At 32.1% G+C, this 72089-nt stretch overlaps 1 protein-coding gene across 2 annotated transcripts; it reads right to left on the bottom strand.

Moving 5' to 3' along the window:
• Positions 1-14860: 14860 nt before the first annotated feature.
• LOC139095076 (uncharacterized) lies at positions 14861-71785 on the bottom strand. 2 transcript variants are annotated; one of them, XM_070646335.1, is made up of 10 exons: positions 71516-71785; positions 68121-69127; positions 57742-58015; positions 57415-57574; positions 54307-55232; positions 27159-27503; positions 24445-27075; positions 24180-24373; positions 22384-22683; positions 14861-21415 (listed from the first exon to the last, which is right to left on the bottom strand). In XM_070646335.1, the coding sequence occupies exons 3-10, from the start codon at positions 57976-57978 to the stop codon at positions 21253-21255; spliced, it is 4956 nt and encodes a 1651-aa protein (XP_070502436.1). In that variant the 5' UTR covers positions 57979-58015; positions 68121-69127; positions 71516-71785; the 3' UTR covers positions 14861-21252. The 2 variants fall into 2 exon arrangements, with proteins under 2 accessions (XP_070502436.1, XP_070502428.1); XM_070646327.1 differs by lacking the exon at positions 71516-71785 and adding an exon at positions 71360-71491.
• Between the last annotated feature and the right edge of the window lie 304 nt (positions 71786-72089).

Genomic DNA, 72089 nt, shown 5'->3' with positions numbered 1-72089 from the left:
TCCTACCTGATGACATCAAGCTGGATCGACAACCCATTTTTACAGCAGAAAATGTGGCTTATCGCATTGTGTTCAGTTCACTATTCACAATATTAGTCAATTTAAGTTGCTATAATTTAGTATTACAAATTGGCAAGCGGTAGCCAGCAATTAGGCCAGTTTAAACCTACATCTGACGGAGCGCATGAGTCACAATTGATCTGTATGTTCAGCAAAGTAAGTAAATAAGTTGCAGTCATCCGACTAGTTTCTAGAAAAACCAAATTAGTTACAAACTATCACAAATTATTCCAAATTTTGCCTTTTTGAATGATCCACACAAATGCTGATAATTTACCTTTCTTTCTTTATGTATATCATCCAATTTTTCCATAATCCAATAGTTTTTTTTATTTCCAACTCAACAATCAATTGACTTTCGTACAGCAACTGAATAGGATTTATTATTTATTTCAATACGCTCTTAATACCCACATGCCAAAAAAAGAGCTAGTGCCTGAAATAATTAATCATGCAAAATAATTAATCCGATTATTTTATTGACTATCGCTAATTTGAAATCAATAAAGACGGATATTCACTATAAATAGCTTATTGACTTTGGTAAAAGTTGCACTAATTGATTGCTTCTCTTTAAATCCAGTTGGATGTGTATGTATGTGAATTGGAATTGGTGGTGAAATTGATAAAAAATAATGATGATTGAGTTGGGACTTGGGGATGTTTGTTGAATTATTCATTCAACTGGAATATCGGAGAATATCATAACTTTAATATGGTGTAAACTATGATTCACATTCTATGTGACTGGCGGACTTTTTGTAAATTGAAGAAGGAATCTAAACGGAAATAATGTTAAATGAAACTAAGAGATGGTGTAACAGATCCTTTTCAGTGCCTTTTTGTCCTAAACGAACCCAAAAATTTATTCTATCTATCTATCAATGGTAAACTATTGTAATTTATGTACCTTAACTATTTTGGCAGAAAAGCACTTATTTACTTACTGGAACCATGTTCCGACTTAACGTAGGCCACATCACAAATGGCAAAAGAGCACGAGAGTGGCTAAATAACTCTTAGAAGGAGGCTGTTGATAGAGACCGTGAATCATTTGATGTTGATAATTAGCAACCGACAGTCAGCAATAGAACCAGTGTTAGACGTCAACTGATAGAATCCATGGATCCCAGATGACCAGTCCAGCTAGCAAATTAAGCAAGTAAACAACTATTCATAAATCACTACGAAATTTGAACCATTAAATGTGAAATTTTCCCTCTAAAATACCTTAAAATTCTCAACATCGAATAAATCTGAAAAATTTAACTCTGCATTTGTAATTGAAAAATTCATATACGAAGCACTAGAAAACAACTGAATACCTACAAAAATGCATTCATGTATTCATACAGCGATGAGTGTTTTATTGTTTTTGAAATTATTTTCAGTCTGATGAAAAAAAAAATTTTTTTTTGCTGCATAGAAAATTGGGATTTTATTTTAATGGTTTCCGACTGGATTGCAATGTTTGTAAAATGAGAATTCAACATAAAAATATGTATATGATTTTGGGTATTTAAAAACATGAGCCGAGAGCAACAATAAATCAATTTTTAGTAAATGAACCGAAAAAAATTTATTTTAATAATTTTTAAAACCATTCTGTCCATAATAAATCACAAAATTAAAGGCTTTGAAATGTTTAAGCAGAGAAAAATTATTCATAGATAGCTCTTGTGAAGTTTATGACTCAACTCATCCCTATTATTTACTAAAACATTCAATCTAAATTCAAGATTCTAATGCTAACGGTTATTAAATGGAAAAAAACAACACAGGCACAGGCCGTAAAAAGTATTAATAAAAATTCTTCCGATTTTCTATATTTAGAATAGAACATCGAATGTGTGGTCCGATAGATTTGTGTTGAATTTTTTTTTTCTGGAACCAAAAAAGGGGAAAAATGTTACTTTTATCTATTTATTTGTATTTTCTTTATTTGACTATTGAGGCATGAAAATTTAGAAAAAAACATAATGTGAATGAACATTGATAGCTACAAATTAGTCAGAGTAAAAATTCATGTTTGATGAAGATATGCATACCCTAAATAGCATGAGTAGGTTAATCGATCTAAAATCCGGCGCTAAGCCGACGTGACTCTGACATGGTGCTGGATTTGAGTTGGATTCAGAACGAATTTAGAGTCACGTTGGGGTGACCGGATTTTTAAACGAAGTGTCATTCATCATTTATTGTAAAGACGCTATCGAAAGAGGTAGTAATGTAGTTGGAATCGGACGGTAGCCAGCGATAGAGCCAGTTTAAGACGCAAACTAAGGAAGGCCAGGGTTTGATCTAAACGGCCAGCAAATTAAGCAAGTTAGTGTCATTCAGAGTTTCCAAAATGGCACTTGTGACAGGCAAAAAACGTAAATTATCAAGAATTTGTACTGTTTTTGCCTTCCACAGGTGCCTGTTTTGCAACTCTGGTGTCATTCGAGAGTTTTTTTAGTCCATCAGCTTAACGAGAACACTTATGCATGGCTTATAACCAAGGCTTTATCATATTATGAAATTCAGTTCTTAAGTCTGTAATCATCATATGAAAATCTTCATTAATCCATTAACCTCTTGTGCTCCTCTCTACCATCCATAGATCAGATCTATTTTTGATCACATTCACATCTATTTTCATAGATTCTTTTCTAATTATAGAAGTTTTCATATTCAATCCTCCAATTTTTTGCGTGTCATTTTCAATATAAATTTAAAATTTGATAAAAATCAATGTATCCAGCTCCTTTATCATCATCAATGCAAATGTCTATTTTTAAAAATTATTGAAATATTTTTTGAAAATTATTTAATTTTATATTATGCAGCACAACGTTCCGATACACAAGAACTCAATATAGTCTATTATATATCATTTTATTAAACAAGCGAATTTATAAAATACAGGAACAACCACACAATCTATTGTTGATAATAAAATTGCAATAATTAAAAAGGCACAGTGTAGTTTAGAGCTTCATGCTTCACCTATAAATTCATAGAGATACTAATTTTTGGATGTGCTTTAAATAGGAATTAAAAATGGTGCTGAAAATCTATTGATGAGAGTTTTAATCAGGCTTGGTTCCAAAATTAGTCAAATTTCCAAAAAAACAAGTTTTTAGGTCAAGAAAAGCATAAAAATTAGAACAATGTAAAAATGCACATCAATTGACCATTATGGATCAAATGGAAGTGCATTCTACAGCAGCGTATCTAGCTCCAATTTTAACGATAAACGTTCAATTTTATTGCACAATTACCATTAGAAAATCATCATTAAAAACTTTCCATATGATACCATCAACCCGTATCTTGACAACAAACAGAGCACAATTCAAATACAGTAAAATTCACAATCGTCATTGATGATTGTGTATACATTGATGATCAGTCGAATAGACTTTAAACCATTCATCCATAAAATACAATATAATTAAGTGAAAAATGACAATTTGATGCTAGATTACATTACAATTGAACAATGTCATGTGTTCATGTCAATTTTCGTTTAATAGAACTCATTGTTTGGTGCCTGCCACACTCATTTCCGTTCTTTTTATAAAAGTTGAAAATTGTATTTTCGGCAATTTATGCGCCTTGATACTTCCTCATTCCCCAAATTTGGAAACAGTTCTCTTTTTTTTTTGTCGTTCATTCTCTTTGTCAATTCAATTTTTATATTAAAAAATATGCTTACAATGTTTGCACATTAACAAGAGAATGTGTTCATGGTTTGGACATCATGCGATAGAATTTCTTGATGGACAATTGATTTTTATGAATATGTGTTGTGCATGTTAATGTCTATGAATTACTATTATCAGTGAAATTGTCGAATCATCACAATCAGTGGCCCGAAAAGCATATGGTGTGGTAATGGCTGTAAATCCGGCACCAGATTGACTTGACTCTAGATTCAGGCTGTCCGTAACAGGCAAAGAGTACTCTTTCATGGTGCAGAGAGACCACAATGGTTCCAAGAAGCGGTCTCTTTACCTGTTAGGACCGATTTCATCAAATCAACCTTAAAGCTACAACCACACTGACCTAGGCGCTGATTTCCGACCATTTTCACGTCATATGCCTTCCGGGCGAATTGTCAGTCGTGAATGAGAATATCCTGTTTTTATGTAATTTTAAAAAACGAGCAAACTTATTAATGACTCGGATATTAAATTAAAATTTAAGAGCATTGTGGAATATGAATTGAGTTATGGTCAAAGTTTTTTTTTCAGAATTAATTATTTTTAATGAGATGGAAAATAATGAATAGCTTTAGCGAGGGTTGTAAAAATTGCATTGGCTGAAAAAATACTGCGATTTTAAAGCATTAAAAAGAGGAAATAGATTTGATATTGTCGAATTTAATTTGAGCAGATAATTGTAGCTTTATTAATTACTCCGAAGAGAACGATGGCACCGCTATGTCGTCGTTTTAATGTTAAGACGCGAAGTTGAACTAACGACACTGTGACGGCTGGTTTCGACTTATTTTATGATTATATTTCGATCGGGATCTTTTATAAATGCTTGTTCGGATGGCACAAATGAAAAAGGCTCCGTCACTGAGCTTTACAGGCTCACCCAAAGCTCTTTTGTGGCATCCATGTGGATAACGATGCTCTTTGGATTCCAAAGTGAGGCGACTTTTATTTGGTGTTAATGAAAGATCCGTGGCTATGCCTTCTTCATTTGTGGCACTCTATCTAGACGCAAATCGCAATTCTTTAATGCTTCAACTATGATGATAGTTTCCTTTAAATTCCACTTGCCTAATCACATCATCCAACTAAATCAGACTTTAGAAAAATAACAAAAATAATTTAGTTACCAGCATGTATTCCAATTTACATCTTGTGGATTAATTAGACAATAATTTTAATGACTTAATCTCCAATCAATTTACACACAGTCTAAATCTGTTGTTTAACATACAATTATAACTGATAAAATCAAAAACAACTTTAAGCTATTTAACTAATGAGCTCTACGTAAATAACACAGTGTGAATTATTGACAGCTTACATAACTAATCGCACATTCGAAAATTTATTACATTTTTGACACGTCATACTTTCACTAGATAAATAATAAATAACAATTCCCTCCAGCCAAGCCTTGAAACTTTCATTTCCTATAAAAACAAATGGACCATCAAAAAAAGGCAAAGAAATATGTGCATTAAATGCATTAAATGCTGCGAGAAATTTATGTGTCAACAGTTATTGCAATGACACCAGATTGTTATGCTGCACTGCACATTTATGTCATATACAGTTCACATATATTTGTATTAAATGGAAAGGAAGAGAATGAGAAACAAGCAAAAGAAAACAATGGAATGAGCAACAGAAGTCATAATTGATTTTACGTGCTTCTAATAGACACATGTAGATACATTCAATACGTACGAGAAAGTACAAAGAATTAAGTCGTTATCATTACTATAATTTTCTTTCATCTTTAACTGAACTAGAAAGGTAAGACGTCAATGTAGAAAAAAGAATGTGAGAACATTTTAATGTGTGAAAAACTGATTTTTGACCTTTTAAAGTTAAATTGAATAAAATTAGATTTATTTCCGCAGATTTATTTAACTTTCCCGAGTGGCACAATGCGATGTTCTACATTTTTTACAGCAGTTTTACTTACCTTCTTCGCTGGCCAAACAGATCATTTGTGATCCATGGCTTCTCTCAGATGTCATACAAAACTGGTTCAATTATTAATTGGCCTTGTGTCAATTACCAATGAAAAAGGTTCATTATCTCTATCATCAGCCTCTTTTCAAGAGTCTTCAGTAATCAGGCATCACGATTAGGGTTTCTGAAGCCGTTAACGGAAATACGAATAGTACCTAAAACTGAAAACGGAAATGCCGTTTTTCAGAAACCCTAATCACGATGCCTTAATGAAAAAATACGCTTCTTATCGCGTGTCAGTCCCCAAGGGAATACGTTATACTTACTTACTTACTTACAGGAACCATGCTCCTGTACTTGGAGCCTAGGTTGCTACAAAAGGCCTTCCATCTGACTCTGGAGCTGGCTGTATCACAAAGCTTGTAGAAATTCTCAGTTTTGACATCTAACTGGCATTCCTTCATTACCGTCCTTCGCCATATTGCTCTTGGATCACCTGGACGCCTTTTCCCTTGTTTATTCAAACTCAAAAGGGCAGTATATCAAGCTTGTGTCTCACCCCCATCTACAACACTATTCCGTTTTCGAAGTGTGTGACCTATCCAGCTATATTTACGCAATTGTACTTACAAGGGAATACGTTATGTAATATTGTAATTATGGTTGTTTAAGTTACCGTTGATGATTAGCTCCTATTGATCCACTGAGAATTATAGGCAGTTTAAGTTATTGTTGATACATAACTATTCAGTTTCATTTTAACAAAGGAACATGTTGGCAGTGCCCCTCTGATGAAGTTAAGGTACGCCCTTACAGCAAAGATCATGCTTTTATGGTACAAAAATACAAGTAAGGTACATAAAAGTGTTTTCTTAGCCTGTTATGGCCCTTTCGAGATTCATGAATGTAGCCTTTAGAAAACAACTCCAAAACGACCTTAAGCTGTGTAAAAACACTAAGCTTCTACATAAAATTAGCGTAAAATATCATTAGAACAATAAAAAATCTCAAATCCTCTAATTCTAACTTCCTTATTCAGACAATCAGACAACAAAATACATTTTTTTCATCATATGAATGAATAAAATTTTCTACCTGCTTTAACTCTCAGACATGAATAAAATTTCCATAAATATTTTTCCCTCTCTTGAGCTAGCCATTATAGCAATAAAACATCACAGAACGTCATCTGAATTAATAAGATTAATTTTAATCTCCACACAAAAAAAAACAGCAAGCATGAGACAAACAAGCGACAAAAACTATATTAATTAATGTAAGTCGTGTGTGATTTACAATATCGCTTACAATGTGTAACTTAATGAACATGAAGATAGAAATGAAGATAAAAAATTAGTAATTCACAGAAGCCAATGAATTGTTCAATGAACTATGAACTGTTATTTCATTTGGGTCATCGACAATTTTACAGTTATAAATGAAATATTTTCTCTCAATTTTTATTATTTCATTGGTATCATCTGAAACACAAAACAATAAAATAACAAAAAAAAATTAAAATTGAGAGAATATAATAGTCGAAAGCGAATCGCACATAGTTTAACATTTTGAATGCTTCTGTTGCTACTTTGCTGCGAGCGTATGAAAAATGATATATATTCGTTTCCAGCTCGTATATAATTGCATAAACGGAGAGAAGCTATATGGCTTTTTGTGCTTGTGAGGAAGAGGAAAGCGACAAAAATCCGAATTTTTTTTTTTTAAGCGTATTTTTTATGCTTTGTTGAAGTGCTGTGATGATGTTACTTTGTCGCTTTAATCGTCTTATGAATTTAATCTCTTGATGAGAAAATTTATTCCAGAAGATATAATCCTAATGGATCATGGATTGTTAGAAATGGAGGTGTTGGAATTTGTTATGATTCTTGTAATTATTTAGGATTGATGTACATCCATAGTTGTTTATGAGAGTTTTGGAATTTTTAGGGAAAGTTAATCATTCCTTAGCAGGCAAAGAATGAGCTGCTCTAAAACAGAGAATGTTGAGAGCTACGTTCATAAGCATGCTAATCTAGTATAATCAAGGTGAGCAAGCTCTTCACCTAGTAAGGTATGGACACATTTCGAGTGTATTTCTGAATTGACTTGTAATATCTTGAGCATTAATCAAATTCTTGCCATAAAGACAACACTCTAAACAATGGTTGAGAGATCGATCTCTAGTGGGAATCGAACCCATATACTCACAAAAGAGTGATTCCGGTCGGTTGCCTAGCCACTCGATCACTGAGGCCTTACTCTCGCATTGACAGATTCGTCAATATGTGTATGGATCGATCAAGGCTCGATACTCAAAATTCCATCTCGTACACCAAATGACTCAACGGGAAAAAAGACAAAAGATTATGCAAGTTTATAAACTTTTACAGCAAGGTAACAGATTTCTAATACTGTCTACATGAGGTCGAGAATCAGGTAATCAAAAAAATCTCGAACCAAAAAAATGGGGTAATCTGTCCCTTCTCCGGCACCAGACCTGTTTGACTCGGACAATGTATCGGATTTTAGCAGATTCGGGTCTCAAATTAAAGTCACGCCTTCCTTCCTTTTTTTAGAGAATTGTACAACTTTTCGTTTAAACATTTGAGCTTTTTCTGAATTTTCCATCCTTAAATATTACCTAGTTTCACTATTGTCCAGCCTAAAACAACCTTTCCCCGTAATGTACTGTAGATGACTTGTTTTAACATATTATCATACAGTCAAAAGCAACCTCTAGTTAGATAGCACAACCAAAGAGCACTAAAATGCGTCTTAATCTCCTCATAACCATTCTCAATCCTATCACACAAATAATAACTTTAGCAGTATAAAAAGAATCTAAATTTAGTGTTAAAACGTACCAAAACAGAAGCACCATATATTGTACAATAAGCCATAAATTTATGTTCCTCACAAATGTATTTATGTGTTGTCTGTACAAAAGAAGAGTATCTCATAAATTTTTGTTTAATTTGTAAAATTATGAAAAGGCAAATGTCTCTACATACATAAAATGAATTGAGCTATTAATTATTTAGATCTGCTGCTTGGTTCCTTCTTCCCCTATAGCTTGTTGTTTATTTTTTTGTGTAACACATCTTCATCATGATCTTACGATAATGTTATTATCATATTTTTATATTGTCTCATGAGAAACAAGTTTGATGATCTGCTTTATACTAACTGCCGTTTGCATTAACAGATTAAATTCAACATTTTTTATATATTATTTATTTATAACTGAAATAATATTTATAAATGTATGCTGTTATGTCCCACATGAATATTATGAAAATATTCATAAATGAATTGAGAAATTATATTCATAAGAGAGTTGAGTTGGTGGAAGAAGCGCACTTTTTTGACGTCGATTGATTTATTATTAAGGTTGTTTATCTACTGCCAGTTAGATTGGCTAATTTATGATATCTGAAGCAATCTGATGGAAACAGAAATTTAAGATTTACTTATTCTTTTTATTATGTTGGATTTAACTTACGAGCATCGTGTTTAATTTATTGGTTTTAGGTGGAAAAGACGTATTTTGGTACGGTTTAAAGAAACTAATTTTTAAAAATTTTAAATGATCTAAAAGTTAGTATCTCGAGCGACACAAATGAAGACGACTCAGTTACTGAGTTTTGGAGGCTCCACCCAACCTTTTTTATTAATGCCTAATAGAAACCATCTCCGTTTGATGACTGAACTGCCTATTTTTGATAGGCATCTATAGGACTATCAAAAATATTCAAATGGACTATTAAAAAATAGTCATAGGCATCCATATAAGTATCAAAAATAGGATGTATTTGCTCGGGTTTATCAATAATATTGAAGTTTCTCACTATGTATTACTTTTGGGTCTAAACCCTCAATAAAGGTTATTTTTAGGTCCAAAATAAGTCTAAATTGTTGAGCTTAATTAAGATTCTTCTACAATTCAGGTAAGATATTGATATTTGAAATTGTGTCGAAGTGGCTCGGTGGCGAAATGGTTTTGTACTTCCGTACATAATTATTGCAACAAAGATCCGATTTTATATAGTAATATCATAAAGCATATAACGTGCAGCTATGGATCTTGAGGTTTGAACAGCTAAAGAAAGTATTGGTACTTGAAGATTATTACATTCTTTTACAGTACTGTCGTGTAAGTTCGTGACTTTCTATGTAAGTCGTGTATATTTGTAAAGTTTAAGTATAATCCAGAGTTCTTTGTCATGATCAATTTGTTATCCACATTGTTCAGATGAAAAAATTAGCTTTAAATATAGCTCGAAGTTGACTCAGATATTGTATGGAAAAGTCGACTAGAGTCAACTCAACTTCCTACAAGATTCATGTCGACTTCGAGCTCTAATACATTCAAATCTAATTTGTCCCATCTGAACAATGTGGTCTCCAATTTGATCATGTCAAAGTCGAACATTGATTTTAAATTTATTTTCATGAAAACATGCGAACAAATATCACAATTGAACCGACAAAACCCTATCAGTGGTCCAATATTGTTGAAAAACAGAATCATAAATCGGAAAAACAACGAGGTTGAGTGACAAAAACTTATTTTTCATAGCAATGACAATTTATTTTATTATTTCACACACATTTAAAATTCCAAAAATGAAAAAAAGTTATATTCACTTTTAGAGATGTTGGATGTTGTTTATCACTGCTGTTACCTTGACTGAATGAATTAATGGAAATGAATAGAAACAAAAACATCACCCACCCACTCATGAATGATTATTTAAATGTTTTTCAAAATATTTAAATGATTGAAGATTTTATTTTTTTAAGCCAATTAAAATTTTCATGTCAACATTCAGATCAACAGTTGAAATCTATGCTTTTTGTGTCTGTTTATTTAAATATCTATGAAAATGACAAAAATTAATGTTTAACATCATCCATGACCCTCCGGGGTAAAATCATCTGAACATTCTCTAATTATTATTTTACGTGTCATTTTCTTTATCAAAAGTAAAAGATGGAGATGATGATGAAGAAGCAGCACCAAAAGGTACACGATTAAATAGAGAAAAAAAATGGCATTTCTTATTGCGAGACTTTGTGCAAAAAAGGGAAACATGAAAAAAAAAGAAACCTTTTCTGTTTGACGTTGATGAGGGTCTAAAACTGCTATGTAATGTCGAATGTATATAATGGACGATCCTCCTTACATTATTAATGTAACTGAAACGCTTTTTTTTCTCGTGCTCTTAAATGTACATATTTAGAATTTATTGCCAAGCTTTTGAGGTTTGACATTGTGAAGTAGCTGTAAATATTATTTTACCATTTTCAGAAATATTTTGTGAATATGTGCATGGGCACATGTTGAAACCAACTTCAACCTATGCGGTATTTATACATGTTGTGCTTTTTTTATCTTTCTGTCTACAACAAAACAACAACACAGTAATAACTTTTTGCTAGCTGATTCTTCACAACTCACATCACATAACAATACAAAATGCTTAATGTTTATGGCTCTCACGGGAAAATGAATCTTCAAGCTTCACATCCTTTTGCATTTCTGAGTTGAAATTTTTTTTTTCTTTTTGTGGCTTTTGAGAGAAAATTTCGGCAGGTTTTTTAAATATGCTTGAGATTTTTATTTTGGGTGAAAATTAAAGAATGGTTTTTTGCTGTAATAATTTTGTTAAAATCTGATAAAATTAAAATTGTTGCAGGGTGGTGGTTGTTAAGAGCTTACTTAAAACCACGCTCAAGTAAGCATGCTTTATTATTAGAAATTCGCTCTAGAAATCATAATTTAGAAATTTGGCAAGAGAGTATAGGTATTTTTGTTACTGATCAGCACAGGTCGGTTAGTTTATCCAATATCCAGCATCATGCTAGCCTGACTCTGGCATGGTACCGGATTTAAACGAATTTGGCACCAAGCTAGAATCACAACGGACATAGGCCGGATTTTTGATCGATTAACCAATTTGTGCTATTTGTAAAGCTCGATGGATAGATCAAGCTTTGCTTGATATATATTTGAGGGAGAGTTTCAAATTCGAAGAATCGGCCAAGCTTCGCTAAGTGAATATAGCAGGTTTGGGCACATTTCAGTCTAATCAATAGTATGCATGACCCTGAAAGTTCTCAGAGTAGTTCCCGTTCTCGAAGGTCATTCCCGTTTTCGTTCCCGATTCCCGAAATTTCACTGGAACGGAATTCTGGAATCTCTATTTGTATCAAGATAGCATACTCTGTAAGGGAACATGCTCAATTCCTGCTACAGATTGTGGTTGAAACAGTTTATAATAAATCCCACAATGTTTCAAACATGCTCGTTTTCACTAAAATTGACCACATAAAAAAGGTTTCAGATAATATCAGTGATATGTATCAGTGGTTTTAAGCGTCAAAATAAATCCACAAAACATTAAAATTCTGATTTCAGTCACCACAAGTTTGTTAATAATTCAGTGTATTTTAAGCTGTAATAAATTGAAGTTGGTTGCTTAACATGGTCGATAAATTCGATGGCAAAATGAGTGATTTGATAAGTTATAATATTTTCAAGGATGAATGCAAAAGACCCCACATTGTTGCTTCCAAAAAACTCTTGAAAATTGAAAATGTTTGTCCATAAAGTGAGTAAGCACCTGCAAGATGCCTTTATTATGAGTTTTGGATGTATAATTTATTGAAAATTGTTCTAAGGGATGCAATAGCACAGTAAGCATAAGCCCATCTAGCAAGAATTGAGTAAAGAAGCCAGCAAATGTTTTATTGTTTTTTACTTTTTCGTCAAGGTCAACAAGATGAAGATATACTTTTAGAGACTTTAATTAACTTTTTTCGGTTCTCTCCTAGCATTTCCTCTGGTTATTTCTCTATTTTCGACAGAAATTGAGCCTATATCTCCGCAATCATTTATTTCCTTCATTTTATTCTCATCCTCATGTTAAGCATTTTTTTTTTCTCAGTAGATTCTATTGTAATACGAAAGGGCATGACGTGTCTCCATGGATTTCCTGACTTTCATACAAATTGAAACACTTGATGAATTCTTTACTTGATAACTTTTGACATTATGTCATGCTTGAAATTATTCTAAGTAATTTCATTATATATCTCGTCAAGTGCAAAAAGCTGAAATTTCCTCTACTGTTTTCATCCACGTAGACATCCATACATACACACACACACAAAAAAAGCGAATCTGTCTGTCTTCACATCCACTTATTTTCCATTCTATTTTATTTGGCGATGGCATGGCATTTCACTTTACGAGATCCTTTATGCACACTTCATCGTGTGGACGTGACTTTTGAGTGATTTATTTCAATGTTCGCTTCCATTTCTTGTGTCATGCTACTCTGTTCCTGATTCTCATTCTTTCCTCTTTCTCTCTCTTTCACTGGTTTGCTGTTTAAAACTCAACAAATAATGAAAATTGGGAAAAACAATAAGGAAAATAATCTCACTTGAAAAATTGTTTTTAATGGGAAATTTGGTCTTCTGTTTTTGAGGAGGTTTTATTGAGTAAACATGAAATCATATGGTTATGACATCATTTATAGCTATGATGGAAATTTAATCCTGACAATTTGATTTTGAACAACTTATTTCGAGTGGAGAACAACTGAGATGATAATTGGCCTTTTATGACAGGAAGGAATAATGGGAGGTGTTGGGTTAGCTAAAAAAGACTCTAATGCTGAAAGTGTTGAGGCATAATTTTTGGGATAAAAATGCCCTGTTGGATCCTTTTAATGGTTTATGAGCTTTGTGTATCGTGTTTAAACGTGTTGAAGGTTCTTGCAGCAAAAAGGAATAGCTGAGAAAATGAAATGAATAATTGATGATAAAGCAGGCAGAACTTTGGGAGTCCAGATCAATTAGACCTTCACTTAGAGTCTTATTCCAATTTTTTTAGAATCTGCTTTTTAAAACATCCGGTTTTAAGTGGAAATGCCTTCACTTTGGAGCCTTTTCAACTCTGAGTAATGAAGGCTATTCATCTTAAATGTGTAAAACTTAAGTTAGCGACCATCTAACACCGGAGTTCCTTACAGGCAAAGAGCTTGCTCTCGAGAACTTGTTAATCTTAAATATACTTGATAAAAATCTTCGTGGACGTTGCTCTCAGCTTCCTCTTTACTTGAGATCAAGCTCTTTGCCAGCTAGGGTATTAATTTAGTGATATTTTGTGACAATTTTCCAAAGAACTCCTGGAAAGAAGTTGTCGATAAAGACCGTATTGAATTTGGATTTGGTAATTGGCATATGGAAGCCAACGATAAAGTAAGCTTTAGGCGTCACCTGAGAAAGGCCATGGATAACATGATCAGTACGTCCAGTACTGACACGAAGTAAGTAATTAGGCTAAGTTACATGTATCTATAGTCATCTTTAAACTGATTCTTTCATCTAAATCAGTAATGCAGCTTTATATATGTATGTTTAAGATATTTCCAAAACACCAAATCAAAAATTGAGGATAATTCACTTCAGTGAAATCAATTGATTGTTCCTACTTAGGGCAGCAGAGTGTATTTGTAAGAGCATTTTTACGTCAAATTGGTAAGATGTGTAGTTGCCCTGATGGTAAGATGGCGGCTGATTTCAACCACTTTTTATGGCAATTAATGTGGTTCGCCTCATGCTCGGGCACAATAAAATTCTAAATAAATCACATTAAGTCCCAAGTAAAATGTGAACTACACTTTTACCATTTACTTTACCTAATTAGGTTTCGAAACATTTATTTTACAAAAAGACATTAAAATTTCAAAAGAACAATTATGAATTGTACATTAGAAGATCTTAGATAACTATATAGAGCTTTTTAGGCAGGTTTCTAACGCCATAAAATATACACAGTTATATATAATAAGTAAACATGTGCACCCAATTTTCAAATAAGTGTAATAAAGTTAATCTTTATGGCTTCACGTACTCATTTCATGAAAAAAAGAAAATCAATTAATTTTCTAAATGATTTTTATACCAAAAAAAACTTTTTTACCAAACAATTGTTTTCATAAAGCTAATTATCGTTTGGTATGAAAGATGTATAGTGCCTGTAAACGATCAAATATAATAGTTACCAAAATTAATTACTAAAAAAACCCTTTTTTGTGATGAATCATTATAAGTAGCTGAAAATAAGAAGCAAACTCAAGGTCTAATTTTTGAATACCTTTATTATTCCGTGGTAATTAGGTATATTTTTCATTTTCACCATACATTTAGCTAATATTTTTTTTTTTGTTTATTTTTTCAAAACACTGTCTCATTCAACTTTTTTTTTATTTATACTGATAACACAATTGTGTGCCTTAATATCTAAAAAAAATTTCTTTTTTATACTTTTTAAATTTCATCTCATTTTTTTTATATATCATAAAACAATTTTTGTGGGTGTTTCTCACATTTTTTTTAAATATATAAAATTTTATTTATTTCATTTCCAATGAATTTTTTGCTTAATGCGTTTTCATTAAGTTGAAAAATTTTTATATTTAATTACTTTTATATATTGACAAACCTAATCAGAAAGATTTGTAAATAAAAGTTTAAATTTTTATTAGTTTTTTTTTTGTTCAGTTTTTTGTGTTTGCTAGGAAGCCATTAAATTTAATGGTGATGTTGTGATTGTATTTAAAGCATTAGTGGGGTTTATTTGTTTGAGTTTGATAATTAACCCCATCCTGCTCCCGTTTTTCGTGATTTTTTTTTCAATTTGCTAGATTTTACCGCAAAAATCCCAGAACATCCCCGATTTAATTTTTGCTTTACAAAAAATAACACCAATACCACCGCTGGTCCCCTATTTTCCCTTATTTGACCTTCCCCCTAGTCTCCTTCTCTCTGTCCCCCTCACTCTTGGTACCCATATTCTGAATTTTAAAGCATTCTTTATCTTCATAAATTATATCCTCTGAAACCATTCTGAGATATCCATTAGGGAACATGTTCCCTTATGTGATCTACTTTATAAACTAGTTTCCAGAACTATATTGTTTTCCTTAAGTTTTCCATGATTTAATGCCATTTCAAATATTTTTTATCCCAATGCATCGATAAAAGTTCCATTTTTTCTACGGACTCCTAATAAGTAGAGAACATGTAGACTATATTTCTGTTGAAGAATCTTTTTGGACTTTTGGTATCCTGACCCTAAATACTCAACTAAATGAGCAGACTCAATCAGTTTATTTCTGCTTGCTCATTTTTGTGAGTATGTTCATTGTCAGTTCGGGACTTCAACACTCCTGTCATCTTTCATATAGAATGGCCTAGGATGAACAATTCAGAAGAACGACAAAGCATAAACTACTACCAATTTTTGAAGCATTTGTTAATACCTAAATCATCCAATCACACCACACTATTAAATTTAATCCCTTCATCTAGCACAAATACATCCTATTTGAATTTTATTCAATATTTTTTTAGAGGTGATGAACAAATTTGAATTTAAATTTCAATGTTTTTTTATTCAACTACAATATTGTCACCTTAAAATTGTATAATAAAATTTATTTTTCTCTCAATTTTTTCATTCAACTTCAATTTTTGTTCAAAATTTAAAATAAATTTTCATCTTTTTTTTTGTGTCATACACAAAGTGTATTTATTTCTCCTTATTGATTCTCATTTGGTTTTTCAAAATAAATATCATAATTTTTTTTCACTATTTTTAAATATAATATAATAATATAATATAATATAATATACACAGCCATTACTATAATATTTATTTTATGTTTCCCTTTCCTTAAAGGTTTTTCTTTTTTGCGGTAAATATTTTCCTTGCAAATTAGCCACATGATTGATCAAAGCGTATGTCAAAAAAGGAAATTTGAATGTGCTATATATGATGACAGTTTTGTAAACAGTTCAGATTTCAAAGCATGCTGAATATATATATATTCAAAATATGCATCATTGCAGTCACCACATTACTAAACTGACTCGATGTTTGAGTTTATTTTCATACAAAAAAATTTTTAATCCTCACTTGACTGCTCTGTTTGAATGTGGAACAATTTCAATCCGATCGATCTCAAAGGAGAATGAGGTTTTTAAAGCAAATATATGTCAATGAAATTCATGTTTTAAAAATGAAGATTTTTTTGTGCAAAATTGTCTTTGTTTATGAAGTCTGCGGGATTGGTGAACTTAAAATGTGATTATTATGGAATTAAATGGACTCTTTGGTGTTAGTGGCCATAGAAGTTGAATTTCTGGACTGTTCACAGATGTTACAGATAAATCAATTCTATCCCCGCTTCTTCCTGACCATAATAAGTGAAAATCCAATCAATTTAATAAGAATTCCTGAATTACTCACGGCTTAGATTTTTAAAAGGAGTGCATGAGCCTTCCTGGAAGGCAAGCAACGTAGAATTGGATAAAAATCCGGAACTAGGCTAGTGTGGATCTCACCTCAGGACAGATTCGATAAAATATAGTTTTGACTTAGTCAAGCCGAGATTTTCTGTCATTTTTGTGTCGTGGTTACACACGACTTAAATTTTTGGGTGCATGAGCCTTCTTAGAAGGCAAGTACCGCAGAATTGGCTGAAAATCCTACACCAGGCCAACGTGACTCAATCCTCACGCCAAATTCGAGAAAATCTAGTCTTAACCAGAGTCTAGTCGGCCTGGTTATCGATTTTCGGTTAATTCTACGTCATAAATTACTCACGATTTAGATTTTTGAGTGTACGAACCTTCCTGAAAGACATGCGACAGAAAAATGGCTAAAAGTCCGGCACCAGGCACACGTGAATCTTGTCTTAGGTCAAGTTCGATAAAATCTAGCCCTAACCAGAGTCAAGTCGGCTTAGTTCTCGATTTTCAACCATTTCTACGTCGCATGCTTAGTCCGGGCTAGAAGTTCTTAATTTAATTTTTATTCCCCAAAAACATGACAATTCTTCCGATCATTAACATCATCATCAAACTCATTCAAATTCCCTTTCTAACTCAATTCAATCCAATCAAAATTGTAACATTATTATCATAAACAAAAGAAAAATCTTTTTCATAACTTTTTTAATAATTAGTGAAAGGACGATGCTTGTAGTAATAAAAATCATAATACATACATACATGATATAATAGTATAAAATGTTTATCTCTGTTTAAAAAAATAATAATAAAATAATTCATTAATGTGTTTTGAAAGTTTCTTTTTTAGTACTTTAACTATAGTTTGTTGTAAAATGGAATATAACGTTTTTATAGACAGTTATAGAGATTATGATTTAAAGATACTGCAGCATAAAATGTTGTGATTCATCAGAGCTGGACATTTGGAAATCATTTTTTGATTGATTTTTATATAAAACTTAATTAGTGTCATTCATTTATGACGTCCATCATTAGACAGAGCTTGAATTCAACTTTGATTTTGTATGGAAAGATTCAACTTCAAATACAAAATTCGAGTCGACTTCGAGTTCGGTCAAAACGAAAGATAATTTGGATTAAAATATGCGAGATCAGAAAGTTGGGATCCAAATTTGATAGAATTCGATTTTCGATGGAGGTCATGTTTAAACAATAGCTTCCATAAGACACAAGACGTAGAAATAGCTTAAAATCCCTCTTCAGGTACTCTAGACGAGAATCAGATTTGATGAACTCTAGTCTCAAGCCAGAATTAGGTCGATTTGATGCCCGATTTTAGTTTAATTTAGGCCAATTCTAAGAATTATGTTTTCCATGTCTGTTCAAATCTCGATTATATGATCGCTGTGCTAGTGTCACAGTTTTGTAGGGTTCATAAGGTGCAGTCAAAAAGTGCAAGCCTACGCATCTAAAATGCTGAAAATTCATTCCTGTGGCCTTTTCTCAAACCCTACAATTTTTTAATTAGAACCAAAATAGCTCAAAATGTGCTAAAACATGATTAGAGCTTCTGATAGCAAATTTGGTAAAATTATGTCCATATTGCCAAAATTAGGGGTCAGTGGCATTGATCCAGACCGATGTGAGTCTGACTTGGTGCCGGATCTGACTTTAAATCGATTTTGTATCTGAGCTTAAACCAAATCCAGATCTGAGCTTAGTACCGGATTCTAGCTTAAACTAAATTCAACACCAAAACAGAGTCAATCTGATCTGATACCGCTTTGTTAATCCATTAAGACACTTATGCTATTCGGTACACTTAACAAACATCAGATTTAAGTCAATCTTTCATAATAATCCAACGCCAAATCTTAATAAACTCTTTGTTTACGAAAGGATTACTCCAGAAATGGAAAAGTTTTTAATCTCAAGAGGAATAAAACTTGAAACTTGCTAAAAATACATAAAAACTATGAGGTGTAAATTGATGTTACATCAGTCATATTGAGCAACTTTTTAAAAAGTTTTGCATCTCTACATGGCTGTAAAATTTTCACAACTAATTCATAACAAGCCACTTGAAGTTTTTTTTTACGATTTAGTAGTAAAAATCAATTTTGATGGAATTTCCAAATTAACACCCAGCTCTAATCTCGTTTAAATGTAAATAATAAAAAAAATGTTCAATCTCTTCCATTAATGAGAGTTTTTGCACTTAATTCTTAACATTTCTTCTCGTTTTTTATTATTTTTACCTTTAATTACATCTCATGAAATTGAAATAAAATGAATAGAACTAAAAAAAAGGTTGTAAATGTAGCGAAAAAATCACAGTTTTTAAAGCTGGAGAAATAAAAAAAAATCGAACTGGAATTTCTGATTTCTTTTTTCGTCTATTTTCTACACGAAAGTCTGTTTAATGTGGTTTGTTGTGTGGGTTGAAAGAGATATAAACAATATCAGAATATAGCGGAGTGAAAGAGGAAGAAGAAGATGATCTAACAACAACAAAACTACTTCATAACAATTTTTTTTCTTTTTTTTGAATATTCTTCTTTTATATATATATTTGGCATCTGTTGATTGAAGTGATGTCTATTATTAACAGCATAAAACACTTTTAATGCTCTTTCAAAAAACAAAAATCAATTTTTTTTTTTTTTTCTTTTATTCAAATATGAGCAAAAATTATTCTTGCATCATGATAAAAAGTTTTTTGTATTCAGCTACAAATTTCTATTAAACATTTTTCATCATCATTTTTATTTCAACACTTTTTTAAATAGGAAAAATTTTATATGTATTTCTTCTTTGTGCTGAATAATATAAAAAAGTTTTTTTCTTCAATTATTCTTAATAATAAATAGTGTATCTTTTCATGTCGGATTTAGGGAGTATCTGAATAATCTCCCTGTAATTTCATTACATAGTCGTGGAGCTAGTTAGTTAGTGTAAGTTTTTTTTTCTTTTCATACATAAACTATTATCAAATTTCTTTTTGCTTTTCTTATGAAACTTAAATATGATAGGAATTCTTTTCCATCTCAACTTACTAATAGGAAAAGTTTTTTTTCATCATCAGTTCCTTTTTATTTTTTTGGTGTTTATCTTGACAGAGGTGTTATTTTGGTGAGTGTTAACGAAAGTCATCAGATTGGTCTTTTTGTTGTTGAATGAGACTCATTTAGAGTTCATTGAAGCTCAGTTTATGGATTAATGAGTTTTTAACTCCCATATAAGACTCTCTGGGATAAAAAAAAGGTCAAATGAGACTCACCAGGACCATATAAGACTATTAAGGATCATGTGAGACTCTTTAAAAACAATTGAAACTCTTTATGGTCAAATAAGTGTCATACAGGTTAAATAAGACTCCTTAGAGTTAACTGAGAATATTTAGGGCCATTTGAGACTCTTTAATTTCAAATAAGACTTTTTAGAATCATAAGAGACCATAGCAGGGTCATTTGAGACTTTTTAAAGTCAATTGAGACTCTTTAATTACATATGAGACTCCTTACGGTCAAATTAGACTAATTAGGCTCATATGAGACTCTTTAAACGTTATTGAAACTCTTCAAGGTCATATGAAATTCTTTAGGTTTAAATGAGACTCTTAAGGTTCATACAATACTGCTAAAGGTCGAATGAGACTCTTTATGGTCAAATGAGACTCTTCAGAGTCATATGAGATTGTTTTGGGTCAGATGTGACTCTTTAGGGTCATATGAGACTATGTCAGGATCATTTGAGACTCTTAATGATGAAATGTGACTAATAAAGGCCAATAAGACAGTCCACGGTCATATGGGACAGTAAATGACCATATAAGACTCTTTAGAATCATTTGAGACTCTTCAAGATCAAAACAGGCTCTTCAAAGTCCAATAAGACTCATTCAAGCTATAATTTGACTATTTAGGTTCAATCGAGACTCATTTTTCAATCAAGATGTTTTTGATGATGAGAATCTCCTAACTCAACTCATTTTCTCTAAGCATATGACAACCACCTCAAACATCTTCCAAAATAACATCCCTGCCTTTCATTTTTTTTTTTCATCATCTCATAAAATAATATATGTGTAATATGCATTTGTTGAATATTAAACGAAAAATAAATTGAATATTTTCTTCTCTCATTTTTTCGCCAAGAAACAGACGAAAAAAAGAAAGAAAAGTTGAGCCGCATCTGATGAGAAAAAAAAAGGAATTTAATCTTTGTGCTTACGTGACAAACTTTTGACTCCGATTTTCTCAACATGCACCAAAATATTTGATGATGTTCCAAATGTCGATACACGAATATCGAATTTACCATCGAGACTCAATGATTGGGTCATTAAACGAACATTCTCAATTGTCGAGTCGCTTAATCTGTGTTTATTTTTTTTATATGTGAGAAAAAAAAGAAAAAGAAATAAAATTAAATTGAATTGTAGATACAGAAGTGAGGTTGACATGAGTGAATAAATATAGAGAGAATGAACGGACAGGATGAAAAACTTTTTTCATATTGTTAGCTTAATTTTAATTCTGACGGGACGTAAATGTGATTGTTTTGTCTTTTTATAGATGAACGTGGGTTAATCTGGGTTATATGAGGTCAAACTAGTAGTTTTTAAGTATTTATAAGCTTTTTTCGATGCAGTATTGAAGTGTAGTGATGGATCTGGTTGATTTATTCTGACAACTTTAGGGCTTAGACTTCGGGGTGAATAGTATGATGCAAAAGTCTGATTAAGCATATACCTGTGCTTTTTGAGCTTTATAACAGCCATTCAAGGATCTATCCCTCCTACTTGAATGGTACAACTTGGTTAATTGATCAATAATCCAGTTCCAAGCTGGCTGACTCTAATTTAAGACTGAATTCAAGTCGAATGCCAGAGTCGGCTTGGTGTCGGATCAGGCCGAATACTAGAGCCAGATTGGTGCCGGATCTCAGATCGATTAACCAATTTGAATTGTTCGGGATAGAAAAGTTGTCAACCAATTTTTGGAAGTACAAAACAATGCTCGTAGTCGAAACAAGGTCGACTCAACATTTCCGTCGATTTTAACCTCTTATAATACAAAAACACCATTCTAAATTTCAATTCCACTCAATTACCCATCAGTAAAATTCCATCACAAATCGAATTCACAGTTCTATTATAAGATCGCTTTGAATGCGTCTCAATCATCCTTTTTTTGAGCATCCATCATTGACAAAAAAAATTGGATCTTCCGTTTTTTATCAAATTCAATCATCACTCTATTTTTATATTCTCATGTACAATCACCCTCATACATATATGTAGCATCTGGAATCAACGAAACAACATTGAACTCGAAATACTCACCTAATATCAATCTCATTTGATTTTATATCTCCAATTGAATTTCCAATAAATGCCATTTGCTCCTCACTCACACCAGATAAACTAACACTTATCCAACGCAACAGTGGTACGGATGATAGTAATGCATGCAAAAATTGTGGTTCTACACGATGCTTTTTATTTCTATCTAACACCGATATACCGTCAATTTTGATGTGACTTATTGTTGATGATTTTAATGCTCTTGCCATCGTCTTGAATGTTTTTGTTGCATCATCCAAATGGATAATCCAATTACATATTTTCAATGTATTTAGCAGTCTATGAATGAACAGAATCAAAAAAACATTTTTATCAGTTTATTTAAGAGTCTTTTACTCTGAAATGAATAAGTTTGTGATGCAGCAGGCAAGTATAATATACACAAAAATAAAAAATTTGGAAATGAATAAAATGAACAGAAAAGTGTATGAAAATGAAAAAGTTTTTGAGATAATTCTTGTTTTTGGCATCGAAACTAATTTAGGAAAAATGAAATTGAGGAAATGAAGAAAACATGGCATTAAATGTAGAGGTTCTTAATATGATATCCGATAGGATAATGTCCTTTGTGCCGTTTATTATGAAGGAATGCAATTTATTGTTGGGAAAAGTTTTCATTAATAAGTCGTTGTCGAGCATTGTTGTGGTTGTATGGGTAATGAGTGTGCCTGAAACGCATATGAAGTAGAAGTAGCCAAAAATTCTCCCCCAGCTCAGAGTTACTCTGGTTATTTGCTATAAAACAGAATTAAGCCGGCTTTTGACTGATTACTCGAAAAACTCCTTCATCTTCACTTCCCCTAACGAAGAAAGTCACCTGCTCTAAGGTACACGCTTGATTGTGCACTAAGTATAGGTGAAGGGAGATTAAGGAAGCCTAATTCTGACTAAAGCTTATCAAATGTCAAGGCCAATGCCTTCCCGTGGTATCCTCTCCATGAATTAAGGTCTTCAAAACTGATTTTCTGGACGGTAAAAGAGCTCGTGGACGTCCAAAGAACACTTGGAAGGAAGCTGTCGATAGAGATAGTGTTGCACTTGGAATCGGAAATTGGCAAGTGGAAGCAAGTGATAGAGTCAGCTTCAGGCGACTCCTGTGGAGGATCGTGGATCACAACTGATCTTTACGACCAGCGAAGTAAGTAAGTAGATGGTATCCTCTGATACCGCTAAATAGACCATTTGCATCTGAGCTATCTGTCCATATAAAGGACTTTAAAGGATAGAGCAAAAGACTATTTAAACTATTTCGTCTGAAGAGTAGCAGCCCCACAATCAAACTAAGGATGGAAAGGCTTACATCCGACCATCTCCAAATACAACTTGTACAATGAAAGCAACTTAGTCGTAGGGGTAGGGGTAGGTGAATAATGAGATACCGGCGATTAATAAAATACATGACAAGATAAAGCCACATTTCAAGTCACACAGGATATTAAACACTTTAAAGAACAACCATCCATTGCAATTTAATTACAATATTTTATCTAAAGTCATTAAAACTAAAGAACTTACTCTAAGAACCATTCGAATACTCAAAACCTCCAATCATATCAGAACATTAATGAACAACAGCTTACTTTATTCTCGAAAAGAAAACTTTTTTTTGTGTGTATTATTCGAATACGACAAACTTTACTGCTTTTTGGTCATTTAATTAAACTTAATGGAGTCACAGAAATGTATGATAATGAAATCTGAATGTTGTTTGAAAAACTTTTGTGTATATTTGTTCATTAATTTTAACTACTTTGGATGGTAAATCCACTACGTACCCGAATTTTTGGTTTATTTGTTGGAAGAATGTGGAGAGGCTTTTATCATCTAAAATGAGTGGTGGAGCTGATGTTGTACTTCCCAAACCCGATCGTGCTGGTGCTGATAAGTCCAGTTCTCTTAAATTATGAAATCCACCTAGATATGGCAAAAGTTGTGGACCACGTAATGGTGTTTGGTCACCGAGAATAATCTGTTGATTAATTTTAAAGCATAAAAGTTTGGTCATGTAAAGCTATGGGAAAAAGTCATTTGTTATCATACCTGCGTTCCAGACAATTTTAATACAACAATGGAATTACAATCATAAGCATCGGATGGCATCTGCAGTACACTATTAAACATTGGCAAATAAATGCGACAATTTGACAAGCCCAATTCACGTATGGATGTAAGCGATAGAAATATTCGAACTTGTGCTAGAGTCGATAAATTTTCAAATTTAAAACTCCATCCGTCGAGGCTGAGTAGACGTAATGTAATACAGCTGCCTAAGGCTCTCGCCGACATTGTGATAGCTGTATCTTCTAAAATTAATCGTGGTGAACCGAGACTTAACATTTGTAAACTGGGTGATTCAGCAGCACCCAATACCGTTGGCAAAATTTCACTCAGTCTTGATGCTCCTTCCAATTTAATTGAATGTAATGTTGGACTGATTCTCACAGTTTCGCCTAAACACATTGAATCTTCTAATGATAATTGTGCTTTACTCAAATCAAGTCCATGTAGGCGTGAATATGGTTCCCTTGCGGCAAATAATAAATCATGTAGTGTACCGGAATTGTGTGGACCACCTTCACATGCTGGTGTTGGATACCATGTACGTGATATGACAGAATCTTGACTTCTTTTATCTGGTGGACCTTCCAATAACTGTCTTGGAAGTGTTTGAGATCGTCCTAATGTTGCTGTTGGTGGAAGACCACGTGGCAGTGATGAGAAAAGACCGGGTGGATATGCTCGTGGAGATGGTGCACCCGTTAATGATCCTTGTTTTATTAAACCTGAATTTCCACTACTACTACCACTTCCCGATCCCATACTTACACCAGATGATGATGGTGGATCGTCACGTGCACCCCAACATGCTGGCAATGCAAGCGACGATAATGGTCGATTCTTTAATAAACTTGCTAAAGCACTAATTGCACCCCGTTCACATCTGAGATGTGGTAAGGACAATCTATTAATATGTGGACATCTCTCAAGTGCTGCACAAATTTGTACAAGCTGTGACGTACATAATCCCAAATCAAGAAGTACCGAAACTAATTTAGTTTGACGCGGTATAGATTTACACAATGCTGATACGACAGATTGTAATTTCATAGCCGGTGGATCCTCTTCCAATAATGTCAAAATTAATTCAAAATTTTCTAAACGTGGCTTTAACAATGCCTTCGATATGCATGCTGCTAAATGATTTATATCACTCTCTCGTACATCATTTTCAATCAATGACGATATTCTCAATGTGGTTACACTTTCATTACGTGAGAGAGCATCGAGAAATATGTCGAGTGCATTACGTGATTCTAATTGAATGGTTTTCTCCATTTGATACATGAGTTCGAGATTTTTGAGTGCACATATCGGTGATTTGAGTGCCAAACCCCATCCTTGTAATTCATTAATTGATGAAGTAATCGAAACCCAAATTGGATTCGTTTCGAGTGGCGAGATTGGTGGAACTTTCGATATACCAAGCATATCACTTAATGCATTTAAATTGGCTTCTGTTTCACCTCCAGCTAGTGCAAGCGAGAATACTGTTTGTGGACTAAGCCATAGTGTTGTTAATTTTGATAATAAAACGTGTGCTCTATTTCCAAGTAATATCATTGAGAATCTCAAAACTTTTAATATATCTGCTTCAACTTCATCAGCCAAACTCAATCCAGTTATTTCAGCTGCTAATAGTCCCGGACGATTAGCCAATGAAACTAAATAGTTTGCAGCCAAATATTCGTATATTCCTTGGCATATTGGTGCATAATAGTATTCGCCTTTCTTCTTTGCGGTCTTGCCAAATAGCGGACATTTTTCAAAGCATCCAATTACTGGTGATTCAGGAGCAGAACAATACATTCGTATTTCCGCTGTTGAAAAGACTGAACGTTTCGTTTTGAGACAAAACAATGCAAGTCGTCCCAATTCAGCAATATGAGAATGTGGTATACTCGGTGCAATACAACTGATAATTCCTTCAATTACATCAATTTCTTCGGTCGGTAATTGACCGCCATTTGTCTCATACATTGATGCAATTGCTAAACATCCTAATGGTGTTCGTACAGCATTACGAAGATAAAGTGAAGTCTGTACAATATCTAATAGTCTAGTTGGTGCACCCCATTGTCCACCACCGAGTAGTGATGCTGATCTACCCCATGTAATACCCTCATATTTCAAATGACGCTGCATGAGCGGCAATAAATCCAAACATTGTGATGTATTTCCTATTAATATAATACGAGATTCGGGAAATAATTTTCCTTCAAGGAGGTCAATAATATCATCAAATGTGCCTTTATTTTTACGATTACGTCCACTACTTCTCATCAATGTCGCATCATAACTATCGAGTACAAAAAGTAATTTTCCTTTTAACGACTCTAATGTATTCCATGCTGAATTGAAGGCACCAAATCCCGAAAATAGATTTGGTGTACTCTTCGATATTAATTCTTTACTAATATAATTATGTAACGTTCCTTTTAATTCACTTAATGGTACAAAAAGTGCTAAAGCTACGGGTTGACCGCGTTGAGGCCATGGAGCATCTCTTGCCCAATTGTGTAATATTCTTAACGCTAATGAACTTTTTACCAGCCATGAGGGACACTCTATAAATATTCGTCTCGGTGCCTCAAGATATGGTCCATCTTTGGTCTAAAGTTACGGAAGGGATAGAAGAAAAGAGAGTCAATTTTGGTACAGAATTGTCATTCAAGGCTACAAGACCAAAAACTTACATGAACTGCTTGAAGAATTTGATCTATCGATATACATTCATTAAGGCCATGTGATAAGCTGCTTAAACGCAACTCAGGTTCCAATCTTGCCGGACAGAGTGTACCAGGTATCACTGGATGTACCCATGATGGTAAAATTGGTTCTTTAAGTGAAAGATCTATGTACAGAGTTTTTAAATAAATTGCCAGCCGCGTTTGTGGATCACGTGTCTTATCGGATACAATTGGTGGTCCGGGCGGCGATGGACAATCAAGCGATGCATAAGATCCAGATAATTCTGTACGATATGATGATGGTGTTGTTGCTTGTGATTGCTTTGGCTGTGGTGTTTTGGTTGGATAATGCTGAAAATGAGAAAAAAGGAAAAGTTCAGATAAGTGAAAATGTATTTTTGAAAAAAGTAATTTTTATTGGAAAATTTATGTCATGCTGTATGATAATTCGTTTTGCATACTTTAGATTTCGGCTGATTTAATCAAGAAATTGTTTCGAATGTGAATTTTTAAAAGAGATTTTCGCAAGTCAAGGACATCCAGATTGAAAGAGTTTAGGAATTTAGGCGGTGGGGTATAAGAGTTGTTGGTGGTGCAAGGACAATGTATGTGGCTTAAAGTGACTCTTAGCTACACTCCACCATGTATCAACGTTCATCTCGCAATGATGACAGTCAATTTAAGCCACATAGTGGGATGGGGTCGAGTCACTAATTAATACAGGGTGCGTTGGCCTAGAAAGCCACCAACCTAGTAAGCTCCTATCCTACAAGCTAAGAGAATTAAAGAGAGAGCTGAATTGGAAGCCTTGAATTGCAACTGATCTGTACGACCAGTGCAGCAACTAAGTAAGAATATTAGGATGATTTGTAGGTACACTTTTAAGGCTATTGGAGTTAGTTAGACAATTTGAAGACAAGAGATCCTCTAGAAATTCAGCTAATCATTCAAAATTCAGGACCGTTAAGTAAATAAACCTCAACATAACCTCAAAAAATATCCATAAATCTTAACCTTGCCATAAAAGATAGAAGAAAGAACCCTTTTAAAACCTCCTTAACATCCAAATCTTTCCTCCTAAATTCATCTAAACCAACATCCCTTTTACATTCCGGGGCTATAAAGAAGTGTATGATAATTTCCAAAAAAAAAGAAATGCTGTACCTCAAAATTTGCATACTTTTCATCTAATATTTTCCATTTTTATTTCTTTTACATACAAAAAATATACAGAACGTCGCATCGATATAAAAAAAGGGAAACTTTTTTATGTTCATTTTTTTAGCTTTTGCTGCATGCTTAAAACATCAGCAGAATATTTTCTTTTCGATTCTCATTTGCGTATGCAAACTCAATCTGCTTTGCATGAGAAAGCATTTTTATAAGCCACAATTATTGTCATAAAAGAATACTTCTTAGTCGAAAATGGAATAAGAATGAAAAAGAGGTTGAATTTGCGAAATAAGATAAGCTTTAAGTAATGTTGAGCTTTTGATTCATATTTAATCGTTCTTAAAAGACATGCTTAATAAAGTAGAATATTTTGAGTCTCAAATTGAATCCAAAATTCAGGCAGAATTCAAAAAAATCACAAAAAAATAATAAAATATTCAACAATGTTGATGGAAGAGCCGCGCACAAAAAGATAACAACTTTTTTATATCCTTAACATGATTGTTCCTTTTATGAGAGTCAAAACAGAGCATTTTTTTATGTTTTTCTAGCAACAATAAAAATCTTGTGGCATTTTATATATTTCGTCTCTAACATTATTTGCCTCGATTCATTGCCTAGCTTGAAATAAAAGAATCTCTGACATAGAGAAAAAACAATAAAGTCAAGCAATGACAGGGAATTTTTAAAGAGAATGAAAAACTATTGTAAGTCAATCATGATTTAAATTGCTTGGAAGCATGTTTGTCCCATCGAGAGTAAACTGAAAAGAATAACATTATTGAGTTATTGAACAATAATGACTTGAGGCAGTCGGATGAGATAAATATTGAGCTTGATTTCAACAAAAAATAAAATTAAAGTGCGGATGTTGGTGTCATGTTGGATATTATGGTGTTAAGAATTTAAAGTTATGAAATTAGTTGAGGTTATGTTACAGAATATGAAACTATTTTTGAAAATGGGCAATGAAATTCTCAGAATTGTTTCCCCACCCCACCCTGAACGTAATAAGTGAAAGACCTTAAAGCAGTGGTGGGCAACTTTTTTGTGCCACGGTACACAGGTTGCTCACTACTGAACTAAAGACACACTGCGTCAAAAGTCGGAAAATATATCCCTGAACCACTCAAGCTTCGAATCGTGATCAACTTAATCATTTCCCACTCCAGAACCAGAGAGTGTCCTGCGGTTGCCCCTTAAAGTCACTAAAATGACTCAAAGACTATAGCAGTGGAGGACAACCTTTAATTTTTTGGGGTATACCTTTTTGGTAAACCTCAACCGGAATCCCACAAGACATAAGGGTCATGGTATTTTTAAAAATATTTATCGGCACACAGGTTGCCTACAACCGGTCTTTAGACTTTAAAAACTGAATTTCCATACCCCGCGAACCTTTTCCACTGAAAATTCATTCTTTAAGATTCTTCAACAGATAAACAATTCAGCTATAAAATATAAATATAAATGTATACATAGACATATATATGAATAACTAAATGAGCCTCATACACATACTAAAGCTATGCTGAATATGATTTATGGAATATTTAATCTGATTGAATTGATTTTTTTTACAACAGCTTTTGCCTTCCCCATCCCTCTTCATCTCCGTCTGTGAGCATATCTTGCCATTTTTATTATAAACCATATCCATATAATGTCTGTCTTTCTGTCTACATCCGCAACTAGTTAAAGATATAAAACGAAGAATGCTCATTTGTGGCATGATTTAAAAGCTTAAGAAGATGACTTTTACATTTCTGTTCTAATACGTTTTGTCTGACCCTAAATCTTCAATTTTATGTCTGATTGACTCGATATGGAACATTTACTGCATTGTTCTGTGTGACTTTACAGATTGATATGAACTCGATCTCGATTCTCTCGACTGATATCGATTAGAAAATCACTCAATTCTCATGTTCATTTATCTTACTTGTCTCACATACATCAAAGAATATATTCTAGTAAATTTAAACAGTCATGCAAAAAAAACATGGAACAAATTCATGAGAATTACTTTCAGTCTTGGGGTTGTTTGCTTCACCTCGGATATTTTTTCATATCCGCTATTAAGCGGATTTACGCGAGAAATACAAAATGACACTGTGTATCATTTATGGATGTTTATTTAGATGTTGTCGCTTTTCTTAGAATTGCTTTTGTCTGTTGAATGCTTTTTTTGATGTTAAATTGTGGTTGGATCAGGGGAAAACATATATTTTACAAAATTATTTTACAGTGGATTGACATCAAAATTTCGATGTTTTTAAAACATTTTGTAGACACTTGTTTTCACTCTGAGTACAATACAGACAGGACAGACGATTTACCGCTTCTCAGAAGAGTTGCCTGTCTACCAATGCCTCCTATCCCTTACTACGTCACTTTTGTAGCAGTATTGATATAATGTCTTCAAATTTGCCCTTGCAACGACAGAAAAATTGCCTTTTCCTTTAAACCCAAATACCACACGGCATAGATATTGCTGAAAATCCAGTCCTAGCGCAGCATGACTATCAAATCATGCCAGATTCTATGAAATCCAGTGTTCAGAGTCTAATCAGTTAGGAACCAAATTTTCAGCCATTTCTATGTTATATGCTTTCCATGAAATTGCCCTTGAAAAAGTCAAAAACACGCAAAAGAATTCAAAGAACACCAAGAGATCAAAAAAGCAATTCCAATGCGTTACGAAACTCCTAAACAAAAAGCTTCCCTTCCTTTCTCAACTTGACTATTTCATATCATTCCTTTGGGCAACGGAATTTGATTTCATAAGAATATCTATGGAATATAACTCTCCATTTTTGCTTATTTATTATGTACCTACATCTACATTTGTGTGCGTAGGATAAGAAACAAACAAAAGTTTTTTTGGGAAAGGAATGAAAGAAAAGAAAATTAAATTCCTTTTGATTATGGCCTATGGTAAAACATCATAAATCATTGTGGTAAATTTGTATTCTTATTTTACTTGACTCATCTTTTTTGCTTTTTATTGTTGAATTGTGATATAAATTTATGAAAATATTGGATTATTTGGTAAGGCGTGAGATATACTGATTTTTTTGGATTTTACTAGGATGCAAGTTTCATTTTACGAGAAATTAAGTCTTAAATTGTCTCAAATTTTAGTTAGTTTCGAGTTAGGTTCGAGCTCTGATTTCTAGTCACTATGTGGTAATTTTGAGAATTTTTCATATTTTTCAAATGTTTCCGAGTGATACAAATGAAGAAAGCTTCGCCAAGAATCTTTTTAAGCTCCACCACGGAGCTTTTATTAACACCCCAGGGTAAACGAATAGAAAAACTGACCGTTAATTTTGTATGGTTTTACAAGAATTTGTACGGTTTTTAGCGCTGGAAATTTGAATAAAAAAATAACGGTAGAAATCCAAAAAATGTTAATCTTGATTGTAATTGATATTTACTTAATTAATCATGTATATTGGTATTATTTCTGCAAGTTATCAAATAATTTACCGTAAAATTTAATTAAATGATTTAAACTCAAGAATAAATCAATTTTTTGTGATAATTTCTAACTGTTTTTTAAAATTCAAACATAAGTGCTAAAAGCAGGACACTGCTAAAACTGATTTGCTAAAAGCAGGACACTTTCCGTTTACCCTGGTTAACACCAAACGGTAGCCGCTCTCTCGTGGTATTTATATGACTGCCATTTGATTAAGGCTCGATTTTTAACATACCTATAGCTGTTATTTGACTAAAGCTCGTTTATTAGCATCCATTTGGCTGCCATTTGATTAGGGCTCGATTTCTAGCATATTTATGACTGCTATTTTACTAAAACTCGTTTATAAGCATCCATGTGGCTGCTTTTTGACTAAATCCTAACAGGCAATGACCAAACTCAACTAAATGAGCGTACTCACGAGTATATTCAATCAATATAATTAGACATGCTCAATTTTGTGATAATACTCATGAGGATGCTCCTTGTTTGTTCAAGAAAGCTCGTTTATTAGCATTTACATGGCTGCCATTAGACATCCACTTGTAAAACCTTATTTGACCTCCACATAGAGATGGCAGCCATTTGGATGCTAATAAACGAGCTTTTGGCAAGCTTTAGCTCCTCTTCGCAGCCTTCATCATTTACATCTCTAGGTATGAGGCAATCTTTCAATTATTTTTGTACCACATTTCATGCACAATCAATTTTTCAATATAACTCATGTTTTCTCTCGTCGTTTCTACATTTTCATTTAAATTGCAGAAGGATTCGCAGGAACTTGTTAATATTGATATTTTTTGTGATGTTTTCTTTTCTTTTCTCTCATGATATCTGGTGTCTTTCTTCTCAATGCCTTATTTTGCCTTTTTTCCGGTTACATACACACACATGTATGTATGTATATTTTTTCTATTTGTATGATAATAGATGTGAAAGATAGGAAAGGAATAAAAAGAAGAAAACATTTCTTTTTTCTCATTTCACATAAATAAAGTAAATATATCCTCTATGCGCTTCAAATATTAACTTCTAGTAAAATTTTCAACAGAAAAAAAACTTTTTTTCTTTCTTTTCTCTTTTGCATCATTTTACTCAATTTCACCCACTCAGTCTGTTCTACTTGTTACTGTAAATACATATTTCTTTTCCCTTTGTGAAATAAAAAACGGATGCTTCATCTTTTTGAAAAGAAAAGAAAAAGATAAAAAAAAAAATATTTGTGTGATTTTGTTGAATGACTTGTAATGTTTGACATTGGAATGAGACATGAATGTGTTTTTTGTGCCTGAGTGACATGTATATTGAGTAAATGCTTATAAAAGTCATTCAATTGGTGATTCTGTGGAATTTGAATTTTTTTGGTTACATGTGGGTTTGAGATCAAATAATGCCCAATTTAATAATTTTTGAAATTAAAGTGCCGTGACTTGATCAAAGAAATTTGAAGATTTTGTTGTTCTGTCAAAGTGGCCGATCAATCTAAACAATTCAAGGGCATAATTGGGAGGCTTCGTAGTCAAAATCAACCGCCTCCCTCCCCATATTAAGAAAAATTCTTCAAGTTGCTAAGGATTTTCATCTTTAATATTCCAAATACTCCTTTTATTGGCTAAACGCCTGAATCTGTTGTTTAAATGCCATTTATTCCCCTCCTATTTAGTAATAAGTGAATGGTTATATGTTATTCAATGTATGCTGAATTAAATTTCTTGAACCAATCCCTAATAAAGAAAGAAAACGTCATTAGGTACCGTAGTGGTTTTACTGTAGATTGAAGTCGTTTTCTTTGTCTCTTAGGGACGGTCTCAATTCCGTCAAGAGAATTTCACATTGTACTGTTCAAAAGGCATCGTTGTGCATTAACAAGCACTTTATGCTGTTCAGAATAAAAGTTTTGGTTTTATACATATCTCGAGTAGATGAAATTTCAATAATAACAACTAAGATTCATCCAAAGAGGTAAGCCTTCAGACAAAACATGTAGTCTTGCAGCCTTAAATAAATATAAGATATAGATTCTAGGTCTTCGCATCTGAAACGCTGAAAATGCCAAGACATTGACACAGTTAAATCTTCTTTGTTCACTATCATCCGGATGACATATTTGAATGGAGATGAAGAAATCTCTAATCCGGATAAAACTTCGGTTAATGCCTTGAGAAATTACAGACCCGTGGTTATTGGCAGAGCCCTAATAAATACCATTGTTTTAGTGACTCATTTATAGAAAATCGTAAAAAATCCATGTCCCTCAATTCATAAAATTTTATGAATTGTAAAAAAGTATATCACACAGTTAATTATCTCATCATGCTCTAATATGACAATTAACACTTTTACGAAAAAAACAGATTTCAAAACTTGGCAATATTTCCTTCACAGCTCCGTTTCATTTTCTTCATTATTCCATCCCGTTGACGATAAAAAAAAACTTTGTTGATTAAAAAGTTCTTTTCGCACTTCCCACGTTACTACCAAAAAACAAGAGAAATACAGATGTAATTGTACTGACAAAAGCTACATTCTTGCTTACATCATGACGAAATTAACTATTCGTGTATTCAAAATAATTTTTCTGCATGTAAACATCTCTTTCGAGACAGTACAGCACAAAAAAGAGAGCTTCTTCTCCTCACTTTGTTGCTTCTTTTTCTCTCATTCTATGTCGGGTTCTTTTACTTTTTTTTCAGGCCTCATGAGAGGTTGTTAAAAGGCGGATGTAAAACATCAAAATCATTACAAGTGCCTTCATTAAATTTTATGGCTAATATCAAGTCTAACCGACATATGTTGATTGTGGAAGTGAACCCAAAACAGTTGAATATGCTTTGCAAATATTCGACATTAAGGAAGTTGCCATTTCACCTCCATTAACAGTATGGCATTAGTGCACATTAGTATGGCTGCATAAATATCATGAATATGCATGTACAGCTCATCGCTTATTATGTGAGGAAGACATAGTTGGGGTTTTATGGAATTTTAAGAAGAGATTGGCAGAAACTGTAGAGGAAGAAGATGGTTTGACGTGGTTTGGGGGTTATTCTTTGGATTATAGATTTTGGTAGTGGAATTCTTATGACAGACCACTTCCTGAATAGCACAAGTCGGTCAATCGATCCAAAATCTGACATTTCGTCGACGTGACTCTGTCTTAGACCTGGATTCGAGTTTAGTCCGGCACTATGTCAGAGTCACGCTAGTCAAGTAGGAATAATCATTTGATCGATCCAAAATCCACCTTAAGGCCGATGTGATTGTGACTTGATGCCAGATTCGATTTAAATCCGGTGCCATGCTAGAATCATGCAAGTCTAGTCGTTAAAGCCGATTAACCGATCCAAATCTGGCTCCAGGCTAGCGAGACTCAAGTATGGTGTCGGGTTGGAACCTATTCCAGCAACAATTCAGAGTCAAGCCGGTTTAAGACCGTAATTTTGATGGATTAACCGATTTGAGCTGATCAGAATTTTAATGACTTTACAGCACAAGATGCAATTTCCAACTCTGATATTCTCATGTATGTAAGGGTATGTACAACATCTAATTCAATAACCAAAATATCCACAAACAAGCATTAAAATAAATAACATCTTACCCATTGAGAGCACTGATCCCAATATCCATCACCAGCACCATCAACCCATTGTGACTCAAGGGGTAATTCTGGCTCTGGCAATTGCCACTTATCGAGTTTTGGTGTTCGTGGAGATATAGTTCCACGAGTGCACCACAAAACCGAATGTGGACAGCCTATGTTGAAAACTTTTTTAATTCAATCTCGTGATTTGATAGGGAAAAGGAAATTGAGAATTAAATCCTTTTTCTTTTTTTGTGTGTGTATGTTATGCTGTTGATGCTTCACAATAAGGAAAATTATTTCCTTTCTTATTTTTCCTCTTTTTCCGGAAAATTGCACAATCAACAACTTTTGTCATTTGACACTTTTAATTTATTTTTTCTCCTTCTTTCTTCTTCATCTTTTTTTTCAACTTGTGCTCCTTTTTATTATTTTTGGTATTTTTCTTTTAATTTTTAACATTCACACTGAAAACAAAAAAAATATATATTTTTTCACATATATGGTCATTCATCTATCTATATAATAAGATAGAAATGAAAAGACAAACTTTTTTAATTAAACTAGATTTAACGTGATTAAAATAAATAGTTTGTCACAGTCTGAAAAATTGTGTGTATTTTATTATATTATACAAAAATAAGGAATAATAAAAATAATATTGGTTCGGATGGAACTGAACATAGTGAGAGGAGCGTGACAATAAATTTATATATATTAAATGAAAAAAAAAATTTCACAATTGAAAAAGCAATTTTCAGGCAGTGTGGCGTCTATAAAATTAATGAGCATAAATGAAATTGAAAGATGGTTGTATAATGAATTTATGCTCGTACGTACAATCAGTATGAATGTTTAAAGGACCAAAATGAGATACGCTCGGTGCTACTAAATATTAAAATAAGTGCTTTGACTCAAATTTTATGACTTGAAGTTTTAAAGTTCTTCTTATTTTACAGTGTTGTTGGAACTTTGTGGTGCGGACATGAATTCTGTGCTCTTTTTGAAAATGTCATGGATTGAATATCCTAACAGACATTGAGCATGCAAACTTTAATGAGCATTCTTATTATATGCTCGGTCAATTGAGTATGCTTAATTTTGTGAGTATACTCATAAGTTGACTCTTTCTCTATTCGAAATAGCATCTGCAGATTTGGTCAAGCCTTGCCACCAATGTGAACCGTAACACAAAACAGTTTGTACAACACTGTACTATTAGAATTTCATGAGAAGCACGTGTTGAGTTTGTAAGGATTATTTTTTATGGGTGTTTAACATGCATGGTGGTAATTTTCAGTGGAAGTTATCCTTGAAAGTTTTAATTTCTATTTTGGAGCAGTCGAATCTGATGCTTGTTTTGTAATTTGATGATAAAATTCGTGTGTAATGGTTGGGAGATATAAAGACTAGTTGTTTGGTTTTAGTCTGTAATTTTTGATTTACCTTTAAAAAATCGTTAAGGACATGTTATTGGCGAAAATAAACAGACAGCATCGAAAAAGTCAAAAATTCGGACCCATGCCAAATTTAATCAGACCTTAGATTAAAGGATTGTAAGAGACGAAGTCTGAATCCGAAACTGACCAAATTTTAAGTGTATAGCTTCTCGTGTTATCTCCTCATAACGTTAAATACACCACTAGCGTCTAAGTCATGTGTCAAGATAAGTACGCAAAATAGACTATTCAAACCACCTCGTCTGAAGGGTAGCAATCCCATAAACAGACTAAGGATGGTAAGGTTTACAATCGATCATTTCCGAAATCAACAACGAAATCAACGAAAGCAACATAAGGCAAAAAGGAAACTGGATTTCATTAAATTTGTCTTGTGGCTAGAGTCAAGTCGTCTTAGATCTTGATTTTCAGTCCATTTCTACGCCGTGTGCCTTTTAGATAAGTTTTCTTCAAATTCACTTTTACGAGATGTTTTAAAAGTATGTCCAAGGATAAGTACTAGACTATAGTTGACTATCAAACTTAAAAAGCCTGTACCTATCCATAAAAGAAATAAGAAGATGTAAAATAATATATTCTACATTTTTTAATAAGACTCAACGCTCTTCCTACCTGCGGCAAGCAAAAATAATTCGTTTTATTCTATTCTTCTTACCGTAGGCAAATATACTTCAGAGTAAAACATAGAAAATAAAATGTGTAATTGTATACCAGACCAATGGAGCTTTCTTCTCTGTCGTATTTTGGTCAGATTATAAAAGTTTTTTTAAAACAAGAAGACTGTCCCCTCAAGACTAATTCAAAATTACTTCCAACATAATACAATAAGAACTTTTAAACTATCTATAAGTCTACAAAAGCATTATTCTCGCAATTTTTTTAAGGATTCAGTATAAATTTTGTGAATGGAAGCCATTAAATCTTTAGTTTAATACATAAGACGTAATTGAACAAAAAGGATCTATGTTTAGTGCCCGATTTCTAAGCCATTTATTCGAAAATTAATTAAATTGTTTGAAGGATACATTTGGGGTGACTATGTTGGTGATTTTTGGATGGATCTAATTATGGGCGCTTTTGGCAAACTGGATTGTATTGATTGGGGAGTGATGAAACGTCAATAATTAAGCACGTTCGGAAACCACTTAGGTTAAGAGCCATAGTCTGCTTTTCTTGAAGTTCAGATGCACAAAGCTGCCGATTAAGGCTGTATCTTATAGTTTGTCCAAGACTGTAGACTTTCATTTCCTGCATTTTAGATGTTCAAAGCTGCAGTTTTGGACTTTATATTATAGATTGTCCTAGGCTGCTGGCCTGCAATTTCGGACAAACTATAGAAATTACGCAAAGCTTCATAATTTTGTTACAAAGCGTTACAATCGGAGGAAAGGAACTAAAAATGGGTTTTTAAGCGTTTCATAAACGTTCCCATAAAAGTCGAGTAGGAACAGGCACAAATTAAATATCTAAAATTCCTCAACAACTCATAGTCACCCAATCACATCTACATAGATGTAATAACAGCAACAGAAGTCTATATCCATTAAAAAGAGGACAAAAAGGCGGCAATAGAGACGGAAACTTTTTCCATGTCACTGAAGCAACACATAGTTTGAAACTATTCGTCCAAAAAAATTTTACGATTAAATTTCGATGGCATTGGCATGGAGAAGCGATGGTTGTAAAATTCATTTTCACATTAATTCTGTCACCCCTCAAATGAGTAGCTTCGGATGAATGTTTTCAAGCATAAAAATGTAATTTTAGTTGAATAATTTTTGTCCTAATGGACAGATGACATTAAAAGCACATCTGAAAAATGTCCTAATGACACCTTTTTGAGTGATTTTGACACCTAAATGTTAAACTTTTCAACTCCTTCCTTCATGCTTGTTAGAAACTTTTTTTTTGTCCATCAGCTGGACAATTTGGAACTTTGATTTCCTTTAGCACATAAAAAAAGCTCCTCCTGTAATTATTGGAGCCCGAAAAATGTAATTAAAAAAGTTTATTTTTCTTTCACTTTTCCTGCTCATTCTCCCTCTACTTTTTTATGGTTATCGCAATGAGTTTATAAATTTTAATTTTTTTCTTCCTTCTTCTCAGCAGTTTTTTTCTTCCTTTTTACAATTTTTTGTGTGCGCATTGCGAGTATTAAAGGTAATTTACATAATAAATGTTGCTGTTGAATGTATTTCAAATATAAAATAATAAAATTAAATGCTTTCTGCAAACGACTTCATTTTTCATACAAAAAAGTCGTGGTTTGAGAGGAGAAACTTTTCTGTCGAGACTTTTGTAAAGTTTTTTAGCTTGATATTTATGTTTTGGTTAAAGTTTATGTTTGAATAAATATTGTAATGGTCTTCAATTTTATTCAAAAGATTTCTCTTCTTATTTTGTGTGTATTTTGATATGGAATGAAGTAATGAAGAAGCAGAAATGTCGTACCCGGAAGTCATACGACGAAGAAGAGTCCAGATTTAACCAAATTTGGTTTCAGGACAGAATCAAGTCGACCTGGGCCGAAATTTCAGTCATTTCAATGCTATGTATGTGCTTTTCAGGCCAGTAGTTAGAGAATCAGCTAATTAAGCGTATTAATTAGGGTTCTTTTAACGCGACAATGGGCCCCCGTGCGTCCCATACAAGGAAGTAAGTAAGTAAAGCCATGATTCGGCCCAAGGGAATTCAAGTAGGATTTTAAGTCCTTTTTAACTGTTGTAGCCAAATCAACTCGATTTGTGTAATTTGTGGCACTTAAATTTTAATTCCATTGATATACCTTGGGTCAGGGTATTTAACAGAGTGGCGAATTCTTCGTTTCTAATAAGCAAGTAGCAACAAGCATAAATATGTTGTTGACTATCACACCGATGAGATTTAAATCTCTATAGCGATTTAATTACCGATTAATCTTCAATAATTCAAGGAATATTCACAAATTATTAAGTATTTTTCTCAAAAATAACCTTCAAGATTCACAATTCCCATCCAACATCCCTAACCCACCCACAATTCTCCTAAATACTCTCTTTTCTTCTCAAAATTCAGTTCTTTAATTCAATTTTATTTTATTTGATCGTTAAAAACTTTGAAGATTATTATAACTTTATTAGGACACCAGCTTTAGATTTCCTTTTTTATAATTGACCTTTTATGAAATTTCTTTTGGGACGATATTGAATCTCATGATATTATTCTATCATTAATAATGTATTAGAGCCTGAGCTAAGCATAAGATGTTTCTTTAAATTATTTTTTGGTATCTTCAAATGTGTTTCTTGAATTTTAAATAAGTGAATTTTTATGTTTGAATTGAAGAACTTTTCGAAAAGTAAATGATCATTTTTATCCATTCTTAATAAACTGGATATCTTTTGAGACTTTTGGCAAAAAAGTTTTCTTTTTGAGCTTTTGTTTGGATATTGTTGTGTTTATATGATAAGGTCGCCGGACTCGAATGTATTTATAACTTTGATATTTTCATCTTAGATAGATTAAATTTTATATTACTATGCATCAACCTACACAGCTGTAGTTGATATGCTATTCAAAAATGATGCTAAATATAATTTCAATGGTTTTATGAATGAATTCATGATTGAGCTGAATATGACCTTGGGGTATGTGTAACTTGGTAACTTTTGGAATGATGTTTTAGGAAAAATTTAAGAAATTAAGGGTTGAATTGTCATTCACTTGAACTTAAATCCAATCTAGTTACATTCCTTAACTATTCCCCGGATCTATTATGAGATTTCGAAGGATAGAGCTGTCTTCAGACATTCCCTACACGCGGCAATGGGACCTCGTATGCCAAAGCCAAGGAAGTAAGTAGGTGGAGTTGATTCCCCAGATCGGCACGTCCCAACGGCGACGAGGTGGCAACATTTCAATATGTAAATGATATGTCGATCGAGTCCAAATAGCACAAATCGATTAATCAAAAATCAGACCCCATACGTGATTATGTTTTGGTTCCGATTTGGTTTTAGATCCTGAACCATGCAAAAGTCATGCTTTTTTGGGATCAAAATTTGGATCGATCAACCAACTTCTGGTGTTCGGGTATGCATTTAGCAATGGAAGAGAAAACCACAACTTAAATTTGCAGACTTTGTGGACGGCAAAAGATCGAGAAGAAAACCGAAAATTTCCTGGATTTGATAAGGACCATAGAGTTCTCAATATTAAGAATTGGCAGCATTTATCGAAAGATAGAGTTGTCCACTGATGATCTCTAAACGTAGTAATGGGTTTTCATGCGCCCCAGCTAAAGAAGTAAGTAAATGCAACTTAAATATAATAGACAGCAAGATGCTGCTTTTTAAAAACTCGAAAAATCATAGTCGATTTGAGCTCTGTCTGGGACTATAAGCTAGCACTCCCTGGGAAGTATAATATAATTTTCTGAGAAGGATTTTAACCATAAAACTGAAAATCTGTAGATTATAGCGCTGAATTTAATTACCTATCTTATATCTTATAACCCAACTTTCCCGTTAAAGTAAATTATTCCATCATTGATCCTTTCCACTACTTAATTAATATATCAGTTATCAAAAGAGAGTAATTACCGGAAATAAACCTTCGAAGTGAGCAGTAGAGCGCAAAATAAAATTAAAACAAGTTACAATGAACATAAAATACTCAATAATTAACATCACAAAATAAATCCACAACAGTGTAAGTTTTGCAAAAGAAGATTTTTATTAATTACACTTTTTTTTGCGAATAATAAATTTTCTAATTAAATTTTTCTTCCTTTATCGTGGTTATTTCTAGCGAACAAAAATTTACGATACTTTTTCGTGCATGTCAAAAGCTTTTCTAAAACAAAATCTACTTTTTGTAGGAAAAAACACTGGAAAATGTCTCGGAAAAAAAGCAAGCTTCCATTAACGTAATTAAGCTTAATTATCCTTGAAGATTATCCCATGCTCTTCTCCGGTATATTTTTTATATATTTTTTTAATTTCCTTTTCACTTCTATTCAAATGCGTAGTGGCTTTTACTATACACATAGACATAGGAGACATAGATACAAGTGGGGGAGCAAAATAGAAATGATTAAGAGAAGTGGAACACAGAGAAAAAGGAGCAATCAAGAGAAGAAGAATAAAAAAAAAATGTAAATTATAATAATTTTCCTTCTTCTCTCTTCGTTTTCATTCTCATCTTAATTTCTCATGCAAGTGGAGATGCTTAGGAAAAAAAAAATATTAATGGAATTAGTAAGGAGATAAATTGGTTGTTGTGGCGCATCAGGAGCCAGCTTAAGGCGCCATCTGAGGAAGGTTATTCAAAAATTTAAGTCAAGTTCCAAATCAATTTCTAGTGCTTAATGTTGCTATTAAATTGAACTAACTTTAATGTCCATTTCAAATATTAATCTAGATCAGTGGCGGGCAACCATTCATTTTTTGAGGCGCACCTTGATGGTAATTTTCGATCGAAATCGTATAAGTTGGTACAACTGATCTTTTCCATGCCAGATAAGAAGATGATTTCAAAGAAATAGGGTTTTGTCAAGAACAACATGACTGTACTTCCTGTATATTTTAGATGCGCAGATCTAGGCTAGAGAGGTCATGGATCACAGTTGATATGTACGGCTAGCGAAGGAAGTAAGTAAGACCTGCTGTATTGGACTATACATTTAAGTTTGTATAATTCTTCAAGTCTGCGTTTTATGCCTGCAGGCCTGTAATTTTTGACGAACCATACAAAGGACTCATGGACGGAAGCTGTCAATAGATAACATTTTGCACTTAGAATCGGGAATTGATATACGGCAGCTAGCCAAAAAGCTAGCTTAAAAAGCAACATCATGGATTATAATAGAACTGAACGGTCACGAAAAGTTGATCACTTATGGAGAACAGATAGAGAGATTAAGAGTTGTTTTATGTCACAAAATAAGCATGAAAATGTCTTCCCGAATCCACCTTCACTTTTAAATCATTCAGCCATCCCTTTTCAGCCAGACAAACTGACTTCCTTAACTCCATCGAATTTCTTAAAGAAAATTTCCCAAAGAAAACTAAAAGGAATTAAAATGATGAGAGCAATTTAACTGGCAGACATGAAAACATGATGTAATGTAATGTAAATAATATTTCTTTCTTGTCTTCAGCCATTCCCTAATGGCTACTGAATATTTTGTCACGGAAGTGGATGTAGGACAAAGTTTTTAATGTTCTCCTAACAACTACCACTCAACTTTTACTTTTGTGCTTTAAAATGCTTTTAATTCTCACTCTTGAGATCATGTTCACTCCATGACTAAACCGCATTGATGTTATTATAGTTCACTACTGTATCTATATGTGAACAACTTTTCGTTGTATAAATATTTATAAATTTTTTAAAAAATTTATGAATGTTTTTTTCCTCCTAGACATAGACGGTTGAAAATTTGTATAGCATGGATGTCGATATTATGTGAATTACTTTTTAATGAGTTGTGCTCGATTCGTGCTTTAGTTCTGTGAAAATTGTTGGAATTATCAAGAGTATTCAATATGACTGATATCCAGCAGTAATAAAACTATCTTGAAAATTTAACTAGAAAAATTCTCTTTTTTATACTTGTTTAAAGCTTGACAGACTGAAATAAATTGTTGAAAAAGAGTTTTAAGTTAATGCGGATGGAAAAATGGAAGTCTGACATTTTATGATTCTTTTTATTTGAAATGTTTGAATGATTTTCAAATGAAAAGTATGGAAAATAAATTTTATGAATTTTAAGCATGTGGTAGGTACAAAGAATTCAAAGATCAAAGTATACGTAGGATTTGAGAGGCTTCTTTTTTTATTGGAAAATTTGTTTCCGAACAGCACAATTGAGGTGCTACGTCGCCGGGGTGATAGCAAGATAGGGGGTACCTTGATGTCAACATGACGACTGTTTTAGGCTTTGCTTATAGAGTTTTAGCTTAGCTTTAAAATGAAATTCGCCTCATTGAGCGGTTCGGGACTTAAATTATTGATTTCTGTTTCAAATCGGTTAATCGATCAAAAATCCAGTTTTAGGCAAGGCCAGTTAATATCCGGTATAATGCCAGAATCATGCCAGATTTTAGATCGACTTATGTAATTGGGATTAAAATCAGCTAAATGCAAAACTGTACCCGAGTGGACAAAAATACGTTGGAACTAGTCAATTGCAAGTTAATGTCCAGTTGATCTCTAATTCTCGAATATTGCTAATATTCAGACTCAAGGATCAGACACTCCAAAAGGAGAGATCCTGGTTCAGAGCTCAAAATCGACTTGAAGTTTGTAAGCAAAAGTCAGCTCAAGTCGACTCAACTCGATATAAAATTCAAGCTAACTTCAACCTATGCCAATAATTCAATTTAAAATTTCATTTGATTTCATTCAAAAAACTCTTTCAAAAACTTTTTTCTATTTACTCCTTTTAAAGTCTTTAAATCTATTTTCCATCTTCCAAGAAACGACAAAATTAAAATTTTCCATCTCATAAATTTTTGCACAGTAGTAATGCCTCTAGCTAACAATTACAGACTAAAAATCTTTTCATAAACTTACTCAGATTTTTCATGTTTCAATTCATTTTTCTTTTTTTTAAAAAAAAAATAAATAAATAAAATAAAATTGAATAGAAGCAAAAAAATTTATTTACTAAATGTAATCTAGAGGAAATATTTACATCTGAATAAATTAAGGTGGGGGTACGAGAATTTTGGTATTTTCTATTTTGGCATAAAATTTGCATATTTTGTAAATGAATCACTCGATAAAAATTTTTAAAATTGTTAATTTGTAAATTGTTTCTTCGAAATAATGGAAGTGGAATTTTTAGATAAAAAGCTCTGGTAGGGAAATTTTAAAATGTTTATTGAAAATTTTAATTGTTAAATTTTTTAACGAGGTGCAAATTTTGGTTCATGATTTTGTTACAAAGTGTTACGGTGCCGGTTTAAAAAGGGGTTGGGGATCTTAAATGCTATATTGAGCGTTGCTTGATTTTTCAAACTTTTCCTAAATTAGTTTCAATTTTAAATTGTGTAAAGAGAAATTAAGGAGCTTTTAAGGGTTTTTTTTAACCATCTTTAATGACACCAAATGGACACAGATGTCTCTTTTTGGCATCCACATGGCTACCGCCTATTTTTGGCATGTTAATTAAAAAGGTTTAGCGGAGCCTTAAAAGCATTGTGTCGTAGGCTTCTTCATTTGTGTCGCTCGGGTTAGTACCCCATAGTTAGAATTTGTTAAAATCCCAGCAAATGCTCATCAATTCACAAAAAGTTCAATGTCCTCAAAAATACGATTTTAATCAACCCAATAACTTTGGCTTGACTTACATGAACCAACATGCATAATTTGGCCTGCTTCATGTTCATTTTTATATGTATCTCATATTCAGTGACCACGTCCATTTAAATTATATCAAAATTTACTCTTCAATGAATTTCACCGAAAAAATGTGCATATCATTGGATATATTTCGATATTTAACAATTATATTAATTGGATATGTTTTTGTTACCCTAAAGAATCGTTAAATTTATTTGCAGTAAAGTACGAGAAATGATTCTATTGAATTTGAATATTGTCGACATTTGTTCTCAACTTAATACGACCATAAATTCAATATTTATGTTAAGTTTTAATTTATTCAGCAATTATTTGCGTAAAGGATTATTACATCAGCTTTTTGTGTGATTGTAATAACTTTATTTGCGAGTAAATTCATTTATAAACTGTTATGTCGGGTGAGAATTAATGAATTTTTGAGTAAATCAAAACATTTGGTTCCGATGAAGCTGGTTAAATGCTTTGGGTAAATGAAATTTTTTAGTAGAAGGTAATTCCTTCCCTAATAGGCAAAGAGACTGATTTTAAGTATCGTAGTGGTCTTTCTGTACCATGAAAGCATACTCTTTCCCTATTAGGGCTTTTAAGCGATAAAATCTTTAATTTTTTTAGGTTTTTTAATACTAATGTAACAGCCAAGGCTTGACAACTCCGAACTATACTAGTAAATAATCCCAAAATGTATGAAACCCTAGAAGACAAAGGACGAGCTTCTAAGAGCAGTGCTGAGAGCACTCTAGACTCTAGCACAGTATGCTCAACTAGAATATTAAAGTAGATTAAGCTCTTGAGAACATGCTCTTTACCTAATAGTAAATTTACTTCCGATATTCACAACTATTCCCAAAATTGTATAAAAATTCCAGAATTTCAAGGCCTAACTAAAAGCTTTATATCAATCAATTTTCTGTAGGCTAGCCATTTGCTCGTTTTTTATCGCAACAGCCTCGGCTCAATCCCGAATTTTTAACAATGTTTTGTTCCTTGCAAAAGTCAGAAACTATTGTGAAAATCGTAATTTTTAAGCCTTTTTTTTCAAACAAAAAATCATAAAAACTGCAGTTTTACAAGTTTTATATGAAAAATCGTGGAAATCATGATTTTTGCTATAGTTCTTGACTTTTTGTTCTGTGTTACGATTTTTTTTATCGAAAATATCCGTTAAATTCCCAATTTTCAATTTGTCCCCATTTTTCACACAAAAAATACATTAATTTTGTGACCACATTCATAAGCATGATCCTTAAATGATCCTTGTCTGCTTGAGTATCCTGGGTTGTTTTTTTTTCAAAAATTTCCAACCGGCCTAGTCTGACTAGAAGACTCTCATCATTAAAATTTTAAATTTCCAGTAAAATTTTTATTGATTTATTTTTGCATGAATTTCCCAAATAGCAAATCACCAAGCTACAAAAGTCAACACAACCGACTTTAAAATAAAATCTCCTTGACATCATTGATCATTTTGACATTATTTATTCTTCATGTCATCTAGCCAATTTATTTGTTACATCTTCAATGAGCAAAAAAAATATTCTCCGACAACGAATCCAGTCCATCTAAATTCCTTCATAAACTGAGCATATATGCAAATATATTCATGCCAACATAAAGTTAATAAATGTAAATTTAATGCACTTATCAAACAGTAGCTTTCTGTCCGTAAATGAGTAAGTTCATTTTTCAGTGCCATTTTCTACACCACACTTGCCATTGCCACAAAAAAGGAGCTTTTTTTAAAAAAATTTAATAAAAATTAATTGTATTGAGTGCTAAGCACTTCTCTCAATGGTTCCATAGGGAAGTTGAATATTGCAGTAAGTAAGTTTGCTTTTATTGAAAAAAGCCAAGAGGCACCATCTGGAATTGTGCAATTTTAATCAATTTCTTCTTTTGCTGTTCCTTCTTATTTTATTTTCGTGGTATTTTTTTTAGAGAATATGAAAAGTCCATCAAACCACATTGTTCCTCTTCCTTCTGTTTCTTTTCAATCATTTTATTACACTCGAGAGATTTTTATTGTTTTTCATTCCCATCCCTTCCATCTCTCTTTCATATCATTGATCCATTCAATTCTGTATCTTTAATTCTCATATTCTCATATTCACTTGACAATAGAGCAGCAATAGATACGATGACGACGACGACAAAAAAAATATGTGTAATGTGCTTTAAAGAACTTAACAAAAAAAAAAAAAAACAAGGAGTGTCACACACACAATAATCCATTCTGTGCTGTGTATTATTAACAATAATGCCGGGTTATATAATCCAATATGGAATGTTTAAAAATTAATTTGAATCCATATTTAACAACTATCCATTAAATGTCCTTACTGTCGTGAAAATAATTTGATATATCCACTTTTTTTTTTCACGCGAGGACATTGAACGGAATCAAAAAAAAAATGTGTATTTTTGTTCACTCCACACGGACTTTTTACCGGATGTCCTTTTTTTTTAGATGTTGATCGTTGTGAATCCTTCGCGAAACTGAGATGAAAATGGTACGAAAGCATCACTTAAATGTTTGTGTACGGATGATAAAAGCACACAAAAGTTATCTCAATTTGAATGTTTTCATGTCCTTTTTTGGATGTTTTGCACAACTACATGCTTAATTTTGAGAGAATAAGGACGAAAAACATTGAAAATTCTCTCAGAGAGGAAAACTGGCAATGCTTTATGAACTTTGATTTTCATTTTCATCTTCTTCCCAATGGATATACAACTTTTTTTTTTTGGGAGAACTTGAGAAACTTTGTGGCATTATCATCATTAAGTGCTTCTGTTTAAGAGGATGTTCTAAATTTTTATACATAAAATCTCATTAGATTCATTCATGAATATCTAATAAAATCTGCTTTAAATCATTTAAGTGAATTTTTTCTCTTTTTTTTTGAGCTTTTGACTCATTCCAACTACCTTTTTAAGTATTTTTATCAGCATTTCAATTTTTTGGACGTTTATTGAGAACTTTTTGCTCTTATTACTTTTACGGAATGAATTTTATTCGCATTTTTTTTGAAATATTTATGAGGATGGGGGAAAATTTCTGAGAATATTCAGCGATTGAATGCTTGAGTGGAATTTTATATTTTATATTGTTTAATTTAATTTTTAAGAGGTTATGGTTATGTAAATTTAATTGGATTTCAATGATTTCTCTTGTTATGGATATTCTTGATTGTGGAAGAATGAAATGAATTTTATCTATTGTATTTTTGGTTAGATAATTTAAGATGAAATTTGAAGATAATTTTGGACTTTTAATGAATAATTCTGTATCTTTACTAATTTTTTCTTAGAAAATATTCAAAAACATATCAAAATTTAGAGTTTTATAGTCTTATAGAGAGATTAAACGCACCCGAAAATCACAAAATTTGAAAAAATGAACAGTAGTACCTCCAGGTCAGCATGACACTAGTTTCACTTGTGGGCCTACACTCAGTTGGTAAGCCACATCCAAATTTGCATACAACATGCAAGTCATGACAATTTAAAACATTTTGGAAGCATACTAGTGGGGTTCGTTAGACAGGTTGTCCACCACTACACCAGCATAAAGCCGAATCTCAATAATCCGACTCTATGCTAGAATCACTTCAACCCAGAGCTCGAAGTCGACTTGAAGATCGTTTGCAATCAAGTCGTGTCGAGTCCGCTTTTTCATCCAAAATCCAAGTCGACTTCGAACTCTACTCCATCCTAGGTAACCTTATTTTCCAACTTTTCACGCCATATGCTATTCGGGTAATTTATTAACAGCAATAATATTAATTTATGAATTAACTTCCGTGTGGAATACGGAAGGTATATTTTTTAAATTTTAAAACAAGCTTCCGTTTTAATAATCATCAATATTCACACTACTGTTTGGACTTCATAATTCCATTGTTCATTTTCCTCTCCCAGAAACTTTTTAAAATGCGTTTAAAATCAAAAAGTTATGAAATATTTCTTGAATAATTTCCAATTAAATTGCAGTAAAGTTTCAAAACAGTACTTTATTAAATCTAAAAATAACTAAAGTAATGGAATTATTTTGTAAGACGAAAATAAAATTCAATGAAGATTAAAATTCCGAGAATAAATTGGTACTCAAAGAACGTATTTCATAATCTCAAAATGTATCCATTTGGAACAATTTGTAATTAAATTGAAATTTGCAGATTAAAATTCTTTGAATGAAATTAAAAATAGATTTCTAAAATTTTAATTGGTTATTGGCACTTGGTAATTTTTCAGATCTTTAAGTCGACTTGAATGGGGGCAGACTTGACTGCAAAGACAGCCTCACTTAATGTGGTGACTTGACTATGTCTTGGTGCCAAACTAGCTTTGAATTCGGCATCATGTCAGAGGCACGCCGGTCTTAGACCGGATTTTGGATCGATTAACTTATTTGTGAGCAGCATGGTGTACAAACTTTGTCATTTGGCCAGCCAAAGCGCCAGGTGGAAGACCTTTTCTAGCAACCTAGGCTCCAAGTCAGAGCATAGTACCAGTAAGTAAGTTAGTAACCAACATATGATATTCTAGCTTATTTACTACAATATAAAATGAAATAATTTCCACAAAATTTCCCTTTTTGACAACAAAATACAGTAAAACATTTAAATAGGAAAATAAACTTCAAAGTAAATATTTCAAGTGCACAATATGCTGAATTGTTGTGAACATTTTCAAATGTAACTTGTCATAAAATTGGACAAGTTGAGAGTATATTATGACTGCCCACTATGGGGCAAAATGAAAAAAAGGGACATTCACTTTGTTTTTTGGACTTTTTCGAATTACATCTAGTGGGTATTATTTTCTTGTAGTACATATAGCAATAAACTTGCATGCCAAATTTCAGGTCATTTGGTGCTGTTTGGTCGATTCTGGAGCTGTTTAAAGTTGAAAAGTAGTGAAAAAACTGATTTTTTCACATCCTGTTTGACTCGGGAAATTCCATATTTAATTAAAAGATATTGAAAAACGGTTTTCGGTTCCTAATTGTACTATATGAGAGCTTTAATTTTATACTCTGGAAAGTTTATATATACTGGGTTTTAGTGGCAGGGCTTTAGAAAATGTATGAAAATACCAGGAAAAAAAGCTTCAGGCGTCCGGAACTAACATTTTTAGGTCAATTTCCCCCATACCGAGCTATACTAGCTTAAAGTACTTACTTTCTAGTTTTCAAAACCGTTAAAACCTTTACAATAAGTACTGGGGAGCAAAAGTTATTGCATTTTAAGTTTTGGACGAATTTTTTCTCAAAACTAATGTTTCTCATATAAATTTAGAAAATATCGTTTGGAATAAGTTTTTTTATGTTTTTGTATGAATTTAGCCATTTAAGAACGGTTAGTGAAGAAATTTTTTCAAAAAGTTCAAAATTCGCCGAGTTAGAGGTACATATGCTATTTGACGACTTGACCCTTTTTCTCATCACTCAAACGGCTAGTACTTTTACATGACTAAATATTTTTCAGTTCTGTTTCTTGTTTAGTGTAGCTTGTTATAATACCTTTCCAACAATATATAATACTTAATAGTTGGAAGTAGTCTTGGTCGAGAAAACGGACCCTGTTTGTGACTGACCCTTTACAAAGAAATTTTCAAAAAAGTCATTTCCAAAAGTACCACTTAAAAATTAAATAATGCAATGTTTTTGTGTTTTTTAAGGTTAAAATATGATAGTTATGAATCTCAAAACACAAAAAATCTCATTTTGTAAACTTTCAGCGACTTTAGGGGCCTTCATAGGTAATATTCAGGTAGTCTCTCAGTTCTCAGATATGAAACATTTTTATTGACTTTTTTTGATTTATATTGAATATTTACACTTACTTTGTGCAATATATATCAATTTTAAAAAGTATGGGTCGAAAAAAGTGATTTTTGACAATTTTGTTAAAAACAGGCTTAGGTAGGCCACAATTAATGCACTCCAGTATCCACTATGACTTAGTTCCATTCATGTTTTATATATAATTATAAAGGTAATAGTAGTAAATAGTTATAACAGAAAACAGAATGCAAAAATATTGACCCTGAAAAAAGTTATAGTCAATTAAGTGGCCCAAAAAGTGCTCAGGAAGGCAACCAGCATAGGCAAAAACACAAAAATTCCAAATTTTACGCTAGTTTTGACAATTACTGCAATATTTTAGATCAATATGTCATATAAATACTTTTTAATCAAAAAACTTTGAGAATTTCATTAAAATTTGGAATTTTTGTGTTTTTGCCTATGCTGGTTGCCTTCCTGAGCACTTTTTGGGCCACTTAATTGACTATAACTTTTTTCAGGGTCAATATTTTTGCATTCTGTTTTCTGTTATAACTATTTACTACTATTACCTTTATAATTATATATAAAACATGAATGGAACTAAGTCATAGTGGATACTGGAGTGCATTAATTGTGGCCTACCTAAGCCTGTTTTTAACAAAATTGTCAAAAATCACTTTTTTCGACCCATACTTTTTAAAATTGATATATATTGCACAAAGTAAGTGTAAATATTCAATATAAATCAAAAAAAGTCAATAAAAATGTGTCATATCTGAGAATTGAGAGACTACCTGAGTGTTACCTATGAAGGCCCCTAAAGTTGTCGAAAGTTTACAAAATGAGATTTTTTGTGTTTTGAGATTCATAACTATCATATTTTGACACAAAAAACCCAAAAACATTGTATTATTTAATTTCTAAGTGGTAGTTTTAGAAATGACTTTTTTGAAAATTTCTTTGTAAAGGGTCAGTCACAAACAGGGTCCGTTTTCTCGACCAAGACTACTTCCAACTATTAAGTATTATATATTGTTGGAAAGGTATTATAACAAGCTACACTAAACAAGAAACAGAATTGAAAAATATTTAGTCATGTAAAAGTACTAGCCGTTTGAGTGATGAGAAAAAGGGTCAAGTCGTCAAATAGCATATGTACCTCTAACTCGGCGAATTTTGAACTTTTTGAAAAAATTTCTTCACTAACCGTTCTTAAATGGCTAAATTCATACAAAAACATAAAAAAACTTATTCCAAACGATATTTTCTAAATTTATATGAGAAACATTAGTTTTGAGAAAAAATTCGTCCAAAACTTAAAATGCAATAACTTTTGCTCCCCAGTACTTATTGTAAAGGTTTTAACGGTTTTGAAAACTAGAAAGTAAGTACTTTAAGCTAGTATAGCTCCGTATGGGGGAAATCGACCTAAAATTGTTAGTTCCGGACGCCTAAAGCTTTTTTTCCTGGTATTTTCATACATTTTCTAAAGTCCTGCGACTAAAACCCAATACAAATAAACTTTCCAGAGTATAAAATTAAAGCTCTTATATAGTACAATTAGGAACCGAAAACCGTTTTTCAATATCTTTTAATTAAATATGGAATTTCCCGAGTCAAACAGGATGTGAAAAAATCAGTTTTTTCACTACTTTTCAACTTTAAACAGCTCCAGAATCGACCAAACAGCACCAAATGACCTGAAATTTGGCATGCAAGTCTATTGCTATATGGACTACAAGAAAATAATATCCACTAGGTGTAATTCGAAAAAGTCCAAAAAACAAAGTGAATGTCCCTTTTTCATTTTGCCCCATAGTGCTGCCCGTGAACAGGATATTTACATGTAAATAAAGCTTTCAAATTGATGTTTTTAACACGTTTTTAAGCAAAAAAATGTTTCGCAAATCAAATTAAAAGTTTTCAGTCACGATTCTTTAAAATTAAATATAATTTCAGTTTCAAATGACATCATGCGTTTAGTCATAATTGATGCAAATTGATACTTTGTCAAAAGTATTAGATATATTGGAATTAATTGGATAATTTAATTGAGTGTTGAATGTCGGATTTTAAGCTATTTTGAAAAAATATTTGGACTAAATAAACAAAATAGTTGTAGTTGTGAATGAAAATTGGATTTAAAGGATAAATTGAGTCAATCTGTGGTTGCGGTTGGCTTAATTTGCTTGAATTTTCTTTGATAATTACGAATGATTTTAAAGACATATAGCAAGTGAAAAATGAAGTTAAAGAGTTTTTTGTACCTAAATTAAGAAACCTCAGACTATGCTGAGACACACCTTTTTCACATGGCATATGTTCGTTCATAGAAACTGAATTTAAATAATTTAATATATTTTTTTATATTTTACAAAAATTTTGCTATGAATCGTGAGAATTTAGAGCTTTTTTGGGATTTTTTTAGCAATAAACTCTAGCAAATCGATGGATTTCTCCAAAAGGGGAATAGGGGTGTTGGGTATTTGACAGCCTACAACCCCTTAACCTCTAAGTACGCTCCTTGCGCATAGTTAAATCGCAAAGATTTAGGGAAGTTTTGCAACTTTTTTCATGAAAAACTCAAGTAAATTGATGAATTTTGTCTAAAAAGTGAATGGTGTTCGACACTGAAGCCCTCCATCACCCGCCCCCTGAATATGATCCTGGCATATAGTTAAATCTGGCCGAAGGTTTCGAGGTAATGGGCCCTCGTGCGACCCAGCTAAGCAAGTAAGTGTTTAGTTAAATTGCAAAAATTTAATAGAGGTATTAGAATTTTTTTCTTGAAATGCTTTAGCAAATTGAAGAGTTTCTTCTAATAAGGTCCGACCCCCAAATCTCCTCCCTCCCTGAATCCGCCCCTAGTAAATAATTACAACACAAGTTGCTTCAGCTTAAATGTCCCACAAAACTTGACTTAATTTTTCAGAAAAGCATCATCAATTTAATATTTTTTAATGAGTCAATTAGAAAATCTTGATTTAAAATGTCCATCCAACATGACCAGTCGTCAATGGGAGAAAACAAACATTCAAAGATACATCAAACGATTCTAATTGCATTCATAGATATAAGAGAAAAAAGTAATGATATCTATAGAAGAGAGAGGTTGTACATCAAAAGAAGCTGCAGGGTGAGCAACATCGCTTTTTTAAAAGCATGACTTTTTGTCCCAAAATCTTAAAAAATTCATAATTCCCCATCATGACCACCCCCATTGGATATCGTCTGTTTTCAACAAAATAATCAGCATGAATGGTAAGTAGGTAGGTAGAAAAAAATCTTAAAATGATCAAAAGAGCAATTTTGCATACCTGAATAAGTTGTTGTTGTTGTTGTTTGTTTATCATAGGCACTTGAGGCAATGGCCTCATTTTAGCTGCAGCTAGTCTCAAACTTTGTACATAATCTTCATTACCTATATCACTCTCAGAATATCGATTATCATATAATCCCGTAACATTCACGTGCTCAAAGCTACTCGACGTAAATTCACCAAATTTAGATTCATCCATAAATTTTCCCGATGGATTTTTTGAGTATTTCATGCTAAAGCATTTATAGGTATTAAGTGGTGATTTCTCTTCGATATATTCACTCACTTGAAGTTGCGATGATGGATCGATATAGTCATTACTTCTGTATTTTTGCAGCGGTACAAATGTTGTTTCACTTATGTAATTTATTTGGTCGGTTGATGAATTTTGTTTATCGAATGATCCATTAAGTTGCAACAATGGCGGTTGCATTGGAAGTCCAATTTTTTGATTAGATCCAGACAATGCCTTATTCACTTTTCGTCTCTCATATGGACTTGTTGGCTTGGGTTTTGGACTAGATTTTATATAATACCAATCACTGAGTTGCTTTTGCTTATTCAGCGCTGCCTCAATCTCATCATCAATGCCACCATTTGGATCGTAATTGATGATGTTGCTTTCTTTGTTCTTTTTAAGTGAACTGTTATAATCGATGCTGTTCATCAACATGTAATTATTTTTATTATTATTCTGCGTCATATTTTGTAACTCTGTTGCTTTATGATTAATACTATTGTTGTTGTTATTACTGTATTCATTTGATATATTCCGATTCATATTGCTAATGATGTTTTGTTTATTCAAATGATAATCATCTGTTATTTTAAGTGTTTCGGATGTTGAATTAAATTTATCAAGTGATTCATAGCTTGAATGTGCAGCTATAACCTCAATTCTTTGTTGCTCGATGAATTTGTCATCTATAAAAAGAAAGAAAAGAATAGATAAGAAGGGTAATTTAACATGTACAAGTGCATTAAGTGTAGCTATTAGTGAGGAACATGAAAGCATATTTTATGCACGAATTTGGAACATAAAATTTAAATATACGGAATTTTTATGCTTGCAACCTTTCTTTTTATATTCATAAAATATGAATAAAGTTCTATCTGTTTTTTGACAATCCTTAATCTCATATGATTCCATTTAAATTGAATTTTCATATGTGGAAATATGCAAGTATGATAGTTTTTAAAATTGAATTTTATTCACCGTTTTGACGGATTATTCACACCGTTGTGAATATTAACTGATTTTTGGTTGCAATAAATCAATAGAAAAGCTGAGATTTTTAAATAAATATGATGTCACTTATGACGATTGAGTTTCAGGCAAGTCATTATGATTCAGTATTGAAAAATGTTCATTGATCTTGTTAAGATTATTCAGCAGTTTAATTTAAAGCAGAGATAGAAGTCAGATTTTGTATGGAAATTTGACTTGAGTTGGTTCAACTTTATGTTAAATTCGAGATGATTTCGAGCTTTGAGAGTTCCCGATAATGAAACTAAAAATATCCGGAAATGTCATGATGGGTCAAAACTATCTCGGTTCCGTCTCATCCCAGTCCCGTTTCATCCCAGTCCCGTCTCATCCCAGTCCCGTCTCATCCCAGTTTCGTCTCATCATCCCGTCTCAACCCGTTCGCTAAATGAATTAAGAAAGCTTAAACTGCTTAATAGCTTAATTTTGGTTTGCAATTTTGAATTTAAAGTCTCGTTATAAGACATTTTGTCGAAGTGTTTATGCTTCGGAAACATAACCAGTTCGAAAGGTACACGACGTAGGAAGGCAACCCGAATCCAAACCAGCTGAACCCTGACTTTAAGCCAAATTTGATTATATCCGGCCACAGGCCAGAATTAAGTCGGCATAGTTCGTATGTATTCTAGGGTTCGGAAAAATACTAACTGAATATATACAGTTACTAACATGTAGATAATATTCAGAATATATTCAGTTATCTACAGTTTACTAACTGTAGATAAATTTTTGAATACAAAAATTCCGTTAATTTCAAATTGAATATTTCTGGGCATTTCTGAACTTGGCACTATTGGGGTTCTTTTTTACTATTTTGAGTCTTAATATTGAAAGAACTAATTAAAATACGTTAGGAGCTGGCAAAAAAGTGCAGAAATTAATTGAAATTCTGTAAAAAAATATGTTCAGTCCTGGGCTTGAACCCGCATCTTCAAAACGAAAATGTTCGAAATTTGTCAAAAATTCCAATATTTGTATGGAGTTTTCGATTTGTTAAAAAATCGGGATATTTTGGGGCTTTGTCGGGACACAGCAGCAAGGGTGAAACGTACAGCAGTGTCCCGGCAAAAAGACAGCAGATGGCTGCCCTAAGTCATAAAAGAAGATCCCAAAGAAGGAAATTTACGCAGTAAATAAGGAAAAACTCGAAATTGACATGCATTTTATATGGAGTCGCGTCGACTCGAGTAGACATTTCCATACATAATTTGAGTCGACTTTGAGCTATGTATTTCGGAATGGGTTGACTAACTAGCTAGTCGAAAAACTTATGAGTTATGTTGAGGCAAATTAAGCATCTATATTTATTGCAACTAATGTTAATTCTAGCTTAGATTGTTTTTTTTACCATCACTCGAATCCGTATCCATTGTTCTTAACTTTCTAAACTACACTGTCAATTTTCAAATTCTAACTCGTTGTTTCGCGTTATACGGTCTTAAAACTCTTAGTGTCAATAAGATACTTGACCAATTTCAATAATTAATAATAATCAATGGAAACAAAATCAAAACAACTGAAGGTAGAAAATGCAAAGTTTACTATGATTTAAAAGATCTTGAATGAATTTCTAATTTATTCTCTAATTTATTCTACCTGAACATTTCACAGTACCTAAACATGTTCAAACAAAACCTCAAATTTATCTAAATTCATTTACTAACATGAATACGTTAAATTACAGTTTACAAGTCTCCACCAATCAATACAATTCCTTCTAAAGTTTCAACAAAATTGAACGTGCAATATGCTGACCAAATTAACCACACAAATCTCACTTCAGCCATAAAACACGGCACGAATATAAAGAAATATTTTATTTTTTTATTCTCCACTCACCTTGGTTCTGTGGTAATCGATTAATTCTCATTTGTGGACTGTGCGGACTCGACAAATTCTCGCAGCTTACGTTATCGAGAAACCCATTTAAGCTCATTGCATCGGCTGGATCATTTGGTAAAGTGCTTTTATCAATAACAGTTGATTTCTTTAGTAGCATCTGGAATATAATATGAGAATTTCTTTATATTTGTTATTTCCATTCATCTATTCATATTGTTTACTACAATGGAATTGATTCTCCTTTTTTTGTGTCGATTCTATTTTTATATGGCAATGCTTAAAGCCATTTCTATCGATAAAAATATAAAATTTATAAAAACTGACCTGTATGGGCTCTTCCTGATCGTGACTACTCTCGTCACTACTCGAATAGCTCGACGATGAATAATAACGTTCATGAAATAATCTATGATTTGGTGTCGTTTTGTTTCTTATACGCGATGTAGATGATGAGGTTGCAAGCAACAATTGTGGACTAGAGCATCTCCTTTGTTGTAATCGACTTGTTTTACGGACTGGTATACGAGAACGAAATGATGCTGACTTTTTAATGTGTGACATTTCTTGGACGGTAAGGCAATGGAAGAGTTGTTGCTTCCTGGAAAATTAGATTAAATAATTGTTAAAAATTGGGGATTTCTAAAGAATCAGTTTTGATAAATTCTTGAGACTGGCATCGACACCAAGACCGGAACCGAGACCTAGATCGAAATTTCAAAAAACAAAAGGATTGTGAAGTTTTCTTCAAGGTCCAAAACACCTTAGCATACAAAGAGACCGCTTTTAGGTACCGAAAGAGTATTTCTATAATATGAAAGTATGCTCTTTGCCTATTAGGGGACTGATTACTCTTTGTCTTGACTTCAATCGACTGGGAAATCATGGTGTCGGTATACAAAATGCCATAGGATTGGAAAGTCTTGATTTCGGTCATCAAGTGGCCAAAGGACAAGGAAGTCTTAATCTCGGACTTCATGGAAACAAAGTAAGGGACCAAATGACTGGGAAGTCTTGGATTCAGACTCCAAAGGAACTAAAGGATTCGGAAGTCTTGAACTCGATCTACAAAGGAACCAAATGTCTGATAAACCTTGGACTCAGTCTCTAAAGGAACCAAATGACTGAAAAGTTTTTATTTCAATCAAAGAATCAAGGATTCAAAGATCCGAGAAGTTTTGGCATCGGTCTTTAAGAACTAAAGGTCTGAGGTGTATTGGTCTCAATCTCCAAGCAGTCAAAGGACAGGTAACTTGGTAACTTGGTCTCAGTCTCGGAACTAAATGTGCGTGTATAAATTCATCAAAAAATCCAACAATCAACAGCAAAAACTTCCATCCCAACCACACAGGTACTTTAAAAATCACTTTAATACCAATCACGTAACTTTTATTTTCCATACCAAAATATGGAAAATAACGAAAAATTTTTGACAGACAACATACTAATTGGGCACATAAAATGATAATATCACTGTCAGTTCAAAATGTTGCTGAATAAGTTATGTGGTTTTATTTCACTTTCTGCTCATAAAAAAGTATACGAACAAAAATAAAAAAAATTCATTTCAGTTTTCATTTAATTCATGTTTGCATGATTTATGCATTCAACTTTCACATTCAGATTTGCTCATCCATTTATCTCTCTAAAAAAATATTTTCCCTTTCATATTCACACGGCTGGCGATTTTTATTTATTTTATTGATATTAAGAATATTCTTTGTTGCTGTGACTTCATACATAGCTAGAGAACTATTCGTCATGTGTACTTAATTGTCTTTCGCAAGGTCAAAAACTTGTTTCATTCGTTTGCGTTGACTGAACAGGCGAATAACATCAATCATTATAGTTTTTTTTTTGTATCTACCTAAGCCATATTTGCTTTATCTTAAATCTAGTTGAATGGAATGAAATGCTTCGAGAACGTTACAAAAAAGTACGGCAATGTATGATGGGGATGTTCAGTTATTACGTAACGTAATGAGTTAGCGGTCCATAAAATAGACTTTTTTACATGCCCCACCCTCCCCTATGCGTATCCATGCTTAAGTCTCTATATAACCCTCAATACCCCACGTCCCTCTTCCAACATCCCTAAAGAGCGTTACATAACAACTGAACACCCCCTAATGTATGTACATGCTTAACCAGCATAAATCTATTCATATTTAAAATAGTTTTTCAATTATGGATACGTAAATTACCAATATAGAAGTCACATTCTATTTAGATTTAAAGTTATGAGTATGATGAATGTTGGATATAAATTGTCGAATTTAGAACGTATGTTGGATAATTTTAGTGATTTTCTGCATGAATAAGAATCATGCCTAAAGGCAATTTTCAAACAAAATGATTAAGAAAAGAATTATTAACATAAATAAAGAGAGAGACATGAAGAAATAGACTAAAATAATGTTTGCATGACCAAGATACAGTTAGGTGGATTTTTCGGATGGAATTAGATTTTTGTGTGCTTGAATATAATAATGAAAGTTTGCTGAAATGGGAAGTTGACCCTGCAAAAGTTCACGAAAATTAAACCACATTTTTTGACTAAATGAAGGTAAACAGCTGATTGCTTACACAAAGCGAAAACAAGGAAACAAAGAAGCAGCTGTTTATGAATTTGCGTGTTTTTTAAATAACACAAATCTTTGGCTATACAAAACATATTTTGGAAAGCTTTGGTCTGAATAAAAATCAGTATTGACTTAGACAAGTTGTATTCAAGGTATGGAAACTGTCTTTCAACTGCTTTAAAGCAGTGTTGTCCACACTATGTCCAAAAGTTATTGGAAATGCCATAAGTCGCATTTCGTGTGTGGTATCAGTCATGGCTAATCATCAATGTGTGTCGAGTGACAAAAAAGTTTGGACAACACTGCTCTTAGGCTTAAGTCTAACCTGGCTTAAGCCTAGCCATCTTTTGAACCACGGTCTAGAACCTTAGACGTGAAATTTCAGATATTTTCAATTTTTTCCTTAGAAGAATGTATGCTTTAGTTTACATTCATGACATTTTCGGACATACGATTCATGACATTTTTAACAATTTTTGTCAACCCACTAGAGCACCATGGTATACAGATTGTCCACCACTGACCAAATTTCTAGCAGTTCCACGCCTTAGTCGTCTCTAAATATATCCCAAAAAATAAAAAGTGCTTAGAAATTTTACGACATAGATGAGTGTAGAGTTGATTTAGTGATGATATGACAGCTAGTAATTAATCCAAAAATATAATGATTATAAAAGACATGCAACATACATTAAGAAGCACAAAACATTTTTTTGAACAATACTTGATCATGTCAAATTGAAAAAGTTACAAGAGAATCCCAGCAACAACAACAATAAAAGACCCCACATTTTTCTATAAAACTTTCTTTCATCAATTACATTTTCATTTTTTTTGGTGAAATCAACTCAGCATTAATGTCGAAATCTATCAAGCATATGGTACTGATCACGTACTAAATACCATATAATTTCCATTATTAAATAGTACTTAAGTTAATTATTACTCAACTTAAGTCTATAAAAAAATTTTCCATTTACAATTTAATTTTCCAGTCATGCGAATATACACATGCTGCCACAAAAACCCCAAATAGTTTCTAATTTATGGTTGAAGATGAAAAATTCAATTAAACTTCTTCAGATCAATTTCAATTTTTCTGAAAAATGCTCATCAAAAATTAAAAAAGTTTAGATTCTAGACTTTAAATTCAGTGCCATTTTCATCTGCTTGTATTTCATCTCAATTTTATATATTCTTCGTGTTTATGCTTCATTCTGTTTATTTTTCTAGCTCTAAAATGTTGTGAAGAAAAGCAGAAACTTCAACTTGATGCTCACAATAAATTAAATTAAAGCGATTTTGTTTTGTTTTTTATTTTTGGTGCTCGTGCGTTTCTCTTCTTTTAATTTCATTGACCTTATTCACCACACGAGGTCAAATGAATTTTGTTGAAATTAAGAATTTTCACTTCGGAATTCCTCAATTTAAATAAATTTAGAAATTATAAAGAAGACTAAAAACAAGAGTAAGGAACATGGGCAAATACCCAGAGCTCAAAATCGAGTCGAGTCATCAAGAAGTCGACATGTTTTGAGTCAGGTCGACTTCAAGTGTATCGACTTTGAGCTCTGCAAATTCCAAATCAATTGAAGCAAATTCAAGTCAATTCTCACATTTAATTTGACACAAATTCGACTACAGGAACCAATTATGTAAAAAAAAACTATTTTTTTATTATTAAATTGCTAAAATTCAATTCAAATGAGAATCAATGGAGCGAACAGACACAAAAAGCATTTAAAATTCCTTTTTTACAATCAATTTTTAGGAAGAAGATGAAAAGAATTTTTTTTATTTCAATCTCTGTTCATTCATTCATTGCTTAGCTTTGCTCAACTTGCTGTTGTAGCTATGCTGATGTAATATGTTAAATTGGAAACAAATCTATCTTTATGGATGGATGAATTGTTGGTAAATTTGATTTAGACGAAGCTTGGATGAAGTATTTACTGGTTATATTGAGTTAAGGTTTTGAAGTGGAACTACTTAGATGCCATATTGCTATGTTTATGGTGTGGCGATCTGGGGATGATTAGCTTAGCTTCTCAGGTTAAGCTAGCTACTCACTCTCCTAATTGACATTCAGCACTCTTAAATCATAAAGAATATCAAGATATTCGATCTGTGGAATTAAAATTCTAACCAGCTAAGATTTCCTAAAGACAATCAGATAAATCTCGCAAAATAAATTCATGATGAGGTAAATAATGCTTAAACAGAAGCTGAATATTACACAACAAAATTGTTTCTCTTGTCAATCACACTGTAGCACTTCATAATTTTTTGGGAATCACTTCCCCTTTTATAAAAAGACATTAAAGTAATTATCCAGATGATGATTGTGATCGTCATTAATAAAAGCATCAAAGATTTTAAAAATTGAGATGAAAACACAAAGCAGTAAAATCTTCTCATCGACTCGAGACACAAAAAGTTTTATTTCATGAATCACGAATCTAGTAAATTTCAATTTTATAGCAAAAGAGAAAAAATCAACAGAATATAAAAATCGACAGACACGCCACAATGATGATGACCGTAACGTTTTTAACTCGATATCATCTTTCTTGCTGAAATGGAAACTGTTTTAAGGTCTCGAAAAAATTTATTTTTACTTCTCAAGCATAAATTTTAATTCATAAATTGTATATCAATGTATTATCATGGACATGTGTGTATTGTGCATACAGCTGTGACCTTGCTTTCGATTGTTGATTCTCATCCGAGCTGTAATCGTCTGTTTATGTCTAGTATCGGCAATTTACGTACTGAATTATGTATGTTCAATGGAACTTGAGATCTTGAAAAATATTTTCGCGAACATGAGTCATTGAGAGATGGATTTTGTACAGGAACAAGACGCCACATTCAACCAATTATCAAAATAAGAATAGGAAGTGCCAAAACATGTGATGAAGCGTTACTTCTGTTATTGTCGAGATGAACTTTTGTACGTCGTTCAATTATCTGTGTGGAAAAGCAATTAGTATCGCCAAATATGTTATTAACCGTACATACTGGAATGAGTTCTCGCATCTCACAAAAATGGCAAAAAACGCAACAAAACCATGAAAAAAACTTTTCGATTAAGTTTCGCTCTAAATTTTCTACGCTTTACTTTTTGCTTATACGTCAAATATAAAAAAAAGTTTTATGCATGACAAAAAAGACACAAAAATGACAGTTGAAGTTTTCATCGCTGCTCATGCTGTTATATTGATGCTGAAAAGGCGCAGTGAAGTTCAAACAAATTTTCAGTCATGGCTGAGCATACGAGACATTTAAATTTAATATTCAATGGCAGCTAGGCTAAATGCATAGCTTAATTAAAAAGTTTTCACTCGTTTACTAACAAGTGAGAGTTCAGGCGATGCTGCATGAAATTAATACATAAACTAATGGACATTTAATATCTTTACGACTCAAGCATTAAGGCATTAAAAATAAATAAATTTTCCGCATCATCAAAACATTCAAAAAAAACTTGCGACGTCAGGTGCTGATTGCTCTAAATTTATATGAAAAATTGAGTTCAGTGCACCCACACAGGCATTCCGTTAAGTATGCGGTCATAAATTTTAAATTATTACAGTTTAAGTCATTTATGTCACTTTGATAAAAGGCATTCGACTGATTCAAAAATTCATTCAATAAAATTTTTTCATAATTGTGTGAATCTCACATAAAGTTCCGTAGGAATGAAGAGCTATCAGCCACAACTCATTGAGACAGAAAGTGAAGGCAAAAAAATCATAAGTGGGCAATAAAATTTCCGTTTTTGGCTTTTAAGGCTGCAAATGCGAGACATAAAGGCAATAATATTTATCGGAGGAGTGAACTGTGATTGCAATAAATTTATTTGCAAGAGATCTGCACAGTCAACACACTCTGTAAAGCGATTTTGTCGTCATCATCATAATAATAATAAATTGGTTGATGTCGCGTGTTGGATGATGACGATGATCTCCATTTGTTGTGTCTGTGGGTGCTGCAAAATATTCGTCTATCAATTCATCTAATGAAGTGCTTATTTTTGTGTGAGAAGAAGCTAATTGGAGTCTTGAGAAGGTTGGTGTATTAATCATACGGAATTGATCTTTATTTAGATTATTTTGACTGTTATAGCTTTATTTTGGACTAGAATAAGACTCAAATTTAATGATTCTGATCCCAAATATTGTGAATACTGTAATAACACCTAAAATGTTCATAAACGACACTATTTGTCGCATGTTGAAAGTCATTTTTATAGCACATAATATGAATATGTAGGCATTCATATCTAGGAATGAAGAAGAAGTGAGTAGGAGATATGGAATGACACAGAAACAGTTGCGAGACCGAGTCAATAACTAAAGAAATGTTTTGCTTATCAGCAACTAAAAAATGAGTTTAGAATAAATTTCAAAATGTAAAATAAACAATGGATATGAAATAGAAATTTTTATCAGCAGTTTTGAGGCTTAAAATAGAAAAATTAGCGATGACTCATATGTTGTGAATGAACAGAACAAGAAAGAAACTTGAATGAATATAAAGGAGAAAAAAAGGCACAAAGATGTTCAATTTATTTATTTTTAGACTCTCACGATTTTATTCTCAATTTTTGCTGGAATTCCTTCACATTCAAGTCGAACATCAGCAATCTGTTGCTGTTAATGCCAAATATTCTCTTTTGATTCTTTCGTGTGCTTCACATGTGTTTTATCAATTAACATTCACTGCCATTTGGTGGGCCAACAGAACCACTATGGGACAGAAATGAATTTTTTTCCAAAAATTATTTTCTTCGCTTAAATTATAGTCCCTAATATCCCATTTATGGAACTGATTACGAAATTGGATAATTCGATTCCGTTGCGGATATATGGCTCTTCAAAGTTTGGTTCAAGTGTCCTTTCTCATCAAACTCAAACGATCACCACCAGTCACTGGTTCAATAAAAACTCTTAAAACTTTTTTTATTTGATAGCTATGTGTAGGAGCTTAATTATAAGATATAAAAAATTATCCTGCCTTGATTCCCTTAGGGGAATTTTTGGATTTTCTATAAAAATCACAGGCATGTTGTGTTTCCGTTTGTCTGAGCCTCAACCAGTGCAACTATGGATTCTAAAAATATTTTTATATTATACATATGGATATAATCTACAACTTTTATGAACATACTATATAATTTTACTGCAGTTTTGGTGATGAAAAAAATTATTTTTTTCAAAAAAATCGCAATTTTTGGACATAAATTGCTGTAGCTCTTCAGGAATACCCATAGTAGTGGAATTTTATTGCATATTTAAATAGCTCTTACTTTATGCTATTTGAAAATGCAGTTAGTTGGAAGTCGGTATATGGGACACTTTCGAGCAATTTGGCTTTGAAGTGATAGTGAAATGGATCGACGAAAATGAAAAAATTGAATAACTTTTTTATAGTCTAACAAAAATTTTTGTTTTTACTTTAGATCAATAGATCTCATCAAGACGCGTATTTTGAGTATAAATATGTTATGCTTTGGTCAAGATTTCTGAGTCAAATGTTAAATTTTCAATTTTGACCAAAATTTTTCAGAAAAAATCACTTTTTTTCAAAAATTCAATGAAACTTGCTGGAATCTTTTTTAAAAGTTCTATTTTTTAATCGTAATCAACTTTTGTTCAGCAACTTGTCTCAAATTTACCTAATTGAGGTTGAAATTTGACAAAAACTGATTTTTAGTGCATTTTTTGAGGTTTTTTCATACAAATGCTGTTAAATCTTATCAAATATCAATTTTTAGCATCATATTATTGATTAACTTTGTGTTTTTGAAAATGATCTTTCATTTTCCGAAGAGAAACTTATCAGATATCTTGCAAAAACGGTCAAAAACTGACTTTAAGTAGTTCAAGTAAGGAGACAAAAATTTTCAAATTCACTTTTTTGCAATTGAACTGATTCAGATGACTTCCAAACTTTCAAAAATTATTAATTATGTGCAAAATTTACTAAATTACTGCTAGTTTGGCGTAGTTTAGGTTTTAAAACGACATTTTTTATCTAATTTCATAGAAAGTGCCAGTCATAGTTTTAATTCATTTTTCTTATCAAATAACTTCATGTTTTGATAGTATTTAACCGTATTTAGTAATTGCAATAGTTTTTCCAATAAAAAAGTTTCATCTGATAATGCAGAGTAGGATTTATATATCATATTTAATGAAATGTTTATTTAAAATTTTTCACAAAATGTAGGATTGATATGAAGCAATTTTACTATTATTTGCTTAAAGGAAAATATTTATCATTATCAAGAATATCAAATTTAAACTAAAAATAAAAATTTCATAGTATCTGTGAAAGCATTATCTATAGAAAAACTGTTTTAAAATGTAGTTATTTCAATTTTTAAAATCAGATGAAAAAGGTCGTTTTAAAACCTAAACTAAGCCAAACTAGCAGTAATTTAGTAAATTTTGCACATAATTAATAATTTTTGAAAGTTTTAAAGTCATCTGAATCAGTTTAGTTGCAAAAAAGTGAATTTGAAAATTTTTGTCTCCTTGCTTGAACTACTTAAAGTCAGTTTTTGACCATTTTTGCAAGATATCTGATAAGTTTCTCTTCGGAAAATGAAAGATCATTTTCAAAAACACAAAGTTAATCAATAATATGATGCTAAAAATTGATATTTGATAAGATTTAACAGCATTTGTATGAAAAAACCTCAAAAAATGCACTAAAAATCAGTTTTTGTCAAATTTCAACCTCAATTAGGTAAATTTGAGACAAGTTGCTGAACAAAAGTTGATTACGATTAAAAAATAGAACTTTTAAAAAAGATTCCAGCAAGTTTCATTGAATTTTTGAAAAAAAGTGATTTTTTCTGAAAAATTTTGGTCAAAATTGAAAATTTAACATTTGACTCAGAAATCTTGACCAAAGCATAACATATTTATACTCAAAATACGCGTCTTGATGAGATCTATTGATCTAAAGTAAAAACAAAAATTTTTGTTAGACTATAAAAAAGTTATTCAATTTTTTCATTTTCGTCGATCCATTTCACTATCACTTCAAAGCCAAATTGCTCGAAAGTGTCCCATATACCGACTTCCAACTAACTGCATTTTCAAATAGCATAAAGTAAGAGCTATTTAAATATGCAATAAAATTCCACTACTATGGGTATTCCTGAAGAGCTACAGCAATTTATGTCCAAAAATTGCGATTTTTTTGAAAAAAATAATTTTTTTCATCACCAAAACTGCAGTAAAATTATATAGTATGTTCATAAAAGTTGTAGATTATATCCATATGTATAATATAAAAATATTTTTAGAATCCATAGTTGCACTGGTTGAGGCTCAGACAAACGGAAACACAACATGCCTGTGATTTTTATAGAAAATCCAAAAATTCCCCTAAGGGAATCAAGGCAGGATAATTTTTTATATCTTATAATTAAGCTCCTACACATAGCTATCAAATAAAAAAAGTTTTAAGAGTTTTTATTGAACCAGTGACTGGTGGTGATCGTTTGAGTTTGATGAGAAAGGACACTTGAACCAAACTTTGAAGAGCCATATATCCGCAACGGAATCGAATTATCCAATTTCGTAATCAGTTCCATAAATGGGATATTAGGGACTATAATTTAAGCGAAGAAAATAATTTTTGGAAAAAAATTCATTTCTGTCCCATAGTGAGACCTGAACAGTGGGTTTTCAGTCATTTTATAGCAAGATCATTCAATCAATCAATTCAGCATGCAGCAAATTTGAGGAAGAACCACAAAACAGTTTGGCATACAGCAATAACATTCATGTCGAAAGTCAAAAGAGACATGGAAAAAGGAAGGAAGAGAAACATGAAAGAACATTCCACAGCAATAAATTTGATAATTGTACAAACGAATATTACATGCAACGCATATGCTGCACATAGATTCCATATCCATTCACTCATAACATTCTCGTCTAATTTTACATCTCAATTTTACACTCAAATATTTCAATTTTCTATGCGGGATGCCTCAATTATTTCTAATTATTAATCTTCCTCTCCTTTTGTCTGTGAGAGCATTAATGCTGTTGAATTGTCAGATTTTTTAAGACATTGAAAAAAAGAGAAACTTTTCCTTACCATTTGATTAATAAAAATTGTTAATCCACTTATGTATTGTTGGTGTTGCTGCTGTTATGAATTCTACATAAATTTCTATGCACAGTGCATTCTCAGTTTAATTTATGGCTGTTTTTTGCGCTCTCTTTCTTTCCACAGCTACTAATACTCACTGCTTATAATATTATTAAAAATGACTATTAAAATATTGTCTGTGTAGCTAATGCTTGTATTTTTATTATTACTATTATTATAGCTTCGCGTACAAGCAGTGGAAAAAAATTCCAATAACAAGCAGTGAAAGAGAAATTAAATCGAATTGCCGGCTTGATAATAATTTTTAACAGCAATTTTAAGTGAAATTGCTCTTTTCACTTCACTTCTTTTCACTTTTTAATTCAGACGCCAGAATTCGCATTTATTGCACAATAATAAATTCCAATTAAAATTTTTGCTTGTTAACTTTTTTTGATTTTATTGCATTTTATGAAGTCACTTTTGATGGAATTGATCATCAATCGATTTCTATTTTTTTATAGGCACACGAAAATTAACATTTCACTATTTTTGTTGTTGTTGTTTCTCACACCATTGGGAATTTTTTTCGGTTAAAATTCCTCCAATCCAAATTGAATTGCACTTAAAAACTTGATCATAAATTCATGATTTATTATTCACACAATGGATTTTTATTATTATTAATTTTATAATTTTTTTTTTCAATTCTTCTCACTGTGAGACCAAACACCATAAGCATCTCTTCTTCTTTTTCCGACAAATTCTCTCTTTTTCCTCGTTCTTTTCTCTTCTTTTTTTATGATTTATTCCGATTTATTGTACATATGTTGAGTTCTGTTTTAGGTTTAAAACTTGGTATGAAATTCCATATAACAAGTATGCGCATAGAGTGTTTTCACACAAAAAAATATTTAAATCACATTCCAATCTCTTGTTTTTCAATTTTATATAAAATTGCGTAGCTTGGTATTCACATATCTCCCGGTTTTTAATTCAATAGATTGTTATTTCTGTTAAGATAAAAAAAAATTGAAACTTTTTGAACGAGGAAACTCTTTGTTGTGTTTATGTAGCTATTTATGAGGAAATATAATTTTTTAGAGAAATTTTTTCAGACATATGGGAATATTTTCTAAACAAAAATATTGAACAATGAATTGATTTTTTCGCTGAATGGACTGCAAAAACTTAATTTTTGATAAATTTGCGTTTAAGATTGTAAAGAATAGCTAGACAAAGCATAAAAGCATTTGAAATCATTGACCTGAATGAACATTTTATTGAATCATGTTGGAGAAACCTTTTCGCATAGCTTAACCATATTTCTGGGAAGCACACGGTATAGATATTGCCGAAAATCTTGCTTTAGGCCGACTTACCTCTGGCCTGAGTCCGGATTTAATCGAATCGAGACAAAGACAAGAGTCACGATGGCCTGTTGTATTTTCGATTGCTTATTTGCCGTTTTTCTTCGAGAATTACTATATATTCTGAATTATTTTAAAACATTGAATCATTTTTGCTTGATCTAACTTTTTTAGAAATATTCTGAAAGCTAATTTTGATTTAGAAGATGTCTCCAAATAGCACAAACCGAAAAATCAATCAAAAACCTGGTCCGGATCGACATCAGACCTAGTATCGGATTCAAAGTCTCACCGGCTTAATGCCGGATTTCGGATCGATTAGCCGACTTATATGACATAGACACTCTGAAAATTGAAGAATAACACAATTTTCGTAGGAAGAAATTGTACAATTTTCTCATTTTTCAGATGAGTGTCTGAATATTGCCCACTTGTGCTATTCATAAGATATATTTGAAATTTATACTTTCTTATGCATCATTCGACTAGGCCTTGGCTTCAAACATTCATAATTAAAATTTGAAACCCTACCGAGAAACACCAATTGAAGAAGACGAAGCAACGATTCGATTAAGTCTCTGTCACGACTATATTAATTAACACCAAATGAAAGTCATCACCGTGAGAAGGCCTATTGGCTACCAAATTAAAGTCACTCCAACAGGTAAAGAGACCGCTTTTAGGTACCATAGTGGTCTTTTTGTTCTGATGAGAATTATAAACTAGCAAAAATTATCTAAATGCAGATTCAGCCCAAACATACAAAGAGCATGCTCACATTGATGAGCTCACAAAAGCGAGTATACTCTGAGTATGATATTTGTGTGTTAGGGCAGTGTTCGACGAACTCTAAATACGACAATGGACTCACTTGCGACTTCACCAAGGAAGTAAGTAACTAAATGGGATTTCTGTAATAGTAACGCTTGATCTTTGCCTGTAAGAGCCAGTTTAATGAATTTACCAAGATAGAGGCATAAGGATCCGTTGAAAAACATTCCTCATGTGTATCGGTCAGAAAAAAATTCTATTTACAATTTATCAAAGTTACAGTGTCTTTACTCTAACTATGAATCATCATGCTTTATTACTATCTTAAAACAAACAAAAAAAAAGATTAAGAATTTTAGGTAGCCTTGAATATTCTTAAACCAAAAGAATAATTATTGTCCAAATCCGGGATGGTTTCTATGAGAATTATACAGGTTTAATATTCTTTTAATAATCACAAAAGTGTCTATCTATTCATTTGACGAAGGTCTAAAAAATATTGCGAATAATCTCACTATTGAAGCGCATTAAGCTCGGTATTGACCTCTCAAAAAATTATTAAACGATCTCATTATCACCTTGGATTATTTAAAAAGTTAGCAAAACATTTACGCTTTAAAATTTTGATTATTTGATTAATTTCAAATAAACTTCAAATTGAAGCATAATCTGTTGATATTTTGAGTATGGTTCATAAAATTGTAACTTTCATAAAATCAGATTTTATTACCGGACCAGAGACAATCCTTAAAATAACTTCAGTCAAAATATTCACACAAAAAAATTCCTCAATTTTATTAAATGTTTACGCAAACACGACGTCAAAGCCATAAAAGCGAAAATAAAACTGAATTATTCATATAGTAATTCCCAAAAAAATAATATGATGCATAAGAGTCTGTAGAATCCATAGAAGAAACTGTTTATCACAAAATTCTATGACTATACTCAATATACTAACAAAAATTCCAAGAATTCAAACGAAAAATCACAACAGAAGTGATTCAAATGTTTATTCAGGTTTCACATTTTTGCGTAACACAGCAGAATTTAATTTTAAATGCCGCTCATAACACCACAGAGGTTTCCAAGTCTTAAACTCACTTTTTATTTTATTCACTTTATTCCAATTCCAATTATTTGCAAGTTTATTAATCCACAGAGAATGTAAACGACACGATAAAAATCAGCAAAAATAACAAGTTTCGATTAAAATCAATATTTAAAGTAAAATTCTTATACAAATAAATTTAAACTCACTAAGAATATCAATTCTTTTTGTATATTTCTGTTAAATTACACAATTTTTTCAATTTTTTCTCACAAATATTTAAACCACTTTACACTACTGTGTAAAATATATATTCCAGTCAATGCTGTTTTTTGCCGTTGTATGTAAAATAAATTAGCAAATCACAAGATTATGTTCGCCAACGCGCAATAATTTATAAAGAAAATAATAATAACAAATGTCGAGGTAGAATTTATTGAAAAAATTTAATATTAATATTTTTCAACGCAGTTTATGTAAACATATTGAATGATCGCGAGTGACTGAACGTGATCTCACTTGTGCTGTTTTTACATTTGCTTCGAAATGTTGTTTTTTTATAGGAAATGAGAATAAGAAGAAAAGAATTTGAGAGAGAAACTGATCGTGTGACGTGTGAGCAACATGTGTTGTGTGATGCGATAATTTGTTGTGTGACGGAGATTTGTGATCGTTGGATTTATGTTTTGTATGGAAAGATTTGTTGGTAAAAAATTCATTTTATTGACTATGATCTAATGATGTTGAGCTTAGCTGAGATCAATAAATTTAATACGAGATTCA

This window comes from Chironomus tepperi, unplaced genomic scaffold, assembly GCF_022539635.2.
Source record: "Chironomus tepperi strain 1889 unplaced genomic scaffold, CSIRO-AGI_Ctep_v1 contig_33, whole genome shotgun sequence".
Classification (NCBI taxonomy): Eukaryota; Metazoa; Arthropoda; class Insecta; order Diptera; family Chironomidae; genus Chironomus; species Chironomus tepperi.
This window is presented reverse-complemented; position numbering and strand designations above follow the sequence as displayed.

What these genes read in the sequence shown, in the direction of transcription:
- LOC139095076 (XM_070646335.1), bottom strand. Translation starts at nt 57,978, where the DNA reads ATGTCACACATTAAAAAGTCAGCATCATTTCGTTCTCGTATACCAGTC. An exon ending in AACAACAACAACTTATTCAG is followed by an intron (nt 27,504 to 54,306) that starts GTATGCAAAATT and finishes TCTCATTTTCAG; the next exon opens with CATTATCCAACCAAAACACC. An exon ending in TCAAATGAGATTGATATTAG is followed by an intron (nt 21,416 to 22,383) that starts GTGAGTATTTCG and finishes AAATAAACACAG; the next exon opens with ATTAAGCGACTCGACAATTG.